Here is a 72,089-nt window from a genome sequence, read left to right as displayed (position 1 = left end):
GTTTCGTGATGGCTCTGTTTTTTTTTTTTTTTTTTCATTTGCAGAAGCAGCGGCTTTGGCCTTCAAATGGAATGCAAAGCAAGAGAGAGAAGGTGTATGTCACTGATTGAAAAAAAAAAAAAAAGAAAGAAAGAAAAGAGAATGGAAGAGGAAAGTTGTGCTGTCGGCGGCTGTAGGCAAAAAGAAAGGAGGGGGTATTGATTAGGGTTGCCAAAAAACGTGTGAGCCTTGTTTGTTAAAAAAAAAAAAAACATTCAATAGTGAGGAGAGGAAGACGAAGTTACATCAGTGTTCTTCAACAGTGCTCTTCAGTGGTTATAGAAGCAAAAACCGAGCTGTGCTGCATTGATTTAAAAAAAAAAAGAGTTTCGTGATGGCCTTGTTTTTTTTTTTTTTTTTTATTTGCAGAAGCAGCGGCTATGGCCTTCAAATGGAATGCAAAGCAAGAGAGAGAAGGTGTATGTCACTGATTGAAAAAAAAAAAAAAAAAAAGGAAAAGAGAAAGGAAGAGTAAAGTTGTGCTGTCGGCGGCTGTAGGCAAAAAGAAAGGAGGGGGTATTGATTAGGGTTGCCAAAAAACGTGTGAGCCTTGCTTGTTAAAAAAAAAAAAAAAAAAAAAAAACATTCAATAGTGAGGAGAGGAAGACGAAGTTACATCAGTGTTCTTCAACAGTGCTCTTCAGTGGTTACAGAAGCAAAACCGAGTTGTGTTGCATTGATTTAAAAAAAAAAAGAGTTTCGTGATGGCTCTGTTTTTTTTTTTTTTTTCTGATTTGCAGAAGCAGCGGCTATGGCCTTCAAATGGAATGCAAAGCAAGAGAGAGAAGGTGTATGTCACTGATTGAAAAAAAAAAAAAAAAGAAAGAAAGAAAAGAGAAAGGAAGAGGAAAGTTGTGCTGTCGGCGGCTGTAGGCAAAAAGAAAGGAGGGGGTATTGATTAGGTTTGCCAAAAAACGTGTGAGCCTCGTTTGTTTAAAAAAAAAAAAAAAAAAAAAAAAAAAACATTCAATAGTGAGGAGAGGAAGACGAAGTTACATCAGTGTTCTTCAACAGTGCTCTTCAGTGCTTACAGAAGCAAAAACCGAGCTGTGCTACATCGATTTAAAAAAAAAAAGAGTTTCGTGATGGCTCTGTTTTTTTTTTTTTTTTTTTTTGATTTGCAGAAGCAGCGGCTATGGCCTTCAAATGGAATGCAAAGCAAGAGAGAGAAGGTGTATGTCACTGATTGAAAAAAAAAAAAAAAAAAAAAGAAAAGAGAAAGGAAGAGGAAAGTTGTGCTGTCGGCAGCTGTAGGCAAAAAGAAAGGAGGGGGTATTGATTAGGGTTGCCAAAAAACGTGTGAGCCTTGTTTGTTAAAAAAAAAAAAAAAAAAACATTCAATTGTGAGGAGAGGAAGACGAAGTTACATCAGTGTTCTTCAACAGTGCTCTTCAGTGGTTACAGAAGCAAAAACCGAGCTGTGCTGCATTGATTTAAAAAAAAAAAGAGTTTCGTGATGGCTCTGTTTTTTTTTTTTTTTTTTTTGATTTGCAGAAGCAGCGGCTATGGCCTTCAAATGGAATGCAAAGCAAGAGAGAGAAGGTGTATGTCACTGATTGAAAAAAAAAAAAAAAAAAAAAGAAAGAAAAGAGAAAGGAAGAGGAAAGTTGTGCTGTCGACGGCTGTAGGCAAAAAGAAAGGAGGGGGTATTGATTAGGGTTGCCAAAAAACATGTGAGCCTTGTTTGTTAAAAAAAAAAAACATTCAATAGTGAGGAGAGGAAGACGAAGTTACATCAGTGTTCTTCAACAGTGCTCTTCAGTGGTTACAGAAGCAAAAACCGAGCTGTGCTGCATTGATTTAAAAAAAAAAAAGAGTTTCGTGATGGCCCTGTTTTTTTTTTTTTTTTTTTGATTTGCAGAAGCAGCGGCTATGGCCTTCAAATGGAATGCAAAGCAAGAGAGAGAAAGTGTATGTCACTGATTGAAAAAAAAAAAAAAAAAAGGAAAAGAGAAAGGAAGAGGAAAGTTGTGCTGTCGGCGGCTGTAGGCAAAAAGAAAGGAGGGGGTATTGATTAGGGTTGCGAAAAAACGTGTGAGCCTTGTTTGTTAAAAAAAAAAAAAAAACATTCAATAGTGAGGAGAGGAAGACGAAGTTACATCAGTGTTCTTCAACAGTGCTCTTCAGTGGTTACAGAAGCAAAAACCGAGCTGTGCTGCATTGATTTAAAAAAAAAAAGGGTTTCGTGATGGCTCTGTTTTTTTTTTTTTTTTCATTTGCAGAAGCAGCGGCTATGGCCTTCAAATGGAATGCAAAGCAAGAGAGAGAAGGTGTATGTCACTGATTGAAAAAAAAAAAAAAAGAAAGAAAAGAGAAAGGAAGAGGAAAGTTGTGCTGTCGGCGGCTGTAGGCAAAAAGAAAGGAAGGGGTATTGATTAGGTTTGCCAAAAAACGTGTGAGCCTTGTTTGTTAAAAAAAAAAAAAAAAAAAACATTCAATAGTGAGGAGAGGAAGACGAAGTTACATCAGTGTTCTTCAACAGTGCTCTTCAGTGGTTACAGAAGCAAAAATCGAGCTGTGCTGCATTGATTTTAAAAAAAAAAGAGTTTCGTGATGGCTCTGTTTTTTTTTTTTTTTTTGATTTGCAGAAGCAGCGGCTATGGCCTTCAAATGGAATGCAAAGCAAGAGAGAGAAGGTGTATGTCACTGATTGAAAAAAAAAAAAAAAAAAAGAAAGAAAAGAGAAAGGAAGAGGAAAGTTGTGATGTCGGCGGCTGTAGGCAAAAAGAAAGGAGGGGGTATTGATTAGGGTTGCCAAAAAACGTGTGAGCCTTGTTTGTTAAAAAAAAAAAAAAAAAAAAAACATTCAATAGTGAGGAGAGGAAGACGAAGTTACATCAGTGTTCTTCAACAGTGCTCTTCAGTGGTTACAGAAGCAAAAACCGAGCTGTGCTGCATTGATTTAAAAAAAAAAAGAGTTTCGTGATGGCCCTGTTTTTTTTTTTTTTTTTTATTTGCCGAAGCAGCGGCTATGGCCTTCAAATGGAATGCAATGCAAGAGAGAGAAGGTGTATGTCACTGATTGAAAAAAAAAAAAAAAAAAAAGGAAAAGAGAAAGGAAGAGGAAAGTTGTGCTGTCGGCGGCTGTAGGCAAAAAGAAAGGAGGGGGTATTGATTAGGGTTGCCAAAAAACGTGTGAGCCTTGTTTGTTAAAAAAAAAAAAAAAAAAACATTCAATAGTGAGGAGAGAAAGACGAAGTTACATCAGTGTTCTTCAACAGTGCTCTTCAGTGGTTACAGAAGCAAAAACCGAGCTGTGCTGCATTGATTTAAAAAAAAAAAAAGAGTTTCGTCATGGCTCTGTTTTTTTTTTTTTTTTTTTGATTTGCAGAAGCAGCGGCTATGGCCTTCAAATGGAATGCAAAGCAAGAGAGAGAAGGTGTATGTCACTGATTGAAAAAAAAAAAAAAAAAGAAAGAAAGAAAAGAGAATGGCAGAGGAAAGTTGTGCTGTCGGCGGCTGTAGGCAAAAAGAAAGGAGGGGGTATTGATTAGGTTTGCCAAAAAACGTGTGAGCCTTGTTTGTTAAAAAAAAAAAAAAAAAAAAAAAAAAAAAAAAACATTCAATAGTGAGGAGAGGAAGACGAAGTTACATCAGTGTTCTTCAACAGTGCTCTTCAGTGGTTACAGAAGCAAAAACCGAGCTGTGCTGCATTGATTTAAAAAAAAAAAAGTTTCGTGATGGCTCTGTTTTTTTTTTTTTTTTTTTGATTTGCAGAAGCAGCGGCTATGGCCTTCAAATGGAATGCAAAGCAAGAGAGAGAAGGTGTATGTCACTGATTGAAAAAAAAAAAAAAAAAGAAAGAAAAGAGAAAGGAAGAGGAAAGTTGTGCTGTCGGCGGCTGTAGGCAAAAAGAAAGGAGGGGGTATTGATTAGGGTTGCCAAAAAACGTGTGAGCCTTGTTTGTTAAAAAAAAAAAAACATTCAATAGTGAGGAGAGGAAGACGAAGTTACATCAGTGTTCTTCAACAGTGCTCTTCAGTGGTTACAGAAGCAAAAACCGAGCTGTGCTGCATTGATTTAAAAAAAAAAAGAGTTTCGTGATGGCTCTGTTTTTTTTTTTTTTTTTGATTTGCAGAAGCAGCGGCTATGGCCTTCAAATGGAATGCAAAGCAAGAGAGAGAAGGCGTATGTCACTGATTGAAAAAAAAAAAAAAAAAAGAAAGAAAAGAGAAAGGAAGAGGAAAGTTGTGCTGTCGGCGGCTGTAGGCAAAAAGAAAGGAGGGGGTATTGATTAGGGTTGCCAAAAAACGTGTGAACCTTGTTTGTTAAAAAAAAAAAAAAAAAAAAACATTCAATAGTGAGGAGAGGAAGACGAAGTTACGTCAGTGTTCTTCAACAGTGCTCTTCTGTGGTTACAGAAGCAAAAAAACCGAGCTGTGCTGCATTGATTTAAAAAAAAAAAGAGTTTCGTGATGGCTCTGTTTTTTTTTTTTTTTTTTGATTTGCAGAAGCAGCGGCTATGGCCTTCAAATGGAATGCAAAGCAAGAGAGAGAAGGTGTATGTCACTGATTGAAAAAAAAAAAAAAAAAAAGAAAGAACAGAGAAAGGAAGAGGAAAGTTGTGCTGTCGGCAGCTGTAGGCAAAAAGAAAGGAGGGGGTATTGATTAGGGTTGCCAAAAAACGTGTGAGCCTTGTTTGTTAAAAAAAAAAAACAAAGAAAAAAAACATTCAATAGTGAGGAGAGGAAGACGAAGTTACATCAGTGCTCTTCAACAGTGCTCTTCAGTGGTTACAGAAGCAAAAACCGAGCTGTGCTGCATTGATTTTAAAAAAAAAAGAGTTTCGTGATGGCTCTGTTTTTTTTTTTTTTTTTTTTGATTTGCAGAAGCAGCGGCTATGGCCTTCAAATGGAATGCAAAGCAAGAGAGAGAAGGTGTATGTCACTGATTGAAAAAAAAAAAAAAAAAAAAGGAAAAGAGAAAGGAAGAGGAAAGTTGTGCTGTCGGCGGCTGTAGGCAAAAAGAAAGGAGGGGGTATTGATTAGGGTTGCCAAAAAACGTGTGAGCCTTGTTTGTTAAAAAAAAAAAAAAAAAAAAAAAAAAAAAAAACATTCAATAGTGAGGAGAGGAAGACGAAGTTACATCAGTGTTCTTCAACAGTGCTCTTCAGTGGTTACAGAAGCAAAAACCGAGCTGTGTTGCATTGATTTAAAAAAAAAAGAGTTTCGTGATGGCTCTGTTTTTTTTTTTTTTTTTTTTTTGATTTGCAGAAGCAGCGGCTATGGCCTTGAAATGGAATGCAAAGCAAGAGAGAGAAGGTGTATGTCACTGATTGAAAAAAAAAAAAAAAGAAAGAAAGAAAAGAGAAAGGAAGAGGAAAGTTGTGCTGTCGGCGGCTGTAGGCAAAAAGAAAGGAGGGGGTATTGATTAGGGTTGCCAAAAAACATGTGAGCCTTGTTTGTTAAAAAAAAAAAAACATTCAATAGTGAGGAGAGGAAGACGAAGTTACATCAGTGTTCTTCAACAGTGCTCTTCAGTGGTTACAGAAGCAAAAACCGAGCTGTGCTGCATTGATTTAAAAAAAAAAAGAGTTTCGTGATGGCTCTGTTTTTTTTTTTTTTTTTGATTTGCAGTAGCAGCGGCTATGGCCTTCAAATGGAATGCAAAGCAAGAGAGAGAAGGTGTCTGTCACTGATTGAAAAAAAAAAAAAAAAAAGAAAGAAAAGAGAAAGGAAGAGGAAAGTTGTGCTGTCGGCGGCTGTAGGCAAAAAGAAAGGAGGGGGTATTGATTAGGGTTGCCAAAAAACGTGTGAGCCTTGTATGTTAAAAAAAAAGAAAAAAAAAAAAAAGAAAAAAACATTCAATAGTGAGGAGAGGAAGACGAAGTTACATCAGTGTTCTTCAACAGTGCTCTTCAGTGGTTACAGAAGCAAAAACCGAGCTGTGCTGCATTGATTTAAAAAAAAAAAAGTTTCGTGATGGCTCTGTTTTTTTTTTTTTTTTTTTGATTTGCAGAAGCAGCGGCTATGGCCTTCAAATGGAATGCCAAGCAAGAGAGAGAAGGTGTATGTCACTGATTGAAAAAAAAAAAAAAAAAGAAAGAAAAGAGAAAGGAAGAGGAAAGTTGTGCTGTCGGCGGCTGTAGGCAAAAAGAAAGGAGGGGGTATTGATTAGGGTTGCCAAAAAACGTGTGAGCCTTGTTTGTTAAAAAAAAAAAAAGCATTCAATAGTGAGGAGAGGAAGACGAAGTTACATCAGTGTTCTTCAACAGTGCTCTTCAGTGGTTACAGAAGCAAAAACCGAGCTGTGCTGCATTGATTTAAAAAAAAAAAAGAGTTTCGTGATGGCTCTGTTTTTTTTTTTTTTTTTTTGATTTGCAGAAGCAGCGGCTATGGCCTTCAAATGGAATGCAAAGCAAGAGAGAGAAGGTGTATGTCACTGATTGAAAAAAAAAAAAAAAAGAAAGAAAGAAAAGAGAAAGGAAGAGGAAAGTTGTGCTGTCGGCGGCTGTAGGCAAAAAGAAAGGAGGGGGGATTGATTAGGGTTGCCAAAAAACGTGTGAGCCTTGTTTGTTAAAAAAAAAAAATAAATAAATAAAAAAAAAATAATAAAAAACATTCAATAGTGAGGAGAGGAAGACGAAGTTACATCAGTGTTCTTCAACAGTGCTCTTCAGTGGTTACAGAAGCAAAAACCGAGCTGTGCTGCATTGATTTAAAAAAAAAAAAGTTTCGTGATGGCTCTGTTTTTTTTTTTTTTTTTTTGATTTGCAGAAGCAGCGGCTATGACCTTCAAATGGAATGCAAAGCAAGAGAGAGAAGGTGTATGTCACTGAATGAAAAAAAAAAAAAAAAAAAAAGAAAGAAAGAAAAGAGAAAGGAAGAGGAAAGTTGTGCTGTCGGCGGCTGTAGGCAAAAAGAAAGGAGCGGGTATTGATTAGGGTTGCCAAAAAACGTGTGAGCCTTGTTTGTTAAAAAAAAAAACAAAGAAAAAAAACATTCAATAGTGATGAGAGGAAGACGAAGTTACATCAGTGTTCTTCAACAGTGCTCTTCAGTGGTTACAGAAGCAAAAACCGAGCTGTGCTGCATTGATTTTAAAAAAAAAAGAGTTTCGTGATGGCTCTGTTTTTTTTTTTTTTTTTTTTTGATTTGCAGAAGCAGCGGCTATGGCCTTCAAATGGAATGCAAAGCAAGAGAGAGAAGGTGTATGTCACTGATTGAAAAAAAAAAAAAAAAAAAAAGGAAAAGAGAAAGGAAGAGGAAAGTTGTGCTGTCGGCGGTTGTAGGCAAAAAGAAAGGAGGGGGTATTGATTAGGGTTGCCAAAAAACGTGTGAGCCTTGTTTGTTAAAAAAAAAAAAAAAAAATTCAATAGTGAGGAGAGGAAGGCGAAGTTACATCAGTGTTCTTCAACAGTGCTCTTCAGTGGTTACAGAAGCAAAAACCGAGCTGTGCTGCATTGATTTAAAAAAAAAAAGAGTTTCGTGATGGCTCTGTTTTTTTTTTTTTTTTTTTGATTTGCAGAAGCAGCGGCTATGGCCTTCAATTGGAATGCAAAGCAAGAGAGAGAAGGTGTATGTCACTGATTGAAAAAAAAAAAAAAAAAAAAAAAAAAAGAGAAAGGAAGAGGAAAGTTGTGCTGTCGGCGGCTGTAGGCAAAAAGAAAGGAAGGGATATTGATTAGGTTTGCCAAAAAACGTGTGAGCCTTGTTTGTTAAAAAAAAAAAAAAAAAAAAAAAACATTCAATAGTGAGGAGAGGAAGACGAAGTTACATCAGTGTTCTTCAACAGTGCTCTTCAGTGGTTACAGAAGCAAAAACCGAGCTGTGCTGCATTGATTTAAAAAAAAAAAGAGTTTCGTGATGGCTCTGTTTTTTTTTTTTTTTTTTTGATTTGCAGAAGCAGCGGCTATGGCCTTCAAATGGAATGCAAAGCAAGAGAGAGAAGGTGTATGTCACTGATTGAAAAAAAAAAAAAAAAAAAGAAAGAAAAGAGAAAGGAAGAGGAAAGTTGTGCTGTCGGCGGCTGTAGGCAAAAAGAAAGGAGGGGGTATTGATTAGGGTTGCCAAAAAACGTGTGAGCCTTGTTTGTTAAAAAAAAAAAAACATTCAATAGTGAGGAGAGGAAGACGAAGTTACATCAGTGTTCTTCAACAGTGCTCTTCAGTGGTTACAGAAGCAAAAACCGAGCTGTGCTGCATTGATTTAAAAAAAAAAAGAGTTTCGTGATGGCCCTGTTTTTTTTTTTTTTTTTTTTATTTGCAGAAGCCGCGGCTATGGCCTTCAAATGGAATGCAAAGCAAGAGAGAGAAGGTGTATGTCACTGATTGAAAAAAAAAAAAAAAAAAAAGGAAAAGAGAAAGGAAGAGGAAAGTTGTGCTGTCGGCGGCTGTAGGCAAAAAGAAAGGAGGGGGTATTGATTAGGGTTGCCAAAAAACGTGTGAGCCTTGTTTGTTAAAAAAAAAAAAAAAAAAAAAAAAAAAAAAAAAAAACATTCAATAGTGAGGAGAGGAAGACGAAGTTACATCAGTGTTCTTCAACAGTGCTCTTCAGTGGTTACAGAAGCAAAAGCCGAGCTGTGCTGCATTGATTTAAAAAAAAAAGAGTTTCGTGATGGCTCTGTTTTTTTTTTTTTTTTTGATTTGCAGAAGCAGCGGCTATGGCCTTCAAATGGAATGCAAAGCAAGAGAGAGAAGGTGTATGTCACTGATTGAAAAAAAAAAAAAAAGAAAGAAAAGAGAAAGGAAGAGGAAAGTTGTGCTGTCGGCGGCTGTAGGCAAAAAGAAAGGAGGGGGTATTGATTAGGGTTGTCAAAAAACGTGTGAGCCTTGTTTGTTAAAAAAAAAAAAATAAAAAAAAAAAAAAAAAATTCAATCGTGAGGAGAGGAAGATGAAGTTACATCAGTGTTCTTCAACAGTGCTCTTCAGTGGTTACAGAAGCAAAAACCGAGCTGTGCTGCATTGATTTAAAAAAAAAAGAGTTTCGTGATGGCCCTGTTTTTTTTTTTTTTTTTTTTTTTTTTTTTTGCAGAAGCAGCGGCTATGGCCTTCAAATGGAATGCAAAGCAAGAGAGAGAAGGTGTATGTCACTGATTGAAAAAAAAAAAAAAAAAAAAAAGAAAGAAAAGAGAAAGGAAGAGGAAAGTTGTGCTGTCGGCGGCTGTAGGCAAAAAGAAAGGAGGGGGTATTGATTACGGTTGCCAAAAAACGTGTGAGCCTTGTTTGTTAAAAAAAAAAAAAAAAAAAAAACATTCAATAGTGAGGATAGGAAGACGAAGTTACATCAGTGTTCTTCAACAGTGCTCTTCAGTGGTTACAGAAGCAAAAACCGAGCTGTGCTGCATTGATTTAAAAAAAAAAAGAGTTTCGTGATGGCTCTGTTTTTTTTTTTTTTTTGATTTGCAGAAGCAACGGCTATGGCCTTCAAATGGAATGCAAAGGAAGAGAGAGAAGGTGTATGTCACTGATTGAAAAAAAAAAAAAAAAGAAAGAAAGAAAAGAGAAAGGAAGAGGAAAGTTGTGCTGTCGGCGGCTGTAGGCAAAAAGAAAGGAGGGGGTATTGATTAGGTTTGCCAAAAAACGTGTGAGCCTTGTTTGTTTAAAAAAAAAAAAAAAAAAACATTCAATAGTGAGGAGAGGAAGACGAAGTTACATCAGTGTTCTTCAACAGTGCTCTTCAGTGGTTACAGAAGCAAAAACCGAGCTGTGCTGCATTGATTTAAAAAAAAAAAAGAGTTTCGTGATGGCTCTGTTTTTTTTTTTTTTTTTTGATTTGCAGAAGCAGCGGCTATGGCCTTCAAATGGAATGCAAAGCAAGAGAGAGAAGGTGTCTGTCACTGATTGAAAAAAAAAAAAAAAAAAGAAAGAAAAGAGAAAGGAAGAGGAAAGTTGTGCTGTCGGCGGCTGTAGGCAAAAAGAAAGGAGAGGGTATTGATTAGGGTTGCCAAAAAACGTGTGAGCCTTGTTTGTTAAAAAAAAAAAAAAAAGAAAAAAAACATTCAATAGTGAGGAGAGGAAGACGAAGTTACATCAGTGTTCTTCAACAGTGCTCTTCAGTGGTTACAGAAGCAAAAACCGAGCTGTGCTGCATTGATTTAAAAAAAAAAAGAGTTTCGTGATGGCTCTGTTTTTTTTTTTTTTTTTTTTTTGATTTGCAGAAGCAGCGGCTATGGCCTTCAAATGGAATGCAAAGCAAGAGAGAGAAGGTGTATGTCACTGATTGAAAAAAAAAAAAAAAAAAAAAGAAAGAAAAGAGAACGGAAGAGGAAAGTTGTGCTGTCGGCGGCTGTAGGCAAAAAGAAAGGAGGGGGTATTGATTACGGTTGCCAAAAAACGTGTGAGCCTTGTTTGTTAAAAAAAAAAAAAAAAAAAAAAAAACATTCAATAGTGAGGAGAGGAAGACGAAGTTACATCAGTGTTCTTCAACAGTGCTCTTCAGTGGTTACAGAAGCAAAAACCGAGCTGTGCTGCATTGATTTAAAAAAAAAAAAGAGTTTCGTGATGGCTCTGTTTTTTTTTTTTTTTTTTTGATTTGCAGAAGCAGCGGCTATGGCCTTCAAATGGAATGCAAAGCAAGAGAGAGAAGGTGTATGTCACTGATTGAAAAAAAAAAAAAAAAAAAGAAAGAAAAGAGAAAGGAAGAGGAAAGTTGTGCTGTCGGCGGCTGTAGGCAAAAAGAAAGGAGGGGGTATTGATTAGGGTTGCCAAAAAACGTGTGAGCCTTGTTTGTTAAAAAAAAAAAAAAAGAGTACAAAAAAATAAAATTTTTGCTTGTCAATTTTTTTTGTAAATTGAAGTGCGTCATCAACTTTATCCATAGGCTCTGTCGTGACAAAATATATATATATATATATATTTTTTTTTTGAGAAACGTGATGCGAAGCAGGATCGAAGAAATGACAGTATGCATGTCCGAGAAAATTACAATTTCTCGCACACGCAAGGGGCAAATGTAAGAGGAGCTAATTTAAGCCCACTAAATTATTTAGGCCCAATAGCCCAAGATTAGTGGGCCCGAATTTATCGCAAGTCCAAGATTGGTGGGCTTGGATTTATCGCCGTCAAACGGGCTGAATGGCTCTAAGCCTCGAAAGGGTTCGGATCCACAAACCTAGAGACTTACTCTGGCCCGGACTCGAAAGGGTATTATGCAAGCCTAGAGATCCGAGGCATTCGGACTCGAAAGGGTTCGGATCCACGAACCTAGAGGTCCGAAATACTTGGCTTCGAACGGATTCAGACGCAATCTAGAAGTTGCTCCGTTAATGAGTCCCAGAACACTTGCGGGCTCGGAGCTTTCCGGGATCTACGCACCAGAACCATGGGCGTAATGGAGTTCGAACAAAGGACCCGATCCCGAGGACGGTGAGTGGAGACAAATTCACTCTTCGGTTAAACTAGCCTATACCCGGGTCGAGGTGGCACGACCCCGGGGGGTCCATGAGACTCGGTAATATTTTGCAGCAGGACGTCCTCTGGGACTACCCCTGACCCTTTGGGATGATTGGGGATCATTGGTTAGGTGTGGCTAAGAAGAAGGGTTCGCCGAGGGATTGATCTCCTCTTCGGGGTTTTCTCATCCTCGGAGAAGTCACCTCCTCGGACAAGGTGGTTAGAGAGAATATCCCCCATGTGCCTTGCACATGGGCTCCATCCTACATCATGAGGTGCCTATAAATAGCACCCACCCATAGCTTTACAGGGGATGGATTTTGGAGATTTTTAACTCTTGGGAAAGAACTAATTTCCCTTCTCCATTATCAACCTTGAGAGTGAAAGTGGGAGATCCATGGGAGAGCCTTGCCATTATTCTATTCTCTAGCCATTTTGCCTTCTTCTTCACCCAATCTCTTATCTCCATCATCTCCTTTCTTTTGTGTTCTTGAGTTGAGACCATTGAAGAATCTAAGCCTCTCATCATATTCTAGAGAATTCGAAGTTGTTCTTCAAGGATCTTCGAAGATCTTCGAATTTTCCAACTCCTTTCTTGAACCCTCTCCTACAATTTATAATTCGGGCAATTCGGACAACTCGGTCAATTCGGGTTTAACTCGGGTCGGGTTTGGTCAGACAATCTCGGATTACAATTCAGGTTTGAACGGACTTGAGCAAGTCTCAATACAACTTAAACTAAGCTTAAACAACTTTTCAACCCGACCAAATCTGGCCAAGATGCATCCCTCTTATTCCTGGTTCCACAACAGTCAACTTTTTGGCCAGTTCTCTACAAATTCTCGCCTTCTTCATTTTGCTTGCCCCTTAGCTCTCTCCGCTACACATGTAACCCGACCGTGTGATGCTTGAAAATTTATTTTTAAAATAAAAAATTGAGTGTTAATGTTTTGTGTAAAAAATTTTAATAATTGAAAATCAATTATAAATACATTTGTTAATGGTTGATAAAAATTATTGTCATTGTGTATGTGGTCCTATGTAAAAATCTCGTAAAAATAATTTCTTTTAAATTTTTTTTAAAAAAATCTATTCTCAACCTAAAATTAAATTTTTATTTGTGTTAATCATATTTATCAAAAATCATGAATCCCACTTGTATCAAAATATATTTTTTCTAAAAAAAATAAAAACAACAAAAAAATTCTATAATATATAAATTATGACTTAGTTATAACTCGTTGTGTATTATTTTGGTTATTAATCAAAAATGTCTTTACTAATTTCCTATGCTTTTTGTTTCTAAAGTGGTACATCGGGTCTTTAATTATATTTCAAGAAATATTTGATTATGATCTATTTTTTATATTTTTATATGACAATATTTAAGTATTTTATTACACGAAAAAGTGTTTAATGTGGGTTGACTCAAAGGTAGGATCTATACTTACATCATTAAGATTGTAAGAATTATTCATATTGATGTATAAAAAATTATAAATTCAAATTATAAACAGTGTCTTTAAAAGGGAATCATACACAAAATCTCTATAACTTTAATAAGTTCAGTTCTCAAAGAGTTCTGATTAATTATGTGACACATCATAATAACCGTAAATTTTTTATTCCAGCCAAATTATTTTTGCATATTTTCTCTAACAAAACTCATGAAAGTGCATTATCAGTAATACTATAAATTTTAAATTTTTATTTAAAAACTATTCAAGAAACATCGATACGTGCCTTAAATATACACAATCATTTTCGATAAATTATGACTCTTTAAAATAATACCCCAGCCTATTTATCATTTGACATTTGTCAATTTATCTTCTAAAAACTTAACCAAAAAAAAATATTGAGTTCCATTATTTTAATCAATCAATATCAAATTAGACGATACAAGTGCATATAAATCAATTTTAGAAATATGATGTCTGATATAAAATCACAATAGAGTTAACTTTAATTAATGTAATAATATTTTATATTATGATATGCGTTACAAAAGAATAATTTTAATTTAAATTATTTATTTTAATAATCTTAACCTTATCGTTCTATAAAGTTGTTACTTAAATACTTATATATAATAAATTTGGTTAAATTATTTATTTATTTTGATAATTTTAGTTCCATTGTGTGCTATAGAAGTGTAATTATCATATAATAATTTTATTTGATATATATTAAATTGTAAGAAAACAAAATAAACACGCACTTTGATATTAAAAATAATAGTTAAATTAGAAAGAGAAGTAAGTGATTCTAATTATTTTATTTAATTTTCATCTTTATCTTTATTTGAAAAATAAAAATATATAAAAATAGAACTATACAAAATTTATTAAAAAGATTAAATATAAATATGTTGTGATTGGATTAAGAAAAAAATACATAAATTAATTATGTAGAGTGTTGATTTGTTCTTTAATATTCTATTTGAATTATTCATACATATTGTATATAGGTACATAAAAATTAAATTAAATATAAATATATTATATATATATATAAATAAGTATTTCTTAAATAAAATTCATATAAAATTGGTTATTATAATTGAAATTGAGTTTGTGTAAAACTTTACATGTAAATGAAAAAGACATAATGCTATGTTTTTTTTAGAAAAAATAAGCATTTAGAATGTGCTACATCAGAAATAGAAAATACTACATATATATGATGCATGTGTACAGGGCCGGCCCTAAGAGTAGGCAAGAGAGGCCTGCGCCTTGGGGCTCAAAATTTGGGCTAAAAATAGAGGCCTCCAAATAAAAATTTATGTTCTAAATATAAAAATAAAAAGCTCAAATACTATAGGTCCAATTGAACATGTGGCTCAAAAAAAAAGTAACAAGACTAGATTTTTATTTTTTTAAAGTATTATAATGATTGCTTCCTATCTTAATATATGAAAATAAATTTTTATTTATAATTTTAATGATTATATATATAAGTAAATTTTTTTGTGACTACAAACAAATAAAAAAAAAATATAACTTATCGCTTTATCTATGATTTTTTTTTTTTTTTTTTCAATATAAGAGGGTCTCATGGAACCACTCAATCCGTTCTTCGATTCGCTTATTCACGTGATTTTTAAAAATTGTTCGATATATTAGAATAGATATATAATTTCTAAGTGCTTCTCATTGATCTCACTAAGCTCAGTTTTGATTCAAGAATAATCAAGAGGTCTAAACATTGATTCTCAAGGTCAGACCTCTTTAAACCCTAAATCAATATCTCTATCTCACTTTGATTTCTTTGTTAACCCTATATTTCAATTTCCACTTCGCGTTTAGTTACAATTTAATCTGTGAATTGTTGAAGGATAGCAATCACGAATCTGTTAAATTAAACACAAACACATATATTTCATTTCACAGAACAAATTACACTGAGCATAATCAAAGGAACTGTAGAGCATCGCTCAATTTTACTTCCTAAAACACGACGACACATTTCAGAAGCTAAATAGATGATTACTAGGTCGTAAACAATACGATTATTAAACAGAAGAATCATCTGACTGTGATTCTTGGATTATTGTATAGAGAAGAGCAATGCTTCTTTATTATAGCTACTTCGACGGAGCTTCAAATATTTCATCCTGCACATTAAAAAAATTTGTCATCAGCTATAAATAAATCTCATAGTTTTGTGTTGATGATGTGATTACTGTTGCTTCTATGACATTATGATTACTTGTGATGCAGTCTTATATTAGTAATCGAACTAGATAATACAAGGTTAAATTATAGTATTCAAAGTTGAAAAAGCGCTGCACAAGTAAGTAAACTCATAGTCTAAAATATTTTAGAAGACATAATTTGATAAACGAATGTACGCTTATGTTGAACGTTTAAAATGAGTGTTTGGTAGGACAGGGCTAGATAGAGCAAATGCAACATCGTGACACACGAGTTATGCAAACAACGTGATAATGGTTGAAAAAGAGTTTGTAAATTTCAGACGAACTGGTCTACTTTTTGGATGGAGAGTTGGGCTCATGATCAATTTGAAGGAATTATAAAAATCCAAGTTAAAATGGACGAAGAGAACATGGTTACATCAAGTGAAGGGTGTACATGAAATCAACATAAAAGGTGATAACTATATTTCATGGGTCACTTCATTGTTAAAGACTTTTGGTGTACTACCTTTGTTCCTCTTTGCTCATGTTTCCTTGGCTAGTTCCTCCTGTAGTTTGGGTAGGGCACTTGGCCCGCCTCAATATGCTTGATGTCCTCCACAAGGATCTCATAATGCCTCTTCACTTCTTCTGCTGTTTTCCCACCAACAGCCCTGGCAATATTGTACCAACGGTCAGGGGTGTCTTTGTCATACACGGCTAGAGCCTTTTCAAAGGCTTTGTTCTGCTCTGCAGTCCAACTGCCAGAGCCACGGGAGGACATTGATGCCATATATTTGGTTGAGATCTTAATGCAAGTTTAAAAAAAGTAAAATAGGGTGGGAAGGAGCACTATGTAGTGATTATGTAAGAATTTGATAAAAAAAACTATAGGGTTACAATAAGACGTTCACGGTGGGAAGTGATTATGTAAGAATCACGATGTAGAATTACTGGTCTAGAAGAATCAATTAATTAAAGGTGAAAAGGTGTGGAAATGGATTGGAAAATATGAAAGGCAAAGAATAGTGAGAAGGATGAAGAGAGACAATAGGGAAAACTCTAGTCAAGGGATGATATGTGCAAAGAGGTGGCAATGCCTGGTCTTTATAGGCGCCAGGAGGGGAGGAGATGAGGTGGGGTCATTGCTATTGGCCATGAAACTTGCAAAATTTGTAGAATTTTGACGAGTTGTCTCCTTAAGAACCACAAAATGAAGTTGGACAAAGACGAACAAGAAGGCAGAAGACTTAGTATCTCTGAAAACTTTTTTTTGATTGGCACCGGAGTGTCCGGATCAAAACCCGACTAATCCCTAGGGGTGCACAGGCCCTCGGCAAACTTTTAATCCTTTTCTTCCTATATACTATGTAAAAAAGTCGACTCCTTTTCTTTGTTTTGTTTAGTTACCATATCAGGTAAGATTTTATTAAGATATAAACACGTGGTTTTTATACTATAAAAGCCACAGCAGTTCTGTAAACAGCTGAAGCTGTGAATAATAAAACAGGACACATACTTTGTTTTGGACCTTTGATATACCTTCTTTGCTACGTCAGCTTATCAAAAATTTGTTCACATGGTTTGGTTTATTGGGACATACTCTGGATATTAGGATTTTTCAGTGGGTTAGAGCATTGGGGGATAAGCATGAAAAAAATACATACAGAGATTCCTTGTTATATTTAAAGCAGTAATTTTTGAGTTGAAATTGTAGTCAAAACGGGCTGACATATTTAACATAGACTGGACAGTGTGGTAAACCCACCATTCCACTGTCCTATCCAAATCAAACGTGTCAGTCAGTTTCCACTTGAATTGCAACTTACAAATCATTTTTTTAAAAAACAAAAAAAAAATCGAAAGACCATTTCTTTCTTCCCTAAGACTTATGTGGGCTGAAATCCAATACCTGTGCAAATGCTTTCACAAGTGCCACAATCTAGTTGCAAAATTAAATTTTGATGCTCTCTTCACTAGAGGCGATCTTATGTGTACCTTGTCCTGAACAACATTCCAAGCTTTCTAGCTGGCCAGTGGAGCCCGTACAATGATTATGTTAGGTTTTCTCCAAGGAAAGGTCAACACGTGTTACCTACTCTTTGACAGTCCGGACCCCCTGAATTTTGTGTTTCTTAGCAAGGGGAGTTCTAGCAGGGCACTTAGTTTTCCCTCTGATTGGTGTTTGGTCACTTGGGCTCAAAAGTCTCCTATTCCATCCATTATCCAGAAATGCTATTTTATTGTGCTATCATCAACATAGTTTGAACATGTAGTTTACATTTACTAAAAAAATTTCCTTTCGAATTTGCATAAGATCTGATTTGATCCAAGTTGAATGAGAGTCCTTTTCACTTGCCGTGATTGTTGATTAGAAGATGAAATACCAGGTTTCGTGGCTGATTTTGTTACTGATTTTTGGTTCTTTAGTTGATTGTCTCAAATCAGTCATGGAAACTCAACATCAATGTAAAGAACAGGAAACCATGTTTTAAATGCTCTAAATGCTCGTAATCTATCAGATATTCAGATGGAATGTGGAATCCATATCATGTTTATGACTTGGGCCTTTGATCATGCTTTTTTGTATTTGTAAATCATTTTCTGAGGCTTGCAGATGGGCACCCACAAATGTAAAAGTGGTGTTAAGTAAATAATAGCAATGAGAATATTTTTCATCATAGCAAAGAGGACTTAGTTCTTTAATAATGTGTCAAATAGATACAAATCGAGAAAAACAATATACAGTAACTAAGATGCAGGGACACTTCTAAGAAGGTGCCGTGTCCATGTCGAACACGTTTCAACACATGTTGGCAATCATCCAAATGTATGTTATTATTTATTTTCCTTTTTGGATCCGAACATGCTTCGGACGCTTGGAGGACACGTGTCAATCGCTTAGAAACACATAAAACTAATTGTAAATTTAAACAAATAACTCGAGATACAACGATAAAAGAAAAAGAATATAGATTACATATCATGTGTCATTTTTGTCCCTACTTCTTAGTGCAGTAGTACCACACATAACAAGTTACTCGGTGGATGTTTTGTTTTCTGTTTCCTTAGCCCTTCAGATGGTGTTGGAACCAACCAGTGGCATTAGCCAACTTGTGTTTTTAATTGGGTAAACTACACTCACCTCTTGAGGTTTGTGAAAATACAATTAGCCCCACAAGTTTGGCATAATTACATTGACCTCCTTTTAGTAACGTTAAAGCGATCAAAACTAATACATATAGTGGGTATACATATGAAATAAACAAAGGTAAATATATATTTTAATAAAAAAGAAATGATAATATCATTTTTTTTTATCCGTATGACTCGTGAATTACTAATTGAAAAGGACCTAAGTGTTATATGAATTAGAATCTCGATGGAGACCGGTGTAATTATGTGAAAGGTATGGGGCTAATTGTATTTTCTCCAAACCTCAACAGAGGTGAGTGTAATTTACCCTTTTAAATTTTAGCTCATTATAGGTTAGAAACCATAGCTTTTGATTCACTACTTTTGATCATTTTTCAAGTAAAAATGAAAGTGACTGCAATATTACTTCTCCTAGGTGAACATGTTTGAGCTTGCATTTCCCATGCATCTGTTCACCTTCTCACTTGTTTTTTTTATTTTTTTATATTTTTTATGAAGATCTACAGTGATTTCCTGCTGATATTAGTTAGTCATGGGCAGCCAACATGAAATGATGTATTAGAATCTTTTCTGGCTGGATGCAAAAGTCCAGTTGGTTCACTTGGGTGATTTTACTCTCCTCTCCTTTCGGTATTTACCTTGGAATTTTTAACAGAAGGTCTCATTTCAGAGGTTTTGCTGAAGATAAGCGTTGTCTTTTTTACTTGCCGTTTTTTTCCGTTACCTCGTCCTTGTTTTTATGGCTCCTACTACTAAGTTGCTTTGGAAAACCATTTCCCCCCCTCTTGCTCTTCCTTATCTAAGATCGTCTATTTTAGTTACATATGAAGATACTATTTGAGGCTAGCAATTGGTCACCGATGATTGCCCAATTTAATGGAAAGAGTCTAACATATGTTAACTTCATGAAGCTTGCAGGCTTTCTTTTCCCTGCGGCAAGTAACATCATGCAGTTCTGCTTAGGTTTCTTGGACTGCAGTCAGGAGAACCACATTCATATTTCAAAAGATGCTCACTGGAGAAGCATCTAAATGAAAAGAAAGGACACAATTTCTTGAGGGAACCTAAATATCTATTTAGAATGATATTGAAATCTCTTTATGGGTCAGATTTCAGAGGTTTGGCGGTGCGATACCATATGGCTTTAGACTGCAAGTGGACTAGAGTAGCCCCAACCTACAAGCCTATGGTAGATAAAATCTTGCAAGTAGACTCCATTTGAGTCCATCCACTTTTAGAATCCACATAATGAGCTCTTGAATATGAGGAGATAAAAGGATTAGAATGGCACGTCGAGAGCCTCATGTAATAGGGAAATGCAAGCTGTTTCTCTTTTATAATTTTGATAATGTTACTGTCTTAGGACCTTTTGCTCTTGTCAATCAGGGTAAGAGGAATGCTATTTTGCATTTGTTCAAACTGCAACGACTGCATTTTCAAAGAAAATGTCTGAAGTTATATATATGTTAAATCAATGTATATATAGCTGGTCTGTTTTTGTAATGGCATGCTTACCTGTTAAATTAACCAATTTCATTCACTTTTATCGTACAAGGAAGATGAATATGATTTTTCTTCACAAATTTTCAAGCCATTTTGCCAATATTTTCCTCATCATCTTATCATGTGTTGCTAGAGAAAGAATTCTGAATTTGTCAATTGCTACTCTTCTGTCAAGATGAAAAATTTTCATTTTCAGCTACTTTTAACTATTTTTATCAGATGAACTATAGCAAATTCGGAAAAATTAAAAGTCGTTGTGGCCCCTGTAATCAAGTTGCACAAGTCATGTTAATGAGGATATCAGCCACAAGCTAATGGGCCTGGTAGTGATCATTAGGTGAAAGGTACTTCTGCAACTATTTAGGAATCTTTACTAAAAAAGCGGGAATTGAGGTACACCTCCAACTGATATGTGGACTCCTTATCATCCAATCATTCTTGTATAGATATTAATACCTGTGGATTCTTCTCCCCCTCTCTCTGATGTCTTTTCATCTGCTGATGGTCCTTCTTTCAAGTTGGGAGGTTGGGTTACCTTTGGCTCTTAGTGGTCCAAGGCCATTACTTCGTTTATGGATTGGTTTGTGCTTTTAAGCAGAGTTACACTGACAGATTATTTAATAAGTTAATATGAATTAAGCCCTTACTTACATGCTCTTCAAAACATTCCCCTTTTAATCTGTGACTTTATGGAGGGGAAAGAAGTTGGCTACCCAGACATGGCCCTACACTTGCATGCAAAAAGCATACTATTAGCTGTTAGAGGTAATCTTCTGAATAAAAAGGGTAATTTGGAGTTAGAACTTTTATTTGCTGGATCTAGTCGCGTGGAGGAGAAAGATCCCCTAGGGCATTGTATCTAGTTGCATGTAGGAGAAAGATCTCCTAGGGCATTGTATCTACTAAGGAATAAGCAGGGGGGTTGGGAAGCATTTCCTGTGAATTAGAATCATACTTGTAAATTTGTAATGGTTATAACTTATATGGAAGTTTTCTTCTTTGACTTGTGCTAGTAGCACAACCTCAATCTCTGATATTGATGACCCATTAATTATCCCTATTTAGTGTGTTTTATGTTGAATTAGTGTTAGTTTTAACTAATTTTGCTTGTTTATGCATATTATATATATAGCAAATAAAAATAGATATTTTCGGTTGTATCCCTATTGTGCCTGTGTCTTGATTTTTTTGAAACTGTCGTGTCCCATGTCCATATATCTTTTTCATAGGCTCGAGGAATGGGGTCTTATTGAACTTCTTTATTTCATTTAATTATTCATCTTTATTCAAAAGATTATTTTTTTTAAGATCTCTATCAATTATTCATTCAATGGAATCTATTGTTGGATATTCTTCAGATCAAAGGTATAATACGGTTCTTATGAGGATTTAATATCTGCCTATTACAAAGCTGATTTTTTTGTTGGGTACACTCTCTCTTTGTGGTATTCCATCCCTTGCTTGTTTTTGGTTCAAAGATGGTAGTTTTTTCCCCCTTCCATGTTTGGATCTATTTTCACATGTGATTTCAGGGGAAATTTTTTAGGCCATATAGAAAGTCTTCAAAGTTGATAATGCATATGTGGCATATATCAACTGGATAAGATATGGTGCTCAAATGGACATGAGCCATGTGAAAGTGCAAAATAAATATCAGGGATAATACTTGAATGACCAGGCTTGAGTATCACCAATCAGCAGTCGTTTCTTGCCGCTGTGCCAATGAAGTACTAACTTCAAGTTGTTGGAAGATCATGTCTGTGTTATTGGTCCAGAGTCTTGCTAGGAGTTAAAATATAAACTTCTTAAATTTTTTGAATGGTATTGAATCTACCACATGGTTACACCTATACTCAGATAATAACTTTCAATGATTCAGTGAACCGACACCAAGATATTGTGGGGGCATCAGCATGGATTCTCCTGTCATTGTGTTGGTGTGTTGTCATCTATGAAAAGAGCAGTCTGAAGTCAAGTCAATGTTTCTTTTCCATTACTTTGGTGCATTCTCTAACAAAATAAGATTCTGTTCTCTAGGGTTTTTTTTCCCCCTGCTTCCAAAATTCAATGATTGATTGTAAACAGAATATGATTTTCTCATTACTTGCAACTACTCATTAGGTAGTCTAAAAATATTTGTTACACATTGTTTTTGTGACTATGACTTCTGATTTAATGCACACCTTTTATGTACATGTAAATTTATGGCTTCTTAGCCTTGTATACCAGTTAAAATTGCTGCTCTCATGCCCATGCTCACTCTATAGTCTATACCCTTTGTAACTGTAATTGCATAGTCGTAAAGGTTGAAAGGATGAAAACTAGCTCAAGGAAGAAGTACTGGAATGAAGTTGATGTTCATGGATGATCATTTTTGCTGTTACTCTGGAAAGATAAGGTTTCATCCATTTACTCAAGACAAGAGGTCGATTAATGTTTTGTATTGATAAAGAAAAAGGTTGTAATTGTTGTGCGTAGAACAACTCTTACTATTCCTTGATTATACAGGTACAAAGTTGAGGTTATATCATGTAAATTCAAACATTTCGTTTTCCATTTACCTTGTGAAACAAGCAGAATCACTAAACTAATTTGGAAACTCAGATCTGCAAGGTCTATAATGCATGGCAATAAACCACGCTGTTTATTGAGTAGATGGGGAGTTAGGAAGAATGGGTGTGGTACGTTACGGGTATGTCGATATAGAAAAACTAAAAAAAAAAAAGAAAGTAAAATATGGGTGCAGTCCACTATGTCTATAAAAAAAATATTTTTATAATTTATACTAGTACATGACATATAATAATTAAAAAATCAAATGTAAAAAATAATTTAAGTATCTTTGTAATGGTCAAAAAAGAATTTTAAGTATTTTTTATATTTTTGATAATTGTAAAATTACATTATTCTATTAAAGTTTTAAAAAACAGGCACGGTATAAGTATTCTAGGTTTTTTTTTTTTTTTTTTTTTTTTTTTTTTTTTTTTTTTTTTTTTTTGTCAAAATTACATTTGTGTACCCATAACAGTACTCAAGTTGTACCCAGCCATACCCATCCCCGTACCTAAGTTGTATCCATCCCGTATCCTTGCCGTACTCAAAGTAATTTATGTACCAGACATGTATTTCGTGTACCCATACTGGGTAAGTATTTGGTATAAGTACGGTAATGTTTTTGGAGTACCCATACTTCATAGATGGGGAGGTTAGATATTTATTTTTTAAATATTTTTAGAAGGAAGGAAAATTTAGACCATTTACTAGCTTTGTAGTTGGGATGAGAATCCACAAGTGGATTTGTGACAAGACTAGGAAATATAGAATTAAAAATGAATATATTTGTGAAATAGTAGAAGTAGCACCAATTGAAGATACAAGTTGAGAAAGAACAGACTAAGATGGTTTAGTCATGTATAACGAAGGCTTATAGATGCAACGGTAAGAAAGAGTAACATGATCACAATAAATTTGGTGGGGGGGGGGGTGTTGTTATGTGTTCACACCCTTAATACTTACATTTGGATACAGAAACTCAAATTTGGCAAGTTGAGCTACTAGCGGCCAAACCAACTGGAATACTGCTTGATTTTGAGAAGATTGATGATTTGTTAGTAAAACATAACTTCATAAAATCGCATTTGATTGATGATAATATTTAGAATTTGTTGCATATTCTATGATTACAATCAATTGGTGTACAATTTATGCAAAACCTTGAATTTGCTGCTAGACTTACTTTAAGGTATGCTTTATGTTAGGAGATGTAGTCCTTCTAAGTCTAAATTTCAGTAGTTTGATTTTGATTTTTGTTTTAACTCATGATGGTACCTCATTACAGACTTTTGCCATCTCTGTTGTATCATGGCGCAGGATAAGCTAGATGTCCATCACTTGAGAAATTGAAGAACAAAAAGAGAATTTGGGAATACAGGTAAGCTCAATCAAACTTCCACCACCCTTAATGTTGAAGTTGACCACGGGTTTAGAGTTTCTTCATCTTTGTGTAGAACTGGTGCACCATATAAATTATCTCATCCCTTGCTTAACCTCTGTTGTTGGTTGACGTTTTAATGACCATGCCCTTATGCTAAGAACACTAGCATGAATAGTTTCCACCACAATAATTGATGGACTCTTTTGTTATATGAACTCTTCTATTTCCCCATTGTACTCGTGTCTATTGGATATGATAAATGGTAAGCGTGTGGGAAACATGTCTGACACCCTATCCAATTTAGTCACATGATTTTTCTAATTTTACATGAAGTTTGAAGAAAACAAAGAATTCACATTTGCTAGAAAATAAATATTTCTTTCTTCTCACATGGATGAGAGACAGAAATTTCACTTTTTTCCCAAATACCAAATAATTTCAAATACATTTCTAAATAATTTATATCATTCTAACTAAGAATGTTATACAATATGCGGTGTATATGTATTCAGGACATGTGTTGTACCTATACCTAACTTTTGCACAAGTTTTGATACTTGGATACGCACCTGTACCTGCTACTCATAACCAACTCCATGTAACATAGATGTAGTCTAAAACTCATGGCTAATCGGCAGGTTACCTGGAACTTTTATAAATCCTGGGTACGAACATGGTAAACCTGTTAACAGAACTGTATGGACTATAAAAACTAGGCAGCTTTGATGTAAGTAGTGAAATGCCCTTAAATTTGGAATTGGGATGGTCTTCAATATCTGGGGAGTTGAGTCAAAGTACTTGATTTTGTAGATGATAACTAGAAATCCAAGATCAGAGAACAATTACTACCTGTTACTATGTACTATGATGGAGAATCAGAAGTGTCACATGACTCAATCTTAAAATTCAGAATGTCATTGAAGTGATTTCTCATTCATCAATTATCTATGGTTCGATTTGTATCTTAGTTGTTCAATTATTCATACTAGCACTCATTTAAGTAGTTATTAATGATGACGGTATATAATAAAAGTGAGATGGTGTTGAAGGTTGTGACTGCAAGTGGTCCCAAGAAGAAAGGCTCTAAGATTCCAAAAAATAAAACAAGGACAAAAATGGCTTGCGAGAGAATTCATGTGATAGTTGCTTTTAACTGGTGGTGTCCATGCTTTTAGCCTTTCTCAGCCAAAAGTACGGCCAATGAACATTGGTTTCTTGGTATTTTGGGTAACTACACTGGCTCGAGTCCGATTCTCATTTTGTGACCTTTTCCTTTTCTGGTTTTTTTCTTTTTTCTTTATTCCTTTTTTTTTTTTTTTTTTGGAAAAATGAATGAAATATCATTTTTCAACTTTTGATAGCAGAAGAGATCTAATATGTTTTTTTTCTTATTAATTAAGGTTTCTTAATAATATTATTAGATAAATTTCTCTGTGAAAATGTTAAGATGTTAAGTGACATCAATTTCTCTATGAAATGTTATATAAATTAATATCAGGGTCCTTGAACTGCTAATCTCTTCTTTTTTATTTATTTAGTTTTTGATAGCACACCATAAGAATTGGGTGTAGGAATGGCCATGGGGTGGGTTTGTAATTGCCTCCACCCTCGCCCCATATCATATTTGGGGGTGGGTGCGTCTGGGGGGTGGGCGGGGTGGGAGCTATTTAATTTTTGTAACTTAAAAATGAAAATAATACTAATAATTTGAGATTATATAGTATATTGTGAATAATAATTTATAATTAATGAAAGTTAAAATATATAAGATGAAAAATAAATGAGTGACAATGAATAGTAAGTATATTATTTTAGTGGTTAAATCTTTGTATGTTAAAAAATTTAAAAATATATATATTATTTACATATAAATATATTCAAGGGACATTTACACAAAAGTCTATAATTTTTTGGACTTTTAAGTCTCATTAAATTTTTAATAGTCGGTATTGCCCTTCAAATAATGATTGATCGTCATTTATGATTATCTATAAAGGAACATGATGATTTGACATTTATTTTGATTTTCAAAATTTTAAAACATCAACTTTCAAATTGAAAATATTTTTTTAAAAAAAATTATGTGAAAAAAGAAACTATTGTTTGGTTTTAATTTTTAAAAAATAGTTTTCAGAAAATTCTGTTTTTTTTTATTTTTCATATTTTAATGATTTCAATGAATTTTTTTAATATTTTAAGCGTTTTTTTAAAATTTTTTTGGACACACCTAACATAAATACACTTTAAAAATATAATATTTGTAAATTTTTTTTAAAAAAATATACTAAATATCAAAAAAATGCAATATATATATATATATATATGAAAATTTTGTACATTTTTCATATTTTTGTGTATTTATTAATTTTTTAAAATATTTTTTTACAAATATTTTACTATTTAGATATATCTAAGTAAGGTGCATCTAAAAAAATAAAAAATAAATATTAAATTTTTTTAAAAAATATTCACTAAAAATAAAAAAAAATACAAAAAATAAAAAACTCAATTTTTAAATAACTGATTTTAAAAAATTAAAACTAAACATATTGAATGGTTTTTTTTTTTTTTGAAAAAATTGAATTATTTTTTTTAACAAAACTGAAGATTGTGTCTATAAAAGAGCGTGATGATGGAACATTGATGTGAAAACTAATAATATTCTCAGTTTTAAAACCGAAAAAAATTGTTAATGTTATCGATTTTATTAAATAGTTAAATCAAACCAATAAGTAGAAGTGCAAAAAAAGGTTTAATCTCATGCTCTGGTTTTTTTTCCATCAATTAGTGAAACAATTATTTAGAATATTACTATGCAAAATTAATAATGTTCTTAGTTTTAAAAATTAAAAAAAAAAATTGATAATATTCTCAATTTTACTATATATGACTTATTGGTTTAAAAAATCTTAAATAGGATCTAAGTTACCATAACATTTGTAAATAAGACTTTTAGGTAATTAATTCTATATTTAATAAAGAGTGCTGCTATTAGCACATCATCAATTATTTTGGACTTTCCATTTCTTTGAATCCTCATTTATAAATTCTAAAACCCTTAAATTTTTTTTTTATCCCTCCGAATAATATCAAAATTATTCTTGTGAAAATATTTTACTCATTTAATTGAATGCGCACCCACACACCCCACAAAGCCTCTATCCTCAAAACCCTAGCAAAATTCACGAAAGTGATTACTACTTCATTTCTATACACTTGTTCATGACCTAAGAAATTAAATGTTCTGTTACCTGTTCCCAAACAAATAAACAATATGCGAGCCTTTGTTCTCGAATTTCGGTCATATGTTCGGGAGTTTAGTCCAGAAAAATGACGAGCAATTTTTTATTATTTTTGCTATTTTTTTTAAGAAACTTATCCTTATAAGGCCAATCTCGTTTCAACTAAGAATACCATCAAGGTTATGAACCTCCCCTGAGTTTTTATTGTTATACTCCTCTTGTCTCATGGAATTGTGATTACTGGAAAAAAATTTCCTCATTGTTATTGCCGGAGAAATGTAGGCAAATAAATGGTTGTCATCGTTACTGTCAGAATATTGACGCCAAAGGATTTTCAAGGTTTTGAGGGTAGGTCGATTTTGAAGGTGAGATTTAGGAAAGATGACTGGGTGGTGATGGAGGTGAATACTCTCATAAATCCTAACTCATGATGTAGTGGGTGTGTGGATTTGATTGTGAGATGGAGTGTCTCAAAATTATTAATATCACTTTTAATAATTTCATTTAAAGTTATTATTATAATAAAAAAGAGCTAAAAAATGAAAATTTAAAATAATTGATGAAGTGTTAATATCAGCTCGTAAGAAATATTATTCAAGCAAGGGCACGTTTGAATTGGGCAGGAGAAGCAAAATCTATCTATGCCCCATTTCATTGGGTAGGGAGAATCTATACCGAACGGATGAGGGATGCGGGCCAAAGGAAGGGAGAGAAAATGGCGATCCCTAATTGGGTGGTATAGTTGGTAGAGGATGTCTCTGAAAAATAAATGACAGTATGTTTTTCAAAATAAACTATCTATTTTGTTAAAGACAAACATAATAAAATGAAAACATTGTGATTATTGAATAGTTACAAAAAAAAAATTATTATTATTATTTCAAGTGCCAACTAAACACCCCAAAAAAAAAAAAAATTTGTGCAAAATTAATTTACACAAAATATTTTCAAGCGTAAAATATTTTATGATGAAACGAACAAAGTTTAAATGATAGGGCTATTAAACAAACCAAATTACTCAAACTTCATTCGTGTTTGGTCCGTTAAAAACTAGGGGTGTGCAGCGGATGTGCCAACCGGACCCGACTCGACCCAACACGTTTTCGATGGATGCGTGACATGTGGCGGGCGGATATGGGCCCAGAAATATCATTGTTGCGGTTGCAGGTTGGGTCGTGGGTAAACTGCCAATTTCATTGACTTACCCGACCTGACTCGACTCGACCCGCTCGCTCACACTCATTTTCTGTCCTTTTCTCCCCATCTTGCCCCCTTTTTTTTTTCATTTCAGGTTTGTAGCCCTAGTTCTTCAACTCTCTCTCTCTCTCACTTGAACCTTTTTTTTGTCATTTCAGGTTTGTAGCCCTAGTTCTTCAACTCTCTCTCTCTCACTTGAACGGAGGCGAGCGACAAGCGGCGATCGGTGACAATGGTGGCTAGTGGTGATCGGCGATCGGTGACAGTGGCGGCGAGCAGCGATCGAAGCATCTATTCGAAGATATTCTTCTCTTCTCTTCTCTTCTCTTCTTCTCTTCTCTTCTCTTCTTTTCTTGTCTTTGATCGGCGATCGGCGACAGTTTCTGTAGTTTTTTTTTTTTTTTCCCAATAATTAGGGTTTCGGCTTAAATTAATCATGCAAAAATACAAATCTGCTTATTTTTTCAAGGAATTTCATTGACGGAAATACATATCTGGTTGTCATGTTTTGTTTTCTGAGCCAGCTTAAAGCCTGATGGATTGAGGAATTGCTTTTGATGATTGACTTGTTTAATACATTTCATGTTAGCCATTGGTTAAATCTTTTGTCGAAGATGCCTTAAATTCAAAGACATGTTTATAAGTTTTGATTTTTACATCTTGATGTTTCAATCTACATAACTAGTTCTATTTTTGTGTTTTTATACATTTCCTTTGTACTTTGTTCTTACACTGGTTGTCAAGGACTTAAATTTCTGTGAGATATTTTGAAGATGACCAAATCTTTGATCTTCACTTTTGCTTGTTATTGTCTTCTCAATACATGTGGTGGATGGTTTTCCCTTCGAAATCATATATTTGTAAGAATGTATTTTCTTGTTTTTCAATTTTGGATCTTGCACACTGTATTTGAAAATGTAAAAACGTAAAACTGTATTTGAAAATTTGTGCTAAAATCCTATCCTCATCCTCTCTGTCTTTACTCTCACAATCAATATGTATATTTATATGTATAAATATCCTAAAATCAGTGGAAATGAATGGGACAGTGTTGAGGATAGGATATTTACTACTACTACTTGTGTCGTATACTTCCCCACTGTCCGCTGCCCATGTTGTTTGTTGTAATAGTATTGTTTGGATGCACAATGTTTATTGTAATATATTTGACAGTGCATACACGATGTTGAGGAAGGAAGTGCAAATGTTTTTTTTTTTTTTTTTTTTTTTTTAGGAAATGCACAATTGAATTATGTTGAAAATTTATAAAATTTTAAATCATCAAACTGATTTACATCAATCCGTCAATCCACATCTGCCGAATTGACGGATAGATGCGGATTGATTTTCTCTAATCCGTCAATTCAGCGGAAGGATTGCAGATTGGAAGTTCTGTGGTCGCAACCAACCTGCGCTCACCTGTATTAAAAACTCATTCGATATCAACTCATTATGTAAACAAGTTTAAACATAATTGTAAGTTCGTTGAGTTTTCAAATCAAGTTTGAACAACTTATTATTTTGTACAATTTATCTGAACTATTTATAACATATTTTATTATGGGAGTTTGTAAAAGACTTTTTGGTACAATTTTTATTTATACTAGTTTATTAGTCAAAAATGGTTTAAATAAGATGAAAATTTTTATTATTTGAAAGTTGGGACAAAGGTAGCTTCTGTTTTTTGATTATTTATTTTTAACGTACAATAAGTTGTACCAAATAGACCCACTACTCAATTTGATAAGTATACACTATAAAAAAAATCAAACTACTCGAGTTCGACTCGCATTCAATTTGTTAAAAATTCGTTTGAGATTGATTTATTACATAAACAAGTCATGTTTTAACATAATTTTAAATTCCTTAAGTTATTAAATCAAATTTAAATAACTTACTGTTGAAGACAAACGAGATATTTTATTAAATTTTTGTAAAATTAGAACTAGATGAATAATATCACATTTAATGTTTATAAGTTTAGGTGCAACTCCAAATTCTAAACCAATCAACAAACTTGACGGGCCAAACAGTTCCTCCAAGTTGTGGTTTTATTTTTTTATTTATGAATTCAAATACAACACAAAACTTGAAACAAAATCAATTTATAATATAAATAAGTTAAATTTTGAATTTTAACTTGCCTTTAATTTGTTAAAATTTCATTTGAAATTGAATAAATAAGGTCAAATCTTGAATTCTCTTAAAAAAAACTTAGGGTACTCAAGTCATAGGTCCATTTTTGAATATTTTGGGTCATTAAGTCCAAGCTCTAATATCTTTGAGCAAAAAATGACACAATTTGTCTAAAAGGACACTATCTGTTAAAATCAATATATCTGTCTATCTCTTGAAATCATCCAATTTGTCTATTTGTTAAAATTCACAAAGTTTATTTTATTTATCTATTGAAATTCACCAAATAACATATCTGTTGAAATGTGATACATGTCACTCATTCAAATCTTATCTGTTGGATATCATACATTTCTTTATCTCACTACCATTACCTACTGTCATCGGCCATCGACTGCCGCCGCCGCCGACTTTTTTGGTGTATCCTTATCATCAAATAAGATTTTTTTTTCTTGGATCTAATACCTTATACACTCTTTTTGATGTATTTTTCACCAATTCTGTCAAAAAAAATTTTTTTAATTTTAAATAAATTTATACTATAAAGACTAAAAGAGTGTGTGTTGATAAGTGGCGGACCTATAGAGGAATGTAAAATTTTATTTCTAGCTGATATATTGAATTTGGTTTTGGTGCTCTCACAATTGAATAATTTTATCTTGACTCTTGGAACCTTTTCTAAACTTATCCCAGTTATTTTCGATTGCTCTTTACAATGGGATTTAAGAACATTTTATATCATCTTTTTCATGAAGTTGTTTTTACACTTTTTAAAGTGACTACTATAGAACATGTATTTGTGTCCATGTTTAAGAAATTAAAAAAAAAAATTACAAAGTAAACACCTCATCTTTTAATACTTTGTTTGGATCGAAATGAGAGAAAAGATTATAAAAAAAAATTAAAAAATAAAAAAAAAGACTTTGGTCTCTCATCTAGGTAAAAAAAAACAAATAAAAGAATAGATTGTGTTTTCTCACTATTGAATGACAAATTTTTTTTTTCCCTTCCTTTATATTTTGAGAATAATGTTTGAGGGCCACAAAATGTGTGGCTCAAATGGCTCGAAACTGCCAAAACGACGTCATTTTGCGTCGTTTTGGCAGCAAAACGACGTCGTTTTGACAGTTTCGAGCCATTCGAGCCACAGATTTTCGGGCTTCCTACCAGTGCTGATATTTTAAGGACAATCTTCATATTATAAATATTTTACAACCAACCAAATTTATAAATCAAACAAGAGAAAATAATTTTCTTTAAACCTATGTTTATTATAAGAAGGGCATAATCCATACCAACAAGCCAAGCAGAACACTAAACAAGTGTTCAAAGATATATATTACTACTGTTATGACACTATTAAGATTATTACAATGCATTCATATAGAAATATATATAAATATATCTATACTACTTATAAGCAATGTCTTGAAATTGAACTCTCTCTCTCTCTCTCTCTCTCTCTCTCTCTCTCTCTCTCTAGTTCGGAGCCCCTCTCTCTATACGTTTCTTCTCCTAGGGTTTTTAGTGTGAAGTGGTAGTCGGGGTGGGAAAGGGGGTTTCCGATGGCCTCCAACCTCCTCTCCTCTTCTCTCCTCCTACCCCTTTTTTCTCTTTTCTTTCCTTGCTTTGTTGTCCAATAACTTGAAAGTTTTGGCTTTCTATCCTCTTCCTCCTTTGTGAGATGTTTCTTCTCCCCTTTGCCTCAAGTTCGGCCGTGGCCTTCACCAAAGCCGCCATCTCTCCTCTTCTCCGCCTCCTTTCGGCGTCGCCTCCACGTCTATCTCATGTGCGGCCATCATTGCCCCTACTCGCTGCTCTTTCTGCGCTAGATCCACCATCTCCCTTCCCCAGATTTGCCACCTTTACACCACCGGATCCACTGCTGGCCTTGTTGGAAGTTTTTGGTTTGTGGGTTTGTGTTTTGCTTTTTGTCTTTTGGTTTTTCTTTGTGTATTTTGTTTTGTTGTTGTTTGGTGTTTTGGAGTCCATCGGTGGTGTGATTGTTAAGCTTACCCTCTCTATGGTTGGGATCTATGATTTATCTCAGACATGCTCTATTGCTAAACTCTTGTGATCGGCTCTGTTTCGCAGTGCGAGCGCGAGCACAAGCGCGAGCACGAGATGTATGTCTGAATGTTTTCATAGTTTCTCTCCTTTGTACTTCTTTTTATATTTTTACTTTGTTTGGTGTAAATTTTGGATTGGATGGTTGGATGAACTCTTGTATGTGCCATTTGGCTTTTCTTAATGGTTTTTTCTACGTATAATATATATATATATACTATCTATCTATCTCTACTATTATTAAAAGTAAACAGCTCATTTGGTGTCCAAACTTTAGTGGCTTCTCGTTATGTCACGTGTCCTCATTTTTCTATTTGAAAAAAAAGAAAAAAAAGAAGAAGAAGAGATAGTTGACAAAGTGTTGGACTTAAACAACACTCTTACCACTTGCATGGCATGCCATATATAGTAAAAATTGTCTTAATTTTACTTATTTTAACTACGCATGCATTACGTGTGTCAACCGCTAATATATATATATATATAAATAAATTGATGATAAGTTAAATTTTATATATAGGGATTTTAGTTAGAGCTCCTATGTTATAAGTTTATACTATAGCAAGGACACATAAAATACTTGCTAGTTTGGGGGGTGCCTCTATTTACACACCCCATTTTATCTCAAGGCAAACCATTACTTAAGGCACACCCTTAATATTTTGATAAATAAGTATTTTGCTCAATACACACCGTAAACTTCCATCTTTACCATTAATCACACACCCCACCCACAATGCCTTCCATCTTTACCCTTACTCACTCACACACGCCACCCACCCACGATATTCCATCTTCCCCTCCATTCTCTATTTAAACCGATGAAGACCCATTGCTAAATACACTTTTTTTCTCATCAAAGACATCGTCAGTGGTGCTCAACACAGTTGGAAACAACTAACATTGGAGATATAGTAGGTGAGTTGTCATTTGGCTTAGATTTTAGGGCTTTATATACTTATTTCCATTGCCATGAAATTTGTATTTGAGTGAATCAATGTCCAAACCGTTCGACACTGGAATGGTGAACCCCAAACATCTGTACGGTCTATTTCTATCGAACAACAAGGAGTTTGACACTTGACTTTCGAACAAGAGCAGTTTGTCCAGTCTATTGTTGTCAAACATGTTCGATCTCTTAGTGTCGAACCTTAAGTAGTAATTCGGATGTAGAATGTCAAACATTAATAACATGTTCAAACAGATACTATTGAACAGTATTTGTTTTTTTGTTCTTTTTTTTTTTTTTTTTGTCTTAATGATAGGAACCCTGTTAAAAATTCTTGTATCTAGGTCTAGACTGTTGTTATTGTTGTAATATTTTCTTACCATGTTTTGCCTATTAATATAAGGCAGACAATACATTATTGCTTCCATGGTGCACCAATAATGGGTTAAGAGCTATAGGCCCAAGTTAAACAAAGTGCTATAGGAGCCTTTGGCCCAATTTTGCAATAGTACCTTTCAGTTTTGGAATACATTAGTACCTAGTTCCTAACTTTTTGACAAGGTGAAACCAACATAAGTTAGTTCCTTATACTCTTCAAACTAACTAACAACAATATATATGCTAAATTGTAGTTGATTATCATACATCCACATAATTTGCTGAGAACAACAACATACACTAGGCTGAGGCATGTCAATGATTTTTGTCTAGTCTTAGGGTCGTGATTCTAACACTATAGATATCCAAACAACAAGAATAAAGTAGATAAAAAGCGAAAACAACATACTACATATATAACACAAGGTCCATAGATATAGAGAATAAAAAAATGAAATACATCCCGATTACCCTTTCTAAATGGTGATGATGTATGTCTAAAATAAGAATTTTCATAGTAAATTATATTGTTCATATGATAGTGGCATAGATCTATACCAGGCCATATGATTGTGAGTATTTGAACATAAATGATTTGTGTTACTTTTATTAACTTTATTGTTTTCTGTTTCATTTTTAGAAATGGATGACCCTTCACATATTCCACTCACTGCCTCAAAGAGACGATGTCGTGCATTAACAAATCCTGGTCGTGGCCGGGATCGAGATCGGGATCGGGGTCAGTGTAGAGGTCGGGGTGATGATATTGTGTTGGAGGAAGCACCTTAAATCTTGGAAGAGGATGTGATTGATAATGGTTCAAGGGATGATGATGATGCAGCTGATGTTGATCAAGCTGAGGAAATACTCACTGGTTCGTTTCCTGGAGGGCCATCAGATCCATCAGTACTGAAGAGCTTCAAGGCACATATTGCAGCAACTATATGGGAGCAAAAGGTAGTATATATATTTTTTTCATGCATCATTCATTTAATTATTTATTGAACCAAATTATTGATGTTAATTACTACTTACCTTGCAGGAGAGGAATCCCTTAAGGTGTTATAATCATGTGTCAAAGATTCTTGAGTGGCGGTGGTGGTCAAGAATCGACAATAAAAGGTTTAGAGACATTGTGCAGCAGTCGGGCCTATCTTCTGTGGTCTGTTGCACATATCGGTTCGTGAATAGGATTGTCATATCTGCATTTGTTGAGCGATCGCAACCAGAGACAAATACTTTCCATTTGACAGTTGGTGAGATGACAATGACATTGGATGATGTAGGTAACATCTTGGGGATCCCTATCACAGGTAGATCAGTTAGTGCTGCAACTTTGACAGATCAACAGGCATATGCACTTGTGGTAGCTTCCTTGGGAGTTGATGATGCTGAAGCAATTGAGGAACTATCATCTGCAATAGGATAATCAGTAAAGCTGGAGTGGTTATGGAGCAAATTCAGTGGTTGTAAAGATTCAGACACCGAAGAATCCATAGCTTGTGCCGCTAGAGCATATTTGCTATTTCTATTAGGATGTACACTGTTCAGCAACAAGAGTGGGACAAGAGTTCTTGTTGTGTACTTGTAGTTGTTGATGGATTTGATTGATATTCATACATATGCTTGAGGCGCAGTTTCCTTGGCATATTTATACCGACAGTTGGGATTTGCCATGAGATCAGCTGTTCAACAGATGGCTAGTTACATGACATTGTTGGAGGCATGGATTTATGAGAATTTCCAGCCATTTAAACCTCACCAAAACATGGAATATATTGTACAATTGCCTCACGTGCATCGATGGACGCCTCATCGGGAATCTGGTTCAACGGTGTCACACATATAGGCGTTACGAGAGGAGTTTGACAGATTGGCATTTCATGAGGTATACCAATTAATATTAGTTCAAATAAATGTTCTCATTACATGTCACTCATCAAAATTTCATTTGTGTTTCTCTCTTAGGTTACTTGGGATCCATATCAAGATTGCCGTCAATATCGCCCATGTCATGAGATCACATTCTATACCGGTTGTTTGAAGTGTTTGGATGTAGTTGAACCCTATTATCCTGAAAGGATTCTTAGACAGTTTGGTAAAGTTTAGACCATCCCACCTGCGCCATTCGACCCTGTTTGTGTTGTTAGAGATGTCATAACAGGTTGGTATAGAGTGATGTATCATTATCTTAATCAGATATGGGAGAGTTGAGATAATCATGTTTTAACAGCTCGGAGGAGGAGTACCCCAGTCAAACGTCTAGTTGATTGTGTTGACAGGATAGTCGATCTGATGTACAGGATGCTGAGGTATGACAATATTGCGCACACATCGTTTACATTTTTTTTTTTGAAGATGGCACGTGCTAATTACAATTGTATTTGTTCTTAATGCAGCATATTGATCACGCACTACGGATTGCGCATCCTATCATCGAGGCGGGCCATGATACTAGTGTTCGTGAGCCAGATAGGTTATATAAGGCCATTAAGAGGATGACATGTGTGTTTCAGGGTCAACAAATCAATGAGGCTATACCTAGTTCTATTCCATTTAGAACATACAATTGTAGGAGACGAGTACATGATAGGTAGTTGGTTTTGTGGTAATCTTGTTTTGATATTTTGTAATGGAAAAGAAGTACTCTTTTGATGTTTTTGTTGTTTTGTAATGAACAAGAATTACTCTACTAATATTTTTTAATGAACTAGTATTCATGGTTTGTAATTTTGGTAATGAACATGAAGTATTATGCCAATGTGTTTGATACACCGCAATGAACAAGTAGTACCATGTGCATTAAATTAACTCAAAGATTAATCCAACTCAACTATGTAAATGTTAATCTGCTAAAAATGTATCGGTAACTGTTTGAATTGCATAACTACAACTCAACTCACATACATCATTACTCATTAAGGTTAATACAATCAAATGTCTCTGTAGTAGGTACCCCTGAATGAACAACTTCTTTAAAATGCTCAATTCGGCGACTATATGCAGTAGCCTATCCAGCCGCACAAGAATAATGAAACTTGCACCAATTGGTAGCTATCGGTGGAACTGGATAACCCGGTAACACGAACACCTACATTGACAAAGCTTTAAGTATGAGAGTGATGCAGTACAAAATGATAAATGTATTACACAAATCATAATTTTATACCTGGACAAAATGATTCCCATTAACAAACCCAATAGCAATCTAACGTCGTTGAACTTGTGATGTTGGCACTGATCGTTGGGGAAGGAATGTAAGGCATTGTTGTGCAGATAAGTGGAACAATACCACATTATAACAAGATGCAATAAGATGACCCATGTCAGGCATAGTCATCCAACGGTGATACCCTGGATTGGGCTCAAAGTATGATAGAATATGGGTTAGCTCTTCAATCCCGTCATGTGAACCATATAGATGAGTGTAATGGTCTATGTGTATGTGCAATTCTTGGAGGAGATCATGCCTGACTTGACCCCATTCAGCCTTTGTAAGCCCCATCAAGCCAGCAATGGCCCTAAACCACAATTGTCATTGACATCTATATCCCTGATAAGACATATGTACGGCTTCAATCCAACTGGGAGTGCATCAACATATGAATAAGTCGTAGTTGTACGAGTCTGATATACCTATTCAACAGGGAAGGCATCAATACATAAACAACAAAACATGTAATTTATCATCAACAAAAATGTAAGTAAAAAATGATTACATGTACCTTCTATTTGGCAAGCCGTTTTTTATATACTTTAACAGAATCCTGTGTGGGGATCTGGGTGCCCATAGGTGAGTGGCTATCATGTCCAAACTGAACCAACTCAAATGCACATAGGTCTCGACGCGTAGATATATCTATCTTCTTATGTCCTTTACCTCGAGGGTTAGGCTTCACATCCGGCTCAATGAGAAAGTACTTTGCGGATTTGCAATCTCTCCTAACTTATGCAGAATTTCCAACTGCATAGTGTAATCAGATGTATTGAATCGTTTAAGTATAAGATCAAACTTTGGTTCATAACTCAATTCCACTTTATCATTCTTTAACTTTTGTACTAGCTCAAGAGTCCTCCAGTGCGGGTTAATGCTATCAAGTGGTATTGGACGACTCTGTCAGATGTAATCCGTAATCTCATGGGAACAAGGTAACCCGTGTGTTCATCGAACAACATATCCACATACTGAAGCATCGATGCCAACATAATTCGCTCGCTTACTCTCCGTTAAGACATGATCTAATGCAGTAATAGAGATATTTCCTCGAAGCTCTCTAAAATGGGATGGTTTGAACTGGTGTTGTACAACGGTTAAACACTTCTCAAACAATGCCTTAATATCAACATGCTACAACTCAAGAAAAATATGGATCTTGGTCTAAGAATACTTAAAATTGACTTGGTTAGAACCAAGTTGCCATTTAAGTTTTGCATGCGCACTTTTAGCCTTGTATACAATGGAAACAATTAACATAATTAAGTTTAAATAATCAAAATCATAATGACTAGTAGTGTAAGGTAGACAAATATATATTACCTGTTGGTTGTAACATTCCCGAAGTACATACAACTATCTATCCATATGGCAACAAACTTATCCTTATAAGGAATTAACCAACTTTGTGACACGTATTGCACTGCCTCAAGATATGTATCAAAATCCGCTAGTAGCCTAGCAAGGTGTTCATTGTATTCAAGCACAATTGAGGAGAGTACTAAGAAATTCCATAAAGAGATAAACTTGTCTCATTCCTCCTTACTCTTAAACATTTTCTTGCATTTCGCCAACACATTTCTACTAATATGCCATCGGCATAATAAATGTCGAGATGTAGAAAATATCCTATCGATAGCATTCATCAAAGCAAGCTCCTTGTCCGTAACAATCACCTTGAGAATAGCAATGTTATCCAAGAGACTACGCAATGTCGTTAACATACAAACGTAGTTATCTATCCACTCAAATTGGAGATACGCAAAGACTACGGAGAATGACATATCAGTGGATGTCACACCAACTATCTCAAGAAGAGGAAGATGATATCGATTTGTCTTATATGTGCAGTCCATGATCAACATCTCTGGAAATGAACGGAGTAAATCTAAACTGACAGGATGTGCCCAAAACAAGTCTGTGACAGTCATCATGTTGTTGTCACACTTATGCCGCTCAATGTAATTGTGCTTTTCGAATTCACCCAACAACTGTTGCATTTGTGATCTCCCAGCTTTCTCAATAACATTATTCCTATGATGTACATTGTAAATGGTTTTCATAGTAGTTACATTCAAAGCATCCTTTTGTTTCAAGATAACCAAAATCTCTTTTGGTCTGACCATGCTTTTGGACATATCCACTAATAATGGTGTTTCCTCCTTAGATAATCTCCCTGCAAATGAATGTCCTTCAAAATGTTTAGCAGGAGCATGGTTATGTATTTCACATGCTACATCTCCCATCCAATCATCATCAGCCATCAACTTACGAGCCCTTAACTTAAAAGGACTCCCGCATTTCGTTGTACCTGTTATCTTCACAATTTTTTTGTTCGAATCATCTCTTTTTAATTTCTTATGAGCTCTGTATTGACCACTTCTCTCACAGGCAAGATATATTCTTGGTGTCCTATGACCACCATTGTAGTCCGATGTCTTGATGACAATCACAAACCCATTTCTCCTTCTATGGTCCTGTACCCAACTGAACAATTCTTCTTTGCTCTTGAAAACCTACATGTCAAATTCACCAAAGTCATTAAACATGCGAAAAGAAAAAGAGAAAAAATACTAATTTTCGATATGAGACTACCTCATTAGTAATAAATTAACTTGTGTAGTCAACAAGACCCCCAGATCCAACATTATTGCATTCCATTGATGCACAATTCTGGAAAAAGCCCAAAAAGAAAAAAATGTTATAAGTGTTCAGTAGTACATAGTCGAATTAAGTGAAATTGTTCGACTGTTTCTAACCGAACAAATGGTGTTTGTTCGATACTTACAAACCGAATAATTGGATCAGGTTCGACACCATGAAACTGAACTTGTACAATTTGTTCGCTTGTAGGTAGTCGAACATTGATATATTAATCGACTCTGGATAACAAAACTAATACAAATGGTTTACCACTCAGTAAGTAAACGAAAACGAAAACGAAAAAAAAGAAAGAAAAAATAACCTTTTCCTTGCTCCATTGTTCCAAATCAGTATTGCCAGATGCATCATTCATTGAATCCAATCAAAATCTTCAATAATATGTATATTTTTGGTTATTTCTTAAGGATTTTTGATTTTTGTTTTAGGGTTTTTTGATTTTTGAGAGACAAGATACATAAGTAACACGTTTGAGATTGTTGATGTGTATTATATTCATTGTTCTTTATGGTAATTATAAAAATGGTGTATATCATAACTTGTCATTTATAGTCATTTTACCTAAGGTTACAATTGTAATAAAAAAAAATCAACTAATTAATGGTGTGCCTTGAAATGAAAGGTGTGGTGTAAATAGAGCCTCCTTAGTTTGGGTTCTCTCATATTTTGGATAACAAATTTGGACTAAAATAACCTTTACTGTTCAACTATTCAATGTTTTTTACATTTTGAAAATTTTGAAAACTTCCAAATTCAACAACTTTTTATTTAAATATCTATTTTTGATAAAATTTGTATTTTTGAAATATGTTCTTTGAAATCTATTAAATAAGATCTGTGATCAATATCAATTTTTTTTTTAAAAAAAAATTACTATGTTCGTAGTCTTCAAATAGTATCAGTGAAATTTCAGTGTTTATAGTCTTCATTCGTGAAATTTCACTATCTTGGTGACTTCAAAAGTGAAACTACTTTTTGAACAATGAATTTTTACTGTCACACCCAGAACTCGCCCCTAAAAGTTTGGGCATGACCACTTCAGAAAACGGACATAAAACCTGATGAATATAATCTACGGGGCCTGAACGGAAGCATTTAATAGTATATAGTAGCAAACAAAAAAAATAATAATAATAACAATATATCCATTGAGCTACCACTACCATGCCAGGATCACAAACAGAACATCATGCAGTTAAATATACAGTGACGTGCACCTGAAGATAGCTATGTACACATACATATACGCTGATCTTAACAGACATTTAGGGTACAAATTAAAACTAGCAAAACTCCATAACTTGAACAATCAACATCTAAGGGCTTAGATACTCAGGGTTTGACAACTGGGTAACAGAAGCCACAAGTGAAGGTTGATCTCCAGGTTGAGTGCCTACAGAAACAAACATAAAATAGAGTGAGTCAAGCTCAGTGAATAATAATACATAACAACTCAATGCTCAACGTGAATTGTAATCCATATCCGTGTGTTTATCAATAAAGAGAGCATATGGTTTATTTGTTTCTGTATGTATAGTAAAGTATCTTCGTCAGAAAACTTGTCATATCTTGAACATTCAGGGTTTCATAGTGCATCTAGGCATTTTGGGGAAAATTATCCAGAAAGCATATCATATTATAAACACATCATAAGTTCGTAGCATTTTTTTTCTCATTTCAGAAATTACTTATCATATGAAACACTTCGTAACTCCAAATACAGATTTCATCAAAATCATTTATACTTTGAGTATCTTTTACAGAATAGCCTTGGGCCTAATCTTAAACACAGTGGCTTTAAGCCCTTAACAGAACGGCTTGCAATCCTTAACAAAATGGCATGAAGCTCTTATCAAAACGGCATAAAGCCCTTGAAACAAATTGGCATAAAAGCCCTTGGAACATCTGGCACAATAGCCCCTTGAAACATATGGCATGAAAAACTCTTGAAAGATGGCATATAGCCCTTGAAAAGTTGGCATGAAGCCCTTGAACATAGATTGGCATTAAGCCCATGTGATGGCATAAAGCCCTTGTAATGGCATAAAGCCTTTGTAACTTGTGATGGTATAAAGCCCTTGTAATGGCATAAAGCCCTTGGAATGGCATAAAGCCCATGAAACTTGTAATGGCATAAATCCCATGAAACTTGTAATGGCATAAAGCCCATGAAACTTGTAATGGCATATAGCCCATGTAACTTGTAATGGCATATAGCCCATGTAACTTGTAATGGCATAAAGCCCATGAAACTTGTAATGGCATAAAGCCCATGTAACTTGTAATGGCACAAAGCCCTTGTAATGGGAATGATTTCAGTCTTCTTAAAGTATCAGTATGCAATAATGCACATAAGTTTCCCATGGCCTGATTACAAATTAATACAGGTGTCTCGCGAACAACTGAATAATAATAATCATAACAATTATTAACTGAGGCCACATAATAATATTAAACATTGCATGCGTGTCACAGGTTCTTGATGACCTCCGGTCCATAAGTAACACAATAGAATAATCTCAGTTTCATACAGATACTTGGCTTAAAGATGAACATAATTCTATTTATTCATTAAGAAACGACGTAATTTGCTTATAGATAATAGAGAATTTATTATTTGCTATTGATAGAACGAAATCATTCTAAAGTCATACTGATATATGCCATTCTTTCAACGTCCACATTGACTTTCACTCATCATAATTGTTCATGTAACATGTTCGTGTAACACTTACAAGAAACAGAGCGTTAGTGATAATAATTATCAATAATCAATAGAATGTACATCTCCGTACTATTACTCACAGTGTGCTGGTAGAGCGTTTATTCCTCCCGAAGCGTGTCCTACACACATATAAGGTCATACATTAATTTTCTGAGTCATTTCCCCTAATTTCCTTTCTCATTTTAACATGATTCACAATGCTCATAACAAGGTTCATTCGCAAATTTTAACATTATTTCAAAACATCTCAAAAATCCAATTCAACTTGTACATGCATAATTCAACCCACCAATTTCATGATTCTATTTTCCATTTGGGCAAAAATCATTATTTAGCATCACAAATTAACCTAGGGTTTCAAGAAAAATATAAAGTTTTCCATAAAAAATACAAACTTCTCATACCATGACTTTACATCCCAAGTTTCTCCTTAATTATACATCTAAGGGTCATACTCCATCACCTTAACCCATCAATTGAACCCTCAATGCTTCAAACCCGAAATTCCCAAATCTCATAATTTACTCTATTTGCTCAAAAATGCAAATTCGTATATTTATACAATGGAAAGACCACAAATCTATATTTTGATGTAAGTATTGAAGAGAACTAGGACTCCTACCTCCATAATCAAGCAAAGAAGTGAGCTTGAGAAGAAGCCTTCGCAAATCTGAATTCCAATCGGGTAAAAACATTGATCTTCTCTTGTTCTCCATCCTTGATGCAAAAACCATGGTGGATTGTTGCTCAAAATAGAGGAAATCAAGGTTTTAAGGCTAGGGTTTTGGAGGGTTTCGGACTTAGGAGAAGAGGAAAGAAGAAAGGGGAAAGAAAATGTGGAAAAAGATCTCAAAATCCCGTTTTTACGCTGCTGTACTCGCCAACCCCGCTCGAGCGTCCTTATTCCCGCTCGAGCGTACCTGCTCTCAGCACAGATCCTAAAACTTTAATCATGTATAACTCTCTCATCCGGGCTCCGTTTTAGGCCGTTCTTGTGTCCAAATTGAAGCCCTGGAGATAAGCTTTTCAATCGTTCTAACCTCACATTCAAATTCAAAGTGTGGAAAAAGAAAAGGGCAAAAGAGTGGCTGTTGAACATAAACAAATTGCTCGAATTAAAGTTTTTGGTCCCATCTTACTTCACCATCATATTACTACCCCAAACAATACTCCAAAATAAAATAAGAAGATTCCAAATACACCACTACAATGTCAAGGGAAATCTTACTTCTCACGCTCGAGCGTCGCTTCAACCGCTCGAGCGCGCACAGACTAATAAAACAATCCGCTCGAGCGTCAACTTCTCCGCTCGAGCGGAGATTCACAACTCCCAGAATCTCAGGCCATCTGCAAAATTGCTGAGAACCCCAAAAGTCTGCTCGAGCGTCAAATCCTCCGCTCGAGCGAAGGGAAAAATTCTGGGTCGTCACATTTACTGTTTAATAGTCTTTTTTACAGTGAAATTTCATTGAAATTTTCTTTGAACAGTAAAATTTCACTGACTTCAAAACAGTGAAATTTCAAATATAGTGTTAGAATTGCAAAATTGAGTGTCAATTGTAAAAAATTGGTACCTCATTTAAAAATTTTGGCTAAAAATTTCAAATTCAATTCTCCAAATGACAAGATTTAAAAATTATATATTACATTTTATTTTTAATAATAAATTCTAACTTTAAGCATAACATAAAATCAAATTAAAAATGACTAATGAATAAAAAAAAACACTCTAAAAAATATCTAAAAACAACTTTGATGCAACGTAATTTCTAAGAAGAGGTCCTCAAATTTCTCTGTTATTAAATTAATAAATTCAAGCAATATTAATGTCTAATATAAGAAACCATTTCGAATTGTACCCTTCCAACAAAAATTCATTGACTCTATCTATATTAAAGACTTTTCTATTTTTATATTACTAGCATGATACTCATGGTATGCACAATCTTTAATAAGTATACAAAAATTAATTTAAATTTAACTAGTAAAGATATATATATTATAATATTTTGAATCAAGTAATTATACTATTTTTTTTTTATCAAGGCTACACTTATGGTTTTTATTATTTTTTCTCTTTCTTTCATTAATAGTGCCACCGCTATTGTACACAATCTCTAGATCTTTCTGCAACTCCTAGTACATGTTGGCCATATTCGATCCCTTTTCTAATTATCTTCATGTGTCCGTCTATCAACTTCTACTACCCTGATCAAACTTTAACTCAACTCATGTTATATTCACCTTTGTTATCCCTTTGGTCGATACCCCTTCATAAAAACCTTATATTTGATTATAAATCATGTCCCTGCTACTAAAATCAGTATATTCACTATCTCTCTTTCCATATTTTTCTTTTGCTTTCCTTTGAAAAAAAAAAATAGATTTGAGATGAAACTAAAATATATAGGGAAAAGAGATTAAGAGCATCTCCAATGGTTTGCTAAAACAATTGCCAAAGCCATAATATGGCAGCTTAGGCAAAAATGAGTTATCTAATGACATGCTGCAGCGGCTGCCAAATTTGCCAACTCACCCAAACCCAATGCTTTCTTTCTCTCGTCCCTCTCTTTCTTAACCTTTCCTAGAAAAAAACGTCATAAAAACAAATTAATTTTTTTAGAACAAAATTCGCCATTAAAAAAAAAACAGAATTCACCAAATTTTGTAACAATTTGGCAATTGCCAAATTTTTTTAAAACAAAATTTGCCAACTTCTTCTTCTTCTTCTTCTTCTTCTTCTTCTTCTTCTTCTTCTTCTTTTCTTTCTAAATAGAATCAATCAACAACAACAACAATCAAACAAACAATTTCAAACAAATTTGAAGTAATCTCAAACAAATTTCAAGCCATCTTAACAAATCTCAAGCAAATCTCAATAAATTTGAAGCAAATTTTAATCAATAATTACCTAGATTTCAAGATGTTTGATGGATTTTAGACGATTTCATCTTCGTGCAGAGTTTAACTTGCGATTTTAGGTTCTTCTTCATCCTCGATTTAGGGTTTCGACCTCTCTCAATTTAGGATTTGACTTGGGGTTTCGATTTGGGAGGGTTTCCATTAGGGTTTGAGAGGGTTTCAGAGAGTGGATCGACATAGAGATAGAGTTGGGTCTTGGTTGTTGCTTTGTTTTCTTGAGCTTTTTGTGGAAAGAGAAGATGAGAATCGAGAGGGATATAGTGATGAAGAGGAGTGCCTCTTGCAGAGAAGAACATAGAAAGAGAATGGTGGGTGAGTGAGAGATAGAGATGTAGAGGTGTCGAAAAACAGAAGAAGAATAACAAGAAAACAAAGGGAAGAGAGAGAGAGAGAGAGAGAGAGAGAGAGAGAGAGAGAGAGGCGTGGATGGAATGAAAGGATCTGGAACACCCACTCATCCAAAAGAAGGTAAAATTTTATATATATAGGTTAAAAAAATATTTAAATTTTAGGAAAACTTACGTGTAGAGTCTTAATAGGTGTACTTATTATTCAATAGGTCCTATGATAATTAATGGTTATGATAATTTACCAACTTTTTTTTTTTTAAATAGAATCAATCAATAACAACAACAACAATCAATCAATCAAACAATTTCAAACAAATTTGAAGTAATCTCAAACAAATTTCAAGCCATCTTAACAAATCTCAATAAATTTCAAGCAAATTTCAATCAATAATTACCTGGATTTCAAGATGTTTGATGGATTTTAGATGATTTCATCTTCGTGCAGAGTTAAACTTGGGGTTTCAGGTTCTTCTTCATCTTCGATTTAGGGTTTCGACCTCTCTTGATTTAGGATTTGACTTGGGGTTTCGATTTGGGAGGGTTTCTATTATGCTGTGTTTGGTTAGGGGATTTGGAAAGAGAAAGAAAAAATGTGTGTGAAATTAGGTGAAATATAGATATATTTTATTCATATTTCACCTACATTTTCCATTTCCTTTTCCAAATCCCTTCTCAAATCCCCCAACCAAACACAATATTAGGGTTTGAGAGGGTTTCAGAGAGTGGATGGAGATGGAGATGGAGATGGAGATGGAGATGGAGATGGGTTATTGTTTTGTTTTCTTGAGCTTTTTGTGGAGAGAGAAGATGAGAATCGAGAGGGATATAGTGATGAAGAGGACTGTCTCTTACATTGAAGAACATAAAGAAAGAGAATGGTGCATGAGTGAGAGACAAAGATGCAGAGGTGTCGAAAAACAAAGGAAGAACAACAAGAAAACAAATAGAAGAGAGAGAGAGAGAGGCATGGATGGAATGAAATGGTCTGGAACACGGATGGAAAGAAAGGATCTAGAACACCCACTCATCCCAAGAGAAGGTAAAATTTTGTATATATAGGTTAAAAAATATTTAAATTTTTGGAAAATTTACGTGTAGAGCCTTAATAGGTGTATTTATTATCCAATAAGTCCTATAATAATTAATTGCTATTAGAAAATGTCACTAATTATGAGTTTTAGTGATAGTTTAAAAACAGCGCCACAAAAAAAATACTAATTTTCAACTTTCAACAACGGTTTGAAAAATTCATCATAGAAAAACGACACTAATTGTAAGTTTTAGCGACAATTTACAAAAATCACGACAAAAAAAAAAAACTAATTGTCAATTTTTAATAACATACAAAACATGTCACAAAAAAATATTTTTAGCGACAATTTTATTAGGACTTGATAGGAATTAAGTCCAATTATTATAACCTATGGATAGTATGTCCTAAATTTTATAGTGGTACATGAACAGTGAAGTGAATTATATATATGTAAAATTATATATAGGTAACTTTTTTTATTATTTAAATGGAAGATTAATCAATAAGTCCTATTTTGGATTTGTAATCTATATAGTCCTATATTTTTTTCTTGTGATCCATTTAGTCATTTTGGATGTGTAATGACTCATTTGTCCGCCACATTAGAGTGTCACATTTGGAAAAAGTACACTAAATAATTTTTTAGTGTCACATCATACCCGCCACGTTAGAGTGTCACATTTAAGAAAAATATATTAAATAGTTTTTAATTTTTTTAGAGTGTCACATCATACCCGACATGTTGGAGTGTCACATGTCACGTTTGGAAAAAGTACACTAAGGAGTTTTTAATTTTTTTAGAGTGTCACGTTATACCCGCCATGTTGTCACATTTGAGAAAAGTATACTAAGGAATTTTTATTTTTTTAGGGTGTTATATCATACCTGCCACGTTACGTTTGAAAAAAGTATAAAGAGTTTTTATTTTTTTTAGGGTGTCACATCATACCTGTCACGTTGTCACGTTTGAGAAAGTATACTAAGGAGCTTTTATTTTTTTTGGAGTAAAAATTTTGAAGTATCACATCATACTCGTCGCATTGTCATATTTAGGAGTTCTAATTTTTTTAGAGTGTCACATCATACCCACCATATTGTCACGTTTGAGAAAAGTACACTAAGTGTTAGACTTATTTATTTTGATGATTTATTTAATTATGTTTTTAATTTATTTAGAAGAGAAAAATAGAATCAAAATTTATTTTGATGATTTATTTAAAAGAGAAAAATAGAATCAACATTTATTTTGATGATTTTATATTTTAATAGAATCAAAATTTATTTTGTCCCATTATTTCTCACCTAAACCTTTATCCTAAATGTTATTAGAATGTATTTAATATTTGATTAAATCAGGAGTTCAAACAAACTAAAACAAAGGTTCAAACAGCCCAGCACAACAGCATGTCAAAAGGTTCAAAAGGTTCAAGTGAAAGATATTCAAATTTGTAATGATGGAGTGGAAGATATTCAAATTAGTAATGATGGAAGTACAACGGCTATAAACGACTATAAATTCAAATGAATACAACTACTATAAATTCAAATGAGTACAACGGCTATAAACAGTTATAAATTCAAATGAATACAATGACTATAAACGGCTATAAGTTTCATTATATACACCAAAGCCTCTAATGTAAACAAGTTAAAAAAAAAAAAAAAAAAACCAGAAAATATTCTTTGATCTATAATCACTCACATCTATTCTTTGAAAAATTCTCTGAGAAGTGTTCTTCAATTTTTGTTTACATCCTCTCTCAGAAATTATACATTAAGTCTTATAGCTTTAAGCCCATCTTTCCTATGTGAGGTTAACAGAAAATTCAGAACTTTATTTTATATATCTATCTTTGAGAGATAATTCTTGTAATTTTTTGTGAAACCAAAAACATATTCTTTTCAACCTTGTAAGAGTATAGTACACTCAGTGTTCTTGACTTAGAAAATCAGTGTAAATTTTATGGAGGATTGCTCCATCTGTGAAAAGGTTGCTAGCACCCTGTGAAGGTAGAGTATAATGGAAAATCTCAAGTGAAGCTTGAGGAGTGGATGTAGGCCGAGTTGAAGCCAAACCACTATAAATTTGTTTGTCTCTCTCTCCTTTATCTCCTTATTTTATTTTAAATTGCCATAGCTACATTTCACATTTTTACTGTGCTAAAATCATTAACTGACATAGTTGTTAAGACATTTGTTTTAATTATTTTTATTTCATTAATTATATTTATCTATTGTGCTAGTCATAATTTTTATTACGGTATTATTAATTTTAATTATAAAAACCTAATTCACCCTCCTCTTAGGTTGTCTTTTGGATAACAATTAGTATCAGAGTCTAGACTCTTGCTTTAGATTTAACCATATGAGAGTTTCAATCCATGGCAACCTTAGCTAGCACTAGCACTACTGAAGGACAAGCCACCAATAGGCCACTATTATTTGACAGAAACAACTATAGTCATTGGAAAGATAAGATGACCCTATACTTACAAGCCACTAATTATGCTATGTGGATTATTGTCATCAAAGGTCCAAAAATTCCTACCAAATTAGTAGACAATATTAGTGTATCTAAAACTGAAGATGAATGTGATGAAAGGGATCACAAATTATTGCAAGCCAATGCTAAATCCAAACTCACCCTTGTTTGTGGATTAGACTCTAAGGAGTATAATAGAATTTCAAGTTGTGATTCGGCAAAAGAAATTTGGGACAAACTTGAAGTAACTTATGAAGGTACAAACCAAGTAAATGAATCTCATATTGATATGCTTGTTCATAGTTATGAATTGTTTAAAATGAACTCTGATGAATCTATTTCAAGTATGTTTACTAGATTTACTGAAATTGTAAACTCTTTGAAATCTCTTGGCAAAACTTATACTAACAGTGAGTTGGTAAGAAAAATTCTTAGGTGTTTACCAAAGAATTGGGAAGCAAAGGTCACCGTCATTATAGAAGCCAAAGATCTCTCCACACTTGGATTGGATGAGCTTATGGGTTCCCTTATAACTCATGAGATCACCATGAAAGGACATGGGGATGTTGAAAACAAAAAGAAAAGTGGAATTACATTCAAAGCCTCATCAAATAAAGAAGAACATGAAAACTCCAGTGAGGATGAAAGCTATGCCATGTTTAGTAGAAATTTCAAAAAGCACTTCAAGAAAAACAATTATGGAGGAAGAAGACCTTTCAAGAAAGAGTATAACAAAGATAACAAGAAAAAGCCTATTTTTTGCTATGAGTGCAAAAATCCTGCACATATGAAGATGGATTGTCCAAAATTGAAGAATCAAGGAAAAGACTACAAAAGAAACAAAAAGGCCATGTGTAGACCGCCCGAACTACGCTCCGCGCGCGAGGGCGCGAATTGTGTTCTAGCTACTACAGTTCGGACTCCTGTCATGGTTCTGAATCTAATCTCACAAAGTGCAATGTAAGACTGATAAATCACCAAAGAGTCCAAATCCGGCAAATCGTTTTGGAAAATCAATTTTAATCAAAAAGCGCCAAACATGGACTGCTTTGCCAGATTTCAGAGTCGCCACCTAAATATTTTATTTTTGGAAAATTTAGGAAACCCTAACTCGTGCCTAAGGCCACGTGTCCGTCATCACCAAAGTTGCCTCGGCTCGGGAACTTGGATACGGGAGGGGAAGGTCCTGAAATGAGCACCCCCGCTCGCCCGATCAAAGGATCGGCCTCTACTAACATGGTATGTTGTTTTTGAAAACACATGCATTCTTATTCCGGTTTATTGGCTAACTTACTATGTGATGCACACAGCATACAAGTATAGATTCAATTGCAAGAATTGGAACAAAACATCTCATGTTTGTTTTTCGAAAATGGTTTGAAAGTGCTACTCGCAAGTAGGCTAAGATGCGGATTTGCTACCCTCAAGTGGGCTTAGAAAACAACATGATGATTTGCCACTTCAAGTGAGCTTAAAACTCATATTTGGATGAATTGTTCCAATTCAAGTAATGAAGCCTTCATCTATAGGCATTCATGCAGTTATAGCAGTTAAGAAAATAGCCTCATGGCAAGCATGCTATCATGGTAGTCACTTACACACATGCAATGATGCTAAAGCGTAAACACTCACAGTGTACTCGGAGCCAAAACAGAAACTAGTTAGAAATCATGCATGATCCTAGCTATGTTAAGATGCCTAATGCAACACATGCAAAAATACAATTAAAATAGGCTCGGCTATCTAGAATGGCATATGAATGCAACACTTGATAATATGCTTTGAAACACGTATTCAAGAAAGTATTGAAATATAATGCAGTTTGTATGATGCGCCGAGTCCGGTGCATGCAATACGAATGAATGATGCACGCATGCAAAGCATAAGTATGCTAATTGAAATATACCCTAAAACTAACCACTGAAAGCACGTAAATAAAAGGGAGAAAGACGTGGGGTTGGAAGACATTCACACACACACGCACACTTATTACAACACTATGCCCTTTCGACAGAGAGTCCGAATAAATGAGCTAAGCTAAATCTAAGATAAGCTAGCAACTAATCTAATTAGACTAATTGTTACACAACCAAATTGAATAATAAGTAATCTACTTACTAATTATTACATCACTTAACTAATTAACAAATTAATTAATTAATTACAAATTCAATGCTAACTAACAAGTAAGCATAAAACTAAGCTGCTCCAGCTTTATTTGAAGATGTTGAACATGCATGCTTGCATTCGGTTTCTTGCCTTGAAAAGCTCTTTGGTTGCTCTCTTGAGGCTCTGTTTGCAGGGTGTCTCCCAGTGCTTGCTGCTGAAACTTACCAAAACAGTGCTGGGGAGTGCACCAATGGCCTGTCGGCTATGAATGGTTGCTGCCGACCCTCCTGCCGGCCAAGGATGCACAATGCCGGCCACAGATGAAAGGGTGCCGGCCAACAATGAAGAACTGTCGGCCACTGGTGTGCTGTGACACCAAGCTGCAACAAAGCACAAAACAGAGGAAATGGAGGGTCTCCCAAGGTTGTGTACGTACCGTGCCACTCCATATCATTTCAAAACATCAAGGGAGAGGCACTATTGGATCCAAAACCATCAATCAAGCATCTCATTGCACGATGGCCAAGGGTCCAATTCGTACAAATTCGATAAATGCAATGCAAACAAGACTCTAGATCTACTACCTTTTCATGGATGATCAAAGGCAACGGAGACAAAGGGGATTGGCTCACTTTCATCACTTCGAGTATGAATTGGACCAATCCACCTTGTGTTCAACATAACGTCCGGTTGAACACAATGCAATGCTGTAGACGTCCCCGAACGCCCCGGGAGGATGAGTCCCGTTCTGTTCGTATTGGGCTCACTACAGTTCGGACTCCCGAATTGTCACGGTTCTTAATCCGAAGCAAAGAGTCCAAATCCGACAAATCATTTTGAGAAAATAGATTTTTAGAAAAGAAGTGTCAAACATGGTCTGCTTTGCCAGATACAGAGTCGCCACCTAAATATTTTATTTTGAGAAATTTAGGAAACCCTGACTCGGTGCCGAAGGCCACGTGTCCGTCATCACCAAAGTTGCCTCAGCTCGGGAACTTGGGTACGATCGGGGAAGGTCAGCTATGAGCACCCCCTCTCGCCCGATCTGAAGATCGGCCTCTACTAACCATGATATCCAATTTTGAAAACGTTATGTGTTCTTATTCCGGTTTAATTAGTTAGAATTACTATGTGATGTGCACAGCAAAACAAGTATAGACTAGATCGCCTAATTTGGAACAAAGCATCGCATATCCGTTTGTTTGGAAAATGTTTTGAAATTTGCTACTCGCGAGTAGGCTAAAACACGGATTTCAATGAGTTGTTCCAACTCAAACAGTCCAACCTTCACTCATAGGCATTTAGGCAGTAATATCACATAAGCACATAGCCACATGGTAAACATGCTATCATGTTAACATTCACACTCATGCGAGATGCTAAAGAATAAAAATACTTACAATGTACTCCGAGCCAAGACAAGAACATGTTAGCAATCAATGCATGATCCAAGTCCATGTTAAGTGGCTAATGCAACACACACAGAATATCACTAGAATAGGCTCGGCTAATCTAAGGACGACATGTGAGAATGCACAGATAGCATGTATTCAAATTAGATTTGAAATACTTTATGCAGTTAGCATGATGCGTCGAGCCTGGTGCATGCAAGACTAATGAATGATGCACGCATGCATAGCATAAGGTATGCTAAAGTAAACATGTCCTAATACTAACCATCAAAAGCAGGTAAGTAAAAGGGAGAAAGAAGTGGGGGTTGGAAGACATGCACACACGCACCCACACTTATTACAAATTTGCCCTCGCTCGGAGGGACTGAAAGAATAATACAAATTAATTAACCTACAAGCTAATTAAATATTACAGACCAATTAATTAATTAACAAATTAGTTAATCTAATGAAAGCAGTAAACAGCCTCGGGAAGAGGACCCAATGCAATGTGTGCTCGGCTCCGCTCGGAAAGCCACTGCCATGCACAAGTTGCCTTTGCTTTGGCTGTTATCCTTCTCTGAAGACTGCACAAATCTCAAGGAACACTCTCTAGACATTGTGGATCACCACCGGCTAAGATAAATCATCACCGGCCATATCAAGATGGTCATCGACCATTTGTTGGGCTCTCGGCCATCCATATTTTGTCGGTCGGCAGTATAGATGGCCGGCCGGCCAAAGCTTCCGGCAGAATCCTGTTTCGATAGCAGCAGAGGGCAAAACATAGCATGGCAATGCATTTTAAGCAATGTATGCACCAATCACATCCCCTATCATGTTTATGACTCAAAGGGACATGGTTCTCGATTCTCGGACCACCAATTGCATATTTCAATGCGTGATGGCCCAAGAAACCAAGTATGCACTTTGATATCAAATGAAATGCAATGCACATAATCAAACAAAGAGGCCCAACCTCTATCACTTGATCAAGAGGCAAGGCATGCATGCCAATGCAATGCAACCTAGATATGTGGACTAAGTATGTAACATGAGCATAGGCAATGTAATGTGTAATGTAGGTTAGGCACACAACCTAAGTAAAGAAGCATGTAAGGCATGAAACAATGCAACCTACAAGTATGCAAGACACAATATGGATGTTCAAGCATGCAAGCAAGCATGTGACTTCATTCAATCATACAACAACACTGTAATATGCAACAACACACAAGGTGAGCATGCAACAACATGCAAAGGGGTGGACTTAAACTAATTTAGGCAGCCCCCAAACAAGCCTAAAACAGTGACCAATGCTATGGAAATGAGGACCTACACACACACACACATGTACATGTTGATGGGCCAACACTTAAGCATCAAACAAGCAATCTTTAAGCACACTTAAAAGAGCCTAAACATGGGCAATTAGCATGCAATGTAGACTCTGGAAATCATGTTGATAATGGTGCCAAACCAATTTAAACAAGACAAACATGGCATGCAATTGGTCCAAGTACTTGAGGCAAGCCAAGGAGACTTAAACCATGGCTAAGTCAACCAAGCCTCACAAGGCCAAGAGGACTTAAAACAGGTTCGAGGCAGACTTAGACAATGCTAAGAGAACACCTAGATGGCATCTAAGTGGCTTAAACATGCAAGCATACAAAGAAGCACATTCATGGAGCATGAGGTAACAACCTTTTCAAGCAATAAAGGAGTATCAAATGCAAGTATGCAAGCATGTTATAAAGACTGAAATAACATGGTAAGTGGTTCCAAACCACTGAAATAATGCAAGTAATGCATGCTACACACTCACACACCTAAGGCTAACAAGCCAAAATGCAAGGTGGCTATACTAAGCATGCTATGGTCGACCAAAACAACCAAGAACAGAACTTAAGCATGCTAAAACAAACAGAAAAGCTTCACAAAGCTTGGCCAAAATCATGCTAGAACAAGGATCAAAACCTAAAGCATGTTAAGGCGAAAACATGGCATTACGAGACATGTATGCAAAGCATGTAAGGTATGCCTAAACCAACTTAACACAATGCTATATCATGGCAATATAAGCACAAAAATCAGTTAAGGCATGATCAACATGAACCTAAACTAAGTGCTCTCTCAAGAGGCAAAAATGACCCTTTTTAAGGACAACAAGGAGAGGGGGTGGCCCTCTCCTTCTTGAGACCTCAAGGCACCATCCTCACTACTAAAATCCCTCAAGATTTCAGTGGTGACAAGGCCCAAACACAATGGTCCCGGAGCTCACCAAAAATGCACAAAAATGGAGCCTAACAAGGCTTGAGAGGGGTCAAACAACCCCAAAGCTCAAAACAACCTTAAACAACTATTTAAAGGACTCAAAAACAGAACTTTTATATATTATATGCAAAGCCTAAAAACAGTTGCAAGATATGTAAAAAAGCTATGCAAAAATGGGGTATTTAAAGGTAAAGGCCTTACCCTTGAAGACCTTCAAGAACAGCACTCCAGCTGCTTTTTTGGCTCCAAACCAGTCTAAAAACTTCAAGAAAAGACCTCTGGCCCCTCAGTAACCAAGAGAAGGTGTGATGGTGGGTGTTTGTGTACAAAAGTAAGACAAAACACACACAAAAACACAAAGAGAGAGAGATATAGAAATAGGATATATGCAAACCCTAACCCTAGAACCCAAAACTCTGAAAAAGAAGTTGTCTAACCTAAAAGAGGGAGAAGAGGCCTCCTCTTATAGAGGATTCAATCTTGTAAAGCTTCCAAGGCAAGCTAACATGAGGGAGATCCCTCCATACACGTGTATGGAGGGGAGAAAAGTGTATACCAGCTAGCATAAAATATCTACAAAAGCAGATGAACAGTGGTCGGCCAGCCAAAAAGGCAATTTGGCCAAAATAGATGGCCGGTCGACCATATATAGTGCCGGCCGGCCAAACATTTGGCCGGTGGCAGCAAAACACAGCCGATGGCCTCAAGCCATGGCCGGTGATGTGTGGGGATGGCTCACAAGCCATTCCCTGCCTCTCCAAGGCAAAACACAAGTGTTTGGTGCAAAACCAGACACAAAACAGTTGAGTCGAGAGATCCTGAGGCAAGGCGCGTAGCCGAGGTCTCCGGGAACTCAAGGCAAACACAAACAAGGATGATCACCGGGTGTTCAAGTGGTGACGTTCAAGTCTTGAGGACGGTCAAAAATGGGATGTCTACAAATGCACACATGCAACATGCTTATCTTGACATGTTTTACTTGATTGATTTTTTTTACACATTTTAACATTACTAACCATTCTTTAATCGGTTAAGTCCAAATGTGAAAGCCCTCTAATGGGAAAGATGGCCTCAACCACAAGCACCTTGAGCATGAAAGAAGCCTCATACTTTTGGTTAGTAGAAACCCTCAAGAGAAGGCTAAAACCATTAGGCGTGAGAGCCTCAATTCCATGCTCAAGCCAACAAGGGAACTAAGACCACTTTCAAAGTAAAGCAACAAGTGAAGAATGGAGTGATATGGAAAACATTTCATTGCTGAAATAAGATGCTAAAGACACTAAACCATGCAAGCAACGCATGCACAACATGTTAAGGGCCAAAAGCATTGAAACTAGTGACAAGCATTACACTAGAGGCATGTAATATCAAGCATAAACAACCAAACCAGCTCTGGATAGAGCTTAATCATGCCAAAAAAATGGCCCAAACATGCTGGAAATGAAGCTCAAAATGCTAGAGGAACATGCACACATGTTGGTCTATAAGCAAGGCGTAATACACAACCCTCAAAAGCTATGAACAGGTGAAGTATATGAGAGTGTGACTACACTATATGCACTGAAATTACATGCTAAATGGTGCCATACCATGCAAACATCGCATGCAAAACATGTTAAAGGCCTCAAAACTCAAAGTTAGTTAGGGCCCTTTACACTACAACAATACTAAGCAATGCTCAAATGACCCTAACCATTCAAAACATATCTAAGGTAGGTCAAAACAGTAGCAAAAACATACTAGACTCGCAGCATAGATGGCAAGAAAGATATGCTCATGTATTGGCTCACCAACAAGGCAAAAAGGTTCAACTCTCAAAAGCACTTAAAGAGTGATATGTGTGTGTATGTGATAGAGTAATATGCTCTGAAATCATATATTAAATGATGCTATATCACACAAATGTCACAAATAAGGCATGCTAGAGGTCTCAAAACACAAGACTAGCAAAGCCATTTGCACTATAGCCCTACAAGGCAAGCCATACATGACCAAGACCACTTAAAATAGACCTCAAGAATGTTAAATCAGTGGCAAAAATGTGCTGGAGCAAAGCTAACACATGCTAGAATGATGAACAAAAGCATGAAGCATGTTAGGCCAACAAGCATGATTGCACTACAAGTACCAAAAGCATGCAAGAGGTAACCAAATCAGCCAAAAAAAGAGTTATGGCATGGCAAATAATGGCTAAAAACATGCTTGAACTAAGCAAATTCAAGGCACAAAGACATGCTACTTTGTAAGGCTACAAGTAGGATTACACTACAAGTAAAAGAAGCATGCAAGAGGTGACCAAACCAGCCCAAAACAGAGTTATGGCAGGTCAAAAAAGTGCTTGAACAAAGCCACAAAGAAGTAGAAACACATGCTCATTTGGTGGGCCATCAAGACAAGCAAACAAAACAAGAGGAGGGGGGGACCACCCCCTCCTATTTCGAGCCTCAAAATAGGTTTTCCACCACTGAAATTTCTCTAGAATTCAGTGGTTTTAAGGCCAAAACAAGATGATTTCAAAGGCTTTAAAGGAAGGCAAGAAGCTTAGCAAATAAACCACCAAAGAGGGTGAAACACCCCTAACTCCAAAAACACTTTAAACTACTAATTTTAAGCGTTAAAAACAAAGGTTTTTGTAATTGACAACTAGGCCAAAATCAGCATGAAAAGGTGGCCAAGGTTGTGTACAAAAACAAGCTTAAAAGAGGGAGAAGCTCACCCTTGAAGCACAACAGCAAACAGCCAAAAAACAGCCACTTTTCTTGAACCAAAACCACCTTTAGCAGCCCAAAACAAGTTCCAAGGGACCTCAGCCCAATGGTGATCAAGTCTTCTTAAGGGTTGATAGGTTGAAGATGGTTGTATGCAAGCCTTCTAGCACAAAAGCTTTGGAAATGATGAAATCTAGAAAGAGGTTTGAAGAGAGAGAGGCTCCCAAACCTTTGCCAAATTGTTCTCAAATGTTCTAACCCTTGAATATGAGATATAAGGCTTCATTATATAGCAACAATGGAGCATTTGGTCAAAAATATCTCAAGAGAGACAGCTGGAACAAGCTGGAGCAAAATATCTGTCCAAAACTACTTTCTGCCATCTGTGGCCGACACTGTACCACTGTTGGCCGGCACCTTACCATTGTTGGCCGAAAACACACTTCCTTGGATGGCAGGGGGCTAGCATTGGCTATTCATGGCCGGCACATGGCCCAAAAATCCTATTTATGGCCCACATTCTCTGTCTCTAGTTGGACAGAAAAATCAGCTTTTTGGGACCGACTTCAACCAGACATAACTCCTTCATATGGACTTATTTGCAGGTCATTCTTGATCCTAAATTGTATCCCTGGAAGTCTTCTTTCCAATGGTGAAAACCTCACCTCAAAATTCCAACTGTGCAAAGAGTTACGCCTGTTTTGGTGAAGCCGCTCAGTTTTGATCCTTCCCAAATTCATGCCGAACTTCTCCCAAACTAGTTTGCTTCTCTCCTCTCCTCTTTTCTTCAACTCCAAACCCCTAAAGAAGGTATTTTGAAAGATTTTTCAGATGTTTCATCTCTATTTCATTCATTTTCACTTTGTCCTTTGCTTGGTTTACTGAAAAGCGCAACATTTAACAAAATGCGAGCGTCGGAACATCGTAGGAACTTTTTCAAAAACTATTTTGAAAGAGAGGGTTTCAAGGTCTAAAATCTTTTGATCAAGATTGTTTTGGTCCAAAAGGGGGTATGAAGTTGGGATTTGACTCTCTCCTTGCTGAAGAAATTGAACCTTTACCTTACACACCTTTCACCACGAAGTAAACCATCAGTAGTGCCCAAGTCTTAAGGGCGGTCAAAAATGGGGTGTCTACACCATGGTAGCAGCTTGGAGAGAAAGCGAAGATGAAAGCTCAAGTGATGAAATTGAAAATGAAGAAGCCAACTTATGTCTCATGGCTCCTGAAGATGAAGACTCTACTCAATATGAGGTAACTACTCTTTATGAAGAACTTGAAAGTGCATTCCATGAAATATCAAATGAATTTAGAAAAGTTTGTGCCAAAAATAATGTGTTGAAGAAATCTGTTGCATCTTTATCTATTAATGTAGAAGAATTAAAGAAAGAAAAAATTATTTTGAAAAATAATTTTGATACTATCTCTAATGAGAAAACTACTTTAAAAAATAATGTTGATGATTTAACAAAAACACTTGAAAATTTTGTAAAAGGTAAAGATAATCTCAACATGTTTCTTGGAAATCAAAGATGTGTTTTTGATAAAAGCAGGTATTAGATATGACCCTATTAAGAAACAAAAGAATTTCAATACAATTTTTGAAAAGGCGCCTCTCATGACACACCCTCATATTACTTGTCATTATTGTAGAAAGGCCGTTATATATCTTATTGTCCATTCAAAAAGAATACGAACATGAGAATTAAAAAGATTTGGATTATTAAGGGATCTAACAAAACTAACCAAGAAGGACCCAAGAAACTATGGATACCAAAAACCAACACTTGATTGTCATCTTGTAGGTTTGCTTTAAGTCCAAAGCTAAAGAAGGGAAGTGGTACCTTGATAATGGATGTTCTAGACACATGACCGGAGATAAATCATTCTTTACTAAACTATCATCGAAAGATGGAGGATTTGTTACTTCTAGAGACAACAAGAAAGGAAAAATCATCGGTATTGGTAGCATCGATATTTCTCCTAACCCTTCTATTGAAAATGTTTTACTTGTTGATGGACTTAAGCATAACCTACTTAGTATTAGTCAATTATGTGATAAAGGTAATCGAGTTATTTTTGATAAATCACATTACACAATTGAAAGCACAAATGATCATAAAGCTTTATTCGTTGGTAATCGCCATGATAATGTTTATGTTTTTCATCTTAATGATCTCTATGCTAGTGATGTTAAATGTTTATATGTTAATAATGAAAATAGTTGGTTATGGCATAGAAGACTTGGTCATACTCATATAGATTTAATTGCTAAACTTTTGAGAAAGGATTTGGTCATTAGACTTCCAAAAATTAAATTTGAAAAAGATTATCTTTGTAGTGTTTGTCAACAAGGAAAACAAACTAAAACATCATTTAAATCAAAATCTTATATTTTCACAATTAGACCTTTACAACTATTGCATGTGGATTTATTTGGTCCCTCAAGGACATCTAGTCTAGGTGGTAAACATTATTGTCTTATTATTGTTGATGATTATTCAAGATTTACATGGGTTATGTTTTTAGCACACAAAGATGAAACATTTTTTTCTTTCACAAAACTCTATCGTAGAATTCAAAATGAAAAAGGCTTTCTTATTACTAATATTCAAACCGACCATGGTAGAGAACTTGAAAATGAGAAATTTGAATTGTTTTGTGATGAGCATGGTATTAGATATAATTTTTTAGCACCTAGAACCCCTAAAAAAAATGGTGTAGTAGAAAGGAAGAATAGAACTTTAGAAGAGATGAGTAGAACAATACTCTACGAAAATAATATTCCTAAATATTTTTGGGCCGAAGCCGCTCACACCGCATGCTATATTTTAAATCGTGCATTAATTAGACTTATTCTCAAAAAGACTCCTTATGAACTTTGGCATGATAGAAAGCCCAATATTAGTCACTTGTATATTTTTGGTTGTAAATGTTTTGTACATAATAATGGTAAGGATAACTTAGGTAAATTTGATTCAAAATCTGATGAAGCAATTTTTCTTGGCTATTCCTTAACTATCAAAGCTTATCATGTTTTTAATAAAAGAACTCTTGTTGTGGAAGAATCTATACATGTGGCATTTGATGAAACTAACATCTCTGCTCAAAAGTAAATTGTTAGTAATAATATAGATTTGGAACCAAATATGGAAGATTCAAATATCTACAAAGAAGAGAACCAACCATGTAAGTTGAACAAAGAGATTGAATAACCTATTCTCCCACCTCAAGAAGAAGGAGGAAACAATGATGATTTGCCAAGAGAATGGAAGTTTGTTCATAATCACCCTAAGGATTTAATCCTAGGTGACCCTACAAAAGGTATTGAAACTCGCTCTTCAGTTAGAAACATTTGCAGTAACTTGGTTTTTCTCTCACATATTGAGCCTAAAAACTTTCAAGAAACCGAATTCAATGAACATTGGATGATAGCTATGCATGGAGAGCTTAACCAATTTGAGAGAAACAAAGTGTGGGAACTTGTGCCAAAACCTAAAGATCATACCATTATCGGTACCAAATGGATCTTTCAAAACAAGCTTGATGAATCCGGCACAATTATAAGAAACAAGGCTAGACTTGTTGCACAAGGATACAATCAAGAAGAAGGTATTGATTTCGATGAAACATTTGCTCTGGTTGCTAGATTAGAAGCCATTCGCATGTCACTTGCATTTGCATATTTTAGAGATTTCAAACTTTATCAAATGGATGTAAAAAGTGCCTTTCTTAATGGTTTTATAAATTAGGAAGTTTATGTTAAACAACCTCCAGGTTTTGAAGATCATGCTTTTCCAAATCATGTTTTTAAATTATCAAAAGCTTTATATGGTTTGAAACAAGCACCTATTGCATGGTATGAACGATTAAGTAAATTTTTGATTGAAAATAATTTTTCTAGAGGAACGATTGACACAACACTTTTTGTTAAAACTAAAAATGATGATTTACTTATTATGCAAATATATGTGAATGACATTATATTTGGTGCTACTAATGAAACATTGTGTAAGGAATTCGCTAAGTGTATGCAAGGTGAGTTTGAGATGAGCATGATGGGGGAGCTAAATTATTTCCTTGGGCTTCAAATCAAATAATGTAAGGAAGGAATTTTTATCAACCAAGCTAAGTACACAAAAGAACTACTCAAAAAGTTTGGTATGTATGACTCAAAAATAGCTGGAACACTTATGAGCACATCCATTAAGCTAGAAAATGATGAAAAAGGTAAGTCCATTGATCAAAAAAAATATCGAGGTATGATCGGCTCACTTCTTTATTTAACTACAAGTAGACCCGATATTATGTTTAGTGTTTGTCTGTGTGCTAGATATGAATTAAATCCTAAGGAATCACATCTTAGTGCTGTTAAAAGAATTTTTAGATATCTTGTTGGCACTCAAAATTTGAGACTGTTTTATCCTAGAGGTGTTGCATTTGATTTAATTAGTTACTCGGATGCCGACTTTGCCGGATGCAAACTCGATAGAAAAAGCACCAGTGGCACTTGTCACTTTCTTAGTAACTCATTAGTATTTTGGTTTAGCAAAAAATAAAATTCTGTTGCTTTATCAACGGCCGAAGCTGAATATATAGCTTCCGGAAGTTGTTGTGCCCAACTACTTTGGATGAAACAACAATTAGAGGACTTTGATTTGCATTATGATCATATCTCTATTAAGTATGATAATACTAGTACCATCAATTTAAGCAAAAATCCGGTCCAACACTCACCATCAAAACATATTGAAATTCGACATCATTGTTTAAGATCATGTTCAAAAATGGGATATTGTACTTGAATTTGTAAACACCGACAAGCAATTGGTGAATATTTTCACAAAACCCCTAAACGAGGATCGCTTCAATTTTATTCATGGCGAGCTTGGAATGTCGATTTCTACTTAAAAAGTTTTGTTATAACTGTGAAACTTGAATTTTTGTTAAAATGATATATGTGTATTGCTATATTGATATGGAAACATTTATATCAGTTGTATACTCTCAAGTTCTTCATACATTTATTTTCCTTAACAGTTTGCTATTCTCAACTGTGTATTTTTTCTTTGGGTTCTGCATCTTGAGGTAAAATTAACTTTCCATACATTGATTTTTTTAAAACCCTCATGGTATTTTTTTTACATTACCATTCCAGCAACACCAACGTCCCATTAAGTTTAATTTCTGCTGGTATTATCTTATTTTAATTTATTTTATTTATTTTATTTTGCTATTAGGCTTAGTTTCTTTTATTTTTATTTTTTTCTCATTATTATTTTTTGTTTGGGTTTAATTTTCTTATTTTTTTCTGCATTTTAATTTCATTTTTCAGTACTTAAACATAAAAACAAAAACAAATTAAAATACAAATATTTACATAAAAAAAATATCCTTCATTTTTTTTTACGGCCACACACCGATCAAAATAAACATAATTTTTTTTAAAAAAAAAAAAAACCCTTCATTTTTTTTTCCGGCCATACGCCGATCTTACTTACTCGCCTCTTCCATCATTTTTTTCTTTTTTTTTTATCACCTTGGGTGACCCTTAACGCCCCTGCCTCCGTGCTTTCGTCGAGAGCGACGACTTCCCGCTGACTATCAAAGGCCAAAAATGACGTTGCTCCAAATCGGGCCATGGAGGTAGTTTTCCGTTTAAGCTCTTTATTTTCGGCCTTTAGTGCGCCTATTTCTGCTCGCGCATCCTTGTACATGCGCTGGAGCAGAGAGAGTTGAGCGTTGACCTGGTGGAGCTCACTCGTTCTGTTCTGCAGTCGATGCGCCAATTTTGTGACTGTAGTTACCGTCTCCATACAGGACGTTAGTATGTAATGATTGGCTTCAATGTCTGATTGAGCTGTCATTATTTGCTCAATCGACATCATAGGAAGGTTGGGAAGAGTAGGAGCCGGGGCACTTGGCCCAGCAGAGCTTATGGGATCGTTCAGGTCCAGAAACAGAGTAAGGGGATGAGATAAGAAAGCCATGGTTTAGAGGTGAGAGGTGTATAAGAAATGAGTTGCAAGGAAACAGAAGAGAGTGGTGAGGAAGAGATAGAAGAGAATGGTGAAGAAGAAAATAGAAGCGTGCGTGTTTAAGAAGAGGCTGAAGAGAAGAAGACAAGGAGGGAGAGATAGCCGATGCGAGCGGCAATCGAGGAAAGCTACTTTTGTTGGCCAATGAAGCAAAAGCCAGGCCGCGTAGCAACCACGTTTTGCAAAAAATGAGAGAGACGCGAGAGAGTTGTATGTGTATGCATATATGTATATATATGTTTTGATTCTCTATTTTTTGATGCCATTTATCACTATCATTTTTCTCCTTCTCCTCCAGATTCTGACCCATGAGTTCCTTTTGATAATATCACAGGGGGAGAAATTATATGATGTTATGTATTATGGTATTATTTGAAAACTAATCTGATGATTATGTATTTATAGTTTGATATCTTAGTCTCATATCATGTCTCTAATTAAAGCTAATTTATTACACATGTGCTAACCTATGTATTTAAAAATGATTTTAGGGAGCATGACTTGAGGGGGAGCTTTTCTTACTCCCAAATCAATCAAAACATCATTGTGTGCCATCATTAAAAAAGGAGAGATTGTTAGACTTATTTATTTTAATGATTTATTTAATTATGTTTTTAATTTATTTGGAAGAAAAAAAATAGAATCAAAATTTATTTTGATGATTTATTTGAAAGAGAAAAATAGAATCAACATTTATTTGGATGATTTTATGTTTTAATAGAATCAAAAATTATTTTGTCCCATTATTTCTCACATAAACTTTTATCATACATGTTGTTAGAATGTATTTAATAGTTGATTAAATTAGGAGTTCAAACAGCCCAAAACAAAGATTCAAACAGCCCAACACAGCAGTATGCCAAAAGGTTCAAGTGGAAGATATTTAAATTTGTAATGATGGAGTGAAAGATATTCAAATTAGTAATGATGGAAGTACAATGGCTATAAATGGTTATAAATTCAAATGAATACAACGGCTATAAATTCAAATGAGTACAACAGTTATAAATTCAAATGAATACAACGGCTATAAACGGCTATAAGTTTCTTTATATATACCAAAGCCTCTAATGTAAACAAGTTACAAAAAAAAAAAAAAAAAAAAAAAAAATCAGAAAATATTCTTTGATCTATAATCACTCACATCTATTCTCTGAAAAATTCTCTGAGAAGTGTTCTTCAATTTTTGTTTACATCCTCTCTCAGAAATTATACATTAAGTCTTATAGCTTTAAGCTCATCATTCTTGTGTGAGGTTTACAGAAAATCCAGAGCTTTATTTTATATATCTATCTTTGAGAGATAATTCTTGTAGTTTTCTGTGAAACCAAAAATATTTTCTTTTCAACCTTGTAAGAGTATAGTACACTCAGTGTTCCTGACTTAGAAAGTCAATGTAAAATTTGTGGAGGATTGCTCCATCTGTGAAAAGGTTGCTAACACCCTGTGAAGGTAGAGTATAGTGGAAAATCTCAAGTGAAGCTTAAGGAGTGGACGTAGGCCGAGTTGAAACCGAACCACTATAAATTTGTTTGCCTCTCTCTCCCTTATCTCTTTATTTTATTTTAAATTGCCATAGCTACATTTCACATTTTTACTGTACTAAAATCATTAACTGACATAGTTATTAAGACATTTATTTTAATTATTTTTATTTCATTAATTATATTTATCTATTGTGCTAGTCATAATTTTTATTAAGGTATTATTAATTTAATTATAAAAACTTAATTCACTCCCCTCTTAGGTTTTCTTTTGGGTAACACTAAGAATTTTTTTTTTTTTTTTGGAGTAAAAGTTTTGGAGTATCACATTATACCTGCCGCGTTATCACCTTTGGAAAAAGTACACTAGAGAGTATTTAATTTTTTTGCAGTGTCATATTGTTGGAGTGTCATATTAATACATGTCACATTGGAATATCACAACATACTTGTCACATTAATAAAAATGATACAGTTGTCCACAAAACCACTACTAAAATAAAAAAATAGGAGTACACGGAAAGTAACTCTCTACTAATAGGACTTCACATATCAATAAAAAAAACTTGGGACTAATTGGAGTACTTGTTTGTGAGATGTGATTTACTGGTAAATATCCATATTTAAATTTTGTAGTGGTATGTAAATAGTGGAGTGAATTATATATATATATATATATATGATTTTTAATTTTTTATATTTGTTTAGTTCGGTAGAATACAAATATTTAATTTTTTTTTAAAAAAATATTTGAAGAGGTCCTTAAAAAAATAAAAAAATAAAAAACAAAACAAAAACAAAAACAAAACAAGGAACAAAAAACTAAAACAAAATCAAAATAAAAAAATCACTTACAAAACTATATCCAAACCCTAGGAGGGAATATTGGTTGGGTATGTGCCAAAATGGCTGTGCACCATTAGAGTACTATTGTTATAATTTAACAATTTGGTACTATAACATGCCAATTTCTAATTTTGACAATGCTATAATAACAATTATCATTGGAGATACTCTAAGGAAACCTATATAATTTTGACTTTGTCGCATGTTAAAATCCAAGTTACACTAAAGTCACTCTTATGATATAATCCAACACTATAAATTAATATTTTAAAATTTTAATCATAATATTTTTATTTAAATATGCTATAATTTAAATACAAAAAATCAACCCACTAAATAAATAAATAAAAATATATTCAGATTGGGCATATCATTAGACCCATAGTTAGTGAGAGGGTAATTTTGAGTGAAAATTGGGCCGAGCTATGAGACGGACTTTATGGCCCAAAGTATGACAGACTGAGTAAAAAGGGCCGAAAAGTTACTCAGGCCCAAGGGAGATAAAGTTACTCCGGCCAAAAGAGATGAAGTTACTTCGGCTCGTGAATTGTTAAGCTACTTCGGTCCGGGAGCAACTTAAAGTTAGATCGGTCATGAAAGTACATCGTTCTTGAATTTATACCGGCTTTAGAGGTATACCGGTTTTGGAGTTATACCGGTCAAAGTCGTTGGTTCGGTCCAAGCACACCATGAGTTGAACAAGTGAGAACCGAGATAAGGAAATATAAGCGGAAGGGCCGAACTAAGGATAGTTCGGCTTACTTTGTGGCTCAGCATAGCCAGGTTTATCTCGGTCGGATGATAGTTCGGCCATGGTGAAGACCATCCCACTTGGTTTAAGCAGTGGGGGGGGTGTAAAAAGATAAGCATTATCTTTTAGGAGCATGAATCCTAGGAGGACTCTACATGGAGAAATAAAAGTCCTACTAGGATTATGCCACTCGAAACCTATAAAAGCTCACAAGCATCACCTTGGAGGAGGTAACATAATACAACATACAATTTTGCTTTCTGAACACATTGAGCTTTGTCTATTTGTCAAGTTTTCTGACTTAGGCATCGGAGAGGTTTCCGGCACACCCCCGCCGGCTAGCTCACGTTTGTGTTTTCAGGTGACAAAGCGACATCGTACGGAGGAGCGTGGACTTAGTCAACAGGATTATACGAGCAGAATTATTTCTTCCCCGTACAATTGGCCCCGTCAGTGGGAAAAACAGACAGAACAAAACCTCTTGACTAAGCTTCTCCTTTTCTCAATCAATGGCACACATTGAAGACTTGCCGCAGTCTGCCGTCGACGGACTAACTCCAGAAGGGGGCGCAAGGCGTGAAGGATTACCTTCTGTCCCTCCCATGGCGGACTTGGAGCCCCAAAGACATACCTCCAGGAAGGATGCTAGGGGGAAACGGACTCACAGCCCCCATCAATCCCATTCTCAAAGTCCCGACAGACAAAGACGGAGAATTGACCCTCAAGCTCTGGATGATCGCGTGAAAGAGCAAGATGAATTGATAAAGAAGATGGCAGCGGACATGGAAGCCTTGAAGCACCAGATGAAGAAAAAAGAAGTGACGACGGGAGAGGGGCGCAAAAACAAGACGCCCCCTCGCCACTCAGAAAATCGTAGTAGGAATACTACACCCTCGCAAGGAGAGAGCAGAAGCCTCAGGACAGGCGACACTCAATCCTGGTCTTCCAAAACTCGTCATTCTAGGTCTGAGAGGACGAGATCTGAGAGATCATACACTGAAGGAAGCACATATTGGCCTTCACATTCGCACCAAACCAGATCTAGACAGACAGAATTACCCAGATCATCCGACTTACGAACCGTGCTCGAAGAGAAAGCACGATGCAAGGAGGATGCCAGGGCAAGGGATCCACATAGAGTTTCAGCCTTACAGCGGTTGGCTCCTCGGACGCATGGAAGCGTTGAGGTTGGAATGCCAATACTGCGACCGGTCTACGAACCAACGGACAAAGCATTGGCAAGACTACAGACTTCGCCGTTTGTTCCAGCAATCGAAAATGCGCCCCTACCGTCAGACTTCCTTCAACCGAAATTCACTACATATGAAGGGAAGACGGACCCGTATTCACACTTGAGCCACTTTCGCCAAGTCATGGCCGTATACAGGCGAAACGAGGCCTTAATGTGCATACTCTTCCCATCAAGCCTTGGCGACCTAGGCTTGACTTGGTTCGAAAAACTTCCAGAAGGCAGCATAGCTTCCTCGGCTCAATTGGCAGAAGCGTTCGTAACAAGGTTCCAAACAAACACAAAAACACCGGTGGAGATCGACCAGTTACTCTCCATCGACATGGGGGATAAAGAGACCCTTAGATCCTACAACAGTCGCTACTGGGAAACATTCAATCAGATTGGGGACTGCCCCACCAATCTCGCCATTGCACAATATAAAAGAGGCCTTCCAATTGGGAACAGACTGAGGGACTCGATTACTATGACGCCACCCCTCACTATGGAAGCCCTGATGGAAAGAGTGCATCAGCACATCAGGGTAGAAGAGGATGGCGCACGTGCCAAAGCAAAATCTAGTACGACCGCAGTACCTGAAAAGAAGACCTCAGCAAAGGTCAATACAGTAGATCGTCAGAGCAAAAAACGGACGTGGCAGACGAGATAACGGAGAAGACCCTGATAAAAGATGGTTGAGAATCCGTACTGCCATAACCACGGTGTTCAAGAAACCGATATATCGGATTCTTAGCGAAATAAGAGATAAGCCTTACGTCAAGTGGCCAGCCAAGCTAGGAGAAGCCCAGAAGGATTATGACGAAAGATCGCGGTGCACCTTCCACAAAGAAAAAGGGCACCGCACTGAGAATTGCACACCATTGAGACAACACCTGGAAGAATTAGTGGCAGCAGGCCACTTGGATAAATACATTGAAGGAGGGACGCAACCAGCCCCCCAGGATCACAATAACCCCAACGGAATGCCAATCGGCGCCCCACCTCAAGGCATTATCAATGTAATACATGGAGTCTTTGAACCTGAGCGTGTATGCGAGCTCAGGGGATCAATCAAGAAGGCTGAGCACTTTAGAGAGGTGCTAAGTGCCCAACCAGCCATCAAGAAGGGGAAGACAGAGGCAACAAATGTTATGACTTTTTTGAATAAAGATTTGGATCGAATATACTATCCTCACAATGATGCCCTAGTCGTCACTCTCCGAGTCAAGGATTTTGACGTCAAGCGGATTCTGATTGACCAGGGTAGTTCATGTGAAATCATGTACTACGACACATTCAAACAACTGAAGCTACAAGACAAAGACTTGGCGCCTGCAGTTTCTCCCCTAATTGGATTCAACTCCATGCCAGAATGGCCCATCGGCAAAATAATTCTTCCGGTCAGAGCAGGAAGCGTAACAAAACAAGTGGAGTTCTGGGTATTGAAGGTCCCCTCCACTTACAACATCATCTTGGGCAGAACATGGCTGCACGCCATACGTTCGGTGGCGTCATCATACCATCAGGTAATGCGGTTCCCCAACGACACCGGTATAATTGAAGAAGTCTATGGAAATCAGATCATGTCAAAACAATGTTTCGCTACGGTAAATGGCAGCCGCGCTGCCAAAGGATACGTTCATTCGGTGGAAGAACCAGAAAGTAATGAACTATTCGCGGACGTCGGTAAAGAGGCTGATCAGAAAGCGGTGGAGGACTTGGTGGAGGTAAAAATAGATGAGAAGAACCCGGATAAGTTCTTCTTGCTTGGCTCATCGTTGTCCAGTGCTGAGAGATTAGAGGTCTTGGAATTCTTGACCTCTAACATCGAAGTATTTTCCTGGACGCCCTACGACATGCCAGGCATTGATCCAAACTTCATCAGTCACCAACTCAATGTCCACCCATCCGCCAGACCAGTCATTCAACGCACACGCAGATCGGCACTCCACCACGCCGAAATAGTGGCAGAAGAAGTAGGCAACCTGCTAGAGGCAGGAGCAATTAGAGAAGTGCACTACCCAAGATGGATCTCCAACACAGTTGTAGTGCCAAAGAAAAATGGCAAATGGCGAGTCTGCGTCGACTACAAAACAGTCAACAAGGCCTGCCCAAAAGATAGCTTTCCTCTACCAAGGATAGACCAACTGGTGGACCTAACGGCGGGGCATAATCGACTTAGCTTCCTGGACGCATACAGAGGCTACCACCAAATCGCCATGCACGAACCAGACCAGGAGGTCACATCCTTTACAACACCAAGAGGATTGTACTGCTACAAGGTCATGCCTTTTGGCCTAAAGAACGCAGGGGCGACATTCTAACGGATGGTCACCAAGATGTTTGAACCATTGTTAGGCAGAACAATGGAGGCTTACATCGACGACATGGTGGTCAAAAGCAAGGATGAGAATGACCATCTTAGGGACTTGGGAGAAATATTTGAAGTCTTGAAGAAACACAAGTTGCGCCTCAATGCGTCCAAATGCGCATTCGGAGTTGCATCTGGAAAATTCTTGGGCTTCCTTGTGACCAACCGGGGTATAGAAGCAGACCCTTCTCAGATTAAAGCAATCCAGGAGTTGGAGAGACCAAACTCAGTCAAAGAAGTGCAGCATCTCACCGGTATGGCGGCTGCGCTCAACCGGTTCATAAGCAGGTCATCGGACAGACTACGACCATTCTTCCAAGCTTTAAAGGCCAAGTTCGAGTGGGATGAAGAATGTGACCGAGCTCTGGAAAGCTTGAAGGAGTACATGTCTTCCCCACCACTACTTGTTACTCCAGTACCTGGTGAAGAACTCTTTTTGTACCTGGCAGTCTCTCAGCACGCAGTTAGCGCAGTGTTGGTTCGTGCAGAAGGAATACAACACTTGCCCATCTTTTATGTCAGTAAGACATTGTTGGGAGCCGAAACAAGGTACTTGCCCTTGGAGAAACTAGCATTGGCATTGATGATGGCCTCTAGAAAATTGGCACACTACTTTCATGCCCACACCATAGTCGTCCTCACAGCTTTTCCACTAAAAGCTTTGTTTGAGAGGGCGAACTTTTCTGGGCGAATCTTAAAGTGGGCAGTAGAGTTGGGACAATTCGACATCAAGTTCCAACCCAGGACCGCAATAAAAGCCCAATCTTTGGCGGACTTCGTCGCAGAGTTTACTCCTGGAAGTCATCATATCTGCCCAGTCGACCTAACTGACACAACCGAACTAGGGACGGAAGTTGACGCCGGAATAGCACAACCCCTAGTAGAAAGTACTCAGTCAAACTCCAAGGCAGACCAGACTAAGGACAACAAGGAAGAAACAAACCAAGGCTCACCAACAGTCCAAACAGATGTCGAGGAACTGACAGCAAGCATGGACCTTGAGGAAAACACCACTTTTGACCCCACGACATCATCTGACCCCTCCACTTGCTGGAAGTTATTCGTTGGAGAGATGTGGAAGCTCTTTGTGGATGGAGCATCCAATCGGCATGGTGCAGGACTTGGAATAGTCCTCATCTCTCCAGACGGCCTGGTTGTAGAGCAAGCAATCAACCTTGGCTTCCCAGCATCCAACAATGAAGCGGAGTATGAGGCGCTTCTTGCAGGACTCAAGTCAGCACATTACATAAAGGCCACCGAACTAATGGTCTACAGCGACTCACAGCTGGTGGTAAATCAAATTTCTGGCGACTATGAAGCGAAGGATGATAGGATGGCCAAATACCAAGAGCTGGTCAGAACAGAGATCAAGAAGTTTGATGTAGTAATGATAGAACAAATTGGCAGGGAGGAAAACAGCCGAGTGGACAAACTAGCAGGCCTTGCCTCAATGGCAGATACATCCATCCCTCATCCATTACTCATCGACTTCTTACCAAGACCAAGCATAGAAGACCCCGAAGCAGAAGAGGTATGTTGCGCAGAATTAGGCCCCTCCTGGATGGATCCCATTATCCTATTCCTAAAAGACGGCATCCTACCAGAAGAGAAAAAAGAAGCCAACAGAATAAGAACAAAGTCGCAGCGATTTTGGCTATCTCCATCTTTTGCATTATACAAGAAGTCATTCTCAGGGCCTTACCTAAAGTGTGTTCATCCCAGCAAAGTAGAAGCATTCTTGTTTGAAATACACGAGGGGGTTTGCGGAAGCCATCAAGGCGGAAGGTCACTAGCCTACAGGGCCATTTCACAAGGTTATTGGTGGCCATATATGCAAGCAGACTCAGAGAAATATGTGAAGAAGTGTGAGAAATGCCAAAAATTCGCACACCGAATACATCAACCAGCAAGAGAACTCCTACCATTAACTA

General features: G+C 35.8%; 1 protein-coding gene and 1 long non-coding RNA gene across 9 annotated transcripts; one reads left to right on the top strand and one right to left on the bottom strand.

The window, feature by feature from the left end:
- Positions 1-14,428: 14,428 nt before the first annotated feature.
- Positions 14,429-28,697, top strand: LOC114300774 (uncharacterized). Of its 8 annotated transcripts, XR_014364354.1 has the most exons (5): positions 14,429-14,591; positions 19,888-23,410; positions 23,539-23,599; positions 27,899-28,011; positions 28,200-28,697. It is a non-coding gene; the product is annotated as an uncharacterized LOC114300774 (long non-coding RNA). The 8 variants fall into 8 exon arrangements; XR_014364358.1 differs by lacking the exon at positions 27,899-28,011 and having other exon boundaries at positions 19,888-22,066; XR_014364353.1 differs by lacking the exon at positions 27,899-28,011 and having other exon boundaries at positions 19,888-22,176.
- Positions 28,698-37,075: 8,378 nt separating this feature from the next.
- Positions 37,076-42,905, bottom strand: LOC114300782 (PKS-NRPS hybrid synthetase cheA-like). The gene is made up of 6 exons (XM_082918277.1): positions 42,794-42,905; positions 40,779-40,839; positions 39,401-39,458; positions 38,462-39,301; positions 37,758-37,919; positions 37,076-37,207 (listed from the first exon to the last, which is right to left on the bottom strand). Exons 1-6 carry the CDS (start codon positions 42,903-42,905, stop codon positions 37,076-37,078), a joined length of 1,365 nt encoding a protein of 454 aa, XP_082774403.1.
- Between the last annotated feature and the right edge of the window lie 29,184 nt (positions 42,906-72,089).

This window comes from Camellia sinensis, chromosome 3, assembly GCF_055761805.1.
Source record: "Camellia sinensis isolate YWXY chromosome 3, ASM5576180v1, whole genome shotgun sequence".
Classification (NCBI taxonomy): Eukaryota; Viridiplantae; Streptophyta; class Magnoliopsida; order Ericales; family Theaceae; genus Camellia; species Camellia sinensis.
This window is presented reverse-complemented; position numbering and strand designations above follow the sequence as displayed.

What these genes read in the sequence shown, in the direction of transcription:
- LOC114300782 (XM_082918277.1), bottom strand. Translation starts at nt 42,905, where the DNA reads ATGGTTTTTGCATCAAGGATGGAGAACAAGAGAAGATCAATGTTTTTA. An exon ending in TTCTTTGCTTGATTATGGAG is followed by an intron (nt 40,840 to 42,793) that starts GTAGGAGTCCTA and finishes TTGTTTCTGTAG; the next exon opens with GCACTCAACCTGGAGATCAA. An exon ending in GGGTCTTGTTGACTACACAA is followed by an intron (nt 39,302 to 39,400) that starts GTTAATTTATTA and finishes TTTGACATGTAG; the next exon opens with GTTTTCAAGAGCAAAGAAGA.